Here is a 71,942-nt window from a genome sequence, read left to right on the forward strand (position 1 = left end):
GGGCTTGAAGCGCTGGAAGTGCCGCATGTGCGAGAAGTCATACACATCCAAATACAACCTGGTAACACATATCTTGGGCCACAATGGAATTAAGCCTCATGAATGTATACACTGCGGAAAGCTTTTCAAGCAGCCAAGTCACCTCCAGACTCACCTGCTCACGCACCAGGGAACTCGACCGCACAAGTGTACCGTCTGTGAGAAGGCCTTCACGCAGACGAGCCACCTGAAGAGGCACATGCTGCAACATTCAGACGTGAAACCCTACAGCTGTCGTTTCTGTGGCCGTGGCTTTGCCTACCCCAGTGAACTGAGGACCCACGAGAACAAACACGAGAACGGCCAGTGCCATGTCTGCACTCAGTGCGGCCTCGAGTTTCCAACCTATGCGCACCTGAAGCGTCACCTGACCAGCCATCAGGGACCCACGACGTACCAGTGCACAGAGTGCAACAAGTCCTTCGCCTACCGCAGCCAGCTGCAGAACCACTTGATGAAGCACCAGAACGTGCGGCCTTACGTTTGCCCCGAGTGCGGCATGGAGTTCGTCCAGATCCACCACCTCCGACAGCACGCTCTCACTCACAAGGTACTGGCAGCGCACGCCCTCCCACTTAAGGTACTGAAACCCAATGATGTGCCTTTGTCTACCAGTTGATGTGTTCAAAATACACTCAGGAGTATGCTAGCTTCATGCAGCAACACATCACTATTTAAAAGCAGAAAAATGTGATTATCAACATGAGCACAAAAGAGATTTATGGGTTAAAAGGGAAGTATTTTGGACTCTTTCAATAAGAGTCTGCAGTATGAATTCTCATGGAAAAAAACAGGGTATATGGCATCACATCCTTTTCTCCAAAACCAGTTGCTTTGTAAACATAGCCTTCAAAGACCTTGAGTTTTTGTATGCGTCTCAACCCCCCACTAGCATGTGTTTTGTGTCGTGTGTCATTCGCAAAGCTACTTCCCTTTGTGTCAGATGAATCACTCTAGTCTTTCTCTCCATTTCATTGTATAGTCTACTTTAGACTAAATTTTTTTTTAAAAAAAGCCCTTCTATTCATAAAACACGCTTTGTTGAATATTAAAATAAAAGTCAAAAACATGGTAAAAAACTTTTAGTTTATTCTTCCCATTGCCAGGGTTTTTCATCTTTGTCACTCAACAAGTGGGGGTGGGGAGAAATATAATCTACACGAGTAGGATCAAAAAGCCAGAATACAAATGCTCAATTGCAGCAAACAGGCACACATGTGAGCGCCTTGTGATTTTTTTTTTCCTCTCTGTGACTCATTATTTATTTTCCACCCGACCATATATTTAAGCCAAATTAATTAAAAGGACGCAAACACTTTTTTTGTGTCCCCAGGGCATGAAAGAATTCAAGTGTGATGTCTGTGCCAGAGAATTCACCCTGTCTGCCAACCTGAAGAGACACATGTTGATCCACGCCAGCGTGAGGCCCTTCCAGTGCCATGTCTGCTTCAAGACCTTTGTCCAGAAGCAGACCCTGAAAACGCATATGATTGTCCACCTGCCGGTGAAGCCTTTCAAATGCAAGGTGGGGGAAGCAAGTGGCACCTTTCGCAAAATCACCTGGATCTCGCTGGGATGAAGCACGGAGCGATACTCACTGTTGTACTCGTGTCTTTCAGGTATGCGGGAAGTCGTTTAACAGAATGTACAACCTCCTCGGCCACATGCATCTCCACGCTGGCAGCAAGCCCTTCAAGTGCCCTTACTGCACCAGCAAGTTCAACCTGAAGGGCAACCTGAGTCGACACATGAAAGTCAAACACGGCATCATGGACACCACGATAGATGGACACGGTGAGTGGCTTGGTGACTTTAATTAAACTCTGAATTAAAACAGATGCTATTTGAATTTGTTGATGGGTGATGTGTGGCAAATTTCCCAGTGGGACTGTTTGGGGTGAGCTTCATGTCGCATTATTGTCACTCAGTCTGTCCCTAATGCACTTTGACTCAGCATGTACTATAATCTAGTATTCGAGCATTTTGATGTTTCTGTCACTCTCTCCTCGTGTGCTCAGTAAATATAGCAGTGCCTGGATTAGACATGCCTGTCTCTATCAGTAGAGACTGATACCGAGGAGGGGCAATCTACAGGCTGTCCTAAATGTGGCCATATGTCTTTAGGAAGAGCTCCGCGTGTGTGTGTATGTGGTGAAACTAGAATTATATTTGTATCCTCCTTTGTCCCTTCTTCAGAGCCCCCCCAAGAGACAGAAGGCCAGGAGGACTACGAAGAGGAGAGCTTTGAATTCAGTGAGCGAGAAAACCGGGCCAACAACACCAACACACCTGACATCTCTAAACTCTCTCAAATGGAGTATTACAGCACCTTCGGAAAGGGCGCCGGACGCTTCAACACTGCGTGAATTATTAAAAATGACCCAAATTTGAATATAGGTGTGACCTAATGAAAATAGGATTGCTTTTTGTTTTGTTTTGTTTTGTTTTTTTGCTGTTAAAGGCAAAGTGCTTGGGCTCCTCTTCAAGGACGTGAAGAAGCCTAGCAAAGCTGCACATCAGTATGCACTGGAATCTAAAAAAATATATACTTTTTTAATCTAATTACATATTTTTCATCTCTAAAACATTTAAAAATAATTACAGATAAATATATTTGAAGGAAATGGACAGCCTAAAATAGGAGCAAAGGATTTAAAAAATATATATATATCTACACACATTTGTATATGTTGTGAGTTGTTTAACAACAGTTAAACATCATCTGAGCCCAATTTGAAAAGCACAAGCTTAGCTACAGGCATAGGTGCATATGTTGATGTCTCACTGCACATCCTCATTCAGACAATCCCGGTCCCCCTCTCTGTGGTCAGCTCATGGGTTAAAGAAGGAAACAGGTGTTGCTGTTCATTTCACTTGCCAAAGCTAATAAAGTTGCAGAACTTAATGATTCACTTTGATTTAAACTGTGACAAACTGCAAAACAACTGAAAATGCCACTGGATTTGCAATCTGTGTTTTATTGTATATTATTGTACAGAATGTATCAGCCCTCTAGTACGCTGGCTGGTACTGCAATCAGTGCGTTGCACTGAGGACCACTGTGTCTACTTTTTACATTACTGCATTAACAAGCGTCACCCTGTATTGATCTCCAGTCTATGAATGTAACTGTTTATGTGGAATGTTTTAAGATGCTAATAAAAACGTGAAGAAAAACACTTTTTAAAAAAAATGGTTGGATCCCTTTTACCAAAGAATTAGATCAAAATCTCAGAGCTACTGGTGCCATTGGATTCCTTTCCTTGCTGCTGTGTTGAGCTGGGACATTGAATTTCTAGGGGTCCAATCACAGACCTCCAGAAATTACATTCAGGTTTCCCTCCCACCCATCTGTAGATCTTTTCAAAAGATTACCACAGAGAACAGACTGTGGTGCAGCATCTCTTTCAGCAAAACCTCACCTTTTTCCCTGATCCAAGCCTTCACAGGACTGCAGCATTTTTCAAAAGCAAGCCCCGCATTTGTATTGCAGTTGTGTGGTTATTTTTGTTTTTTGTTTTTTAAATGGATGAATCTCAACAAGAATTGTCCTCCCAAAAAACTCGGACAGAAATATTAAGTGCCCTAGTGTGTCTGCACGAGCATGCCATCCATCATGCTGTACACTGGTCTCGAGTGATGAACGACAACCTCCCAACATGTGACAGGGCCACGGACCTTGTGCAAAATGATTTGGAAATGCTCAATATATTCAGTTTCTCCAGTGTTTAGCTTTTCAAACTTGTAACCTGCGAATAAGGTATCCATTTGCAATGTTGATATAGTGCATTTAAAAGAAGAAGAAAGCTCATTTTTGAGTTTTTCAGCTGCTGTGTTCACTCCATCACTTTTTTGTGATGACACAAGTAAGACGCTCATCTTAAATGGCTTTCTGTATTAGACATTAGTGTGGAGATAATGTTGATAGAGTTGTATGTACAATGTTGTGTACCAGGCAATACTGTAAGATAATAAATTTATTTACCTTTAAAGTGGCAGAGCTCTCGTTTGTACAGACGCAAAACACAAACAGTGGTTTAAAAGATTTATTGGCAAATGTGTGTGACACAGGCTTCAGTCTTGCCCAAGGCATTACATAGTACTGAATACTTCACATTACAAAAATAAAACCCTGCAAGTAATGGGACAGACAGTAAGGGAGGCATGAGGTTCAAAGGACAATTCTCAACGATTTAAAAACCTAAGAGAACTACGTAATCCTATAGACAGTACTTTCTTCTCCTTCTGATTAAATTGCGAGTGGATTTATTGACCTTTAAGTTAAAAATGAGGTACAAAAACAGAAGAGTGACATTGCCATCTTCGTGCTTATCATATTCTTTCAAGTCCTTCACTTTCCAAGGGCCTTATCCAGATTTGTCTTGATGGCGTCGAGGAAGTCTGTAGTATTGACGTAATGCTCGTTCAGCTTGACACTGAAAAGACAGGACGCGGCACATCAGAAAAGTCAACAGAAAAACAAAAGTGTAAAAACATGCAAGCAACACAAACAAGATAATGCTGTTGGTTAGTTACACAGGGATTATTAAAATAATACATTTTACATATCATGATTAAACAGACTACAACTGAGTACTACAAGGTTGTGCCCGTTTCATTTTGCATGTAGCTTTTAGACAACAGCGTATTATATGAAGCATTCATTCAGCGGCAGATGAGAAAACCGCAATGCCTTCAAGCAAACAAATGAGTCAATGCAACAAACAGATAAGTATATACACTAAATGTGCACGAAAGCGTGGAGGAACTAGATGACAAGGCTACAGAAGTCTTGAGTAAACATTTTACAAGCTCGACATAAATCATTCTTAAGCAGATGCATTTGGAAAATCCTGCGTTACATGTGAAGTTTATTTTGTTCATTACAAATCAGAAACGTTCACTTAATTAAAACACACTTAATATTCCCTTGATTGGCTTTAAAAGCCATCCTAGAAAAAAAAAATAAATCTTGCTTTTTGTCAACCTTGAAAGTGAAATTTAAATTGTGTTTTTCTTTTTAAATAAGTTGCTGAAAAATATATAGTAATGAAAACTGGCAGAGGCCTAAAACCTCGCAAATATTCCGGAAGATGAGGACAAGTTTATATAAAGTGCAGGTCAGAATCAGGGCAAAGATTAAATGCTGTCTTGGGTTTAACTTGAGGTTAAATCCACACGATTATAAATAATTAAAGATTAAAGCCATAGCGTCAAACCTTATTCATTTTCTGGCTGCCATCATAGGCTTAATGTCCCAAAACATAAAGATGCACCAAGGCCTGAATGGCAGCATCCTTCAAAATCAATGCAGCAACTGATGACTTTTTGTATGACTGATGAATCTGCAAATTCTCCTGTGAAAATTTGTGTGTTTTTTTAAAAATCTCATCCAGCAGTGAAAAATGGATGCCACTAGTTCTCAAAGCTCAAGATGATATCTTCAAATTATTTGATGCAATAATAAAAATAACAAGCAGCAAGTCCTTAGATGCTGAAGATGATACACGTTTGGCATTTTTGATTTAACAAAATTAAAAATGGCTACAGATTACTTTTGTTGATCAACTATTTGTTAGGGTAATCAAGACTTCCTTCAATCCTATTCCGTTGTTACATAATAAATGTAAAGGTTAAGCAGTAAACCCTTAATGTCACATGGTTAAAGTAAAACTAGTTGATTAGATTGGTTGAGTTTAAAATGATTTATCAATTAAATGTGTTCTGCAGTGAACGTGGTAATGTTCATATATATTACTTAATATTTCCAGTGTTCTGAAGCAAAGCAGAACTCCAGCAGCAAAAACTATCTAACAAAATGATTATTGAGTATATATACTGTGATTTCAGTAAGTCTGCAACTACACTGCAAACTAAGGTGTCAGCAGGGAAATAAACTTACTTGGACAGGCCGTGGATGCAACCTGCCAGGTCCTTGGTCATAGTACCACTCTCTACAGTTGCGACACACACCTGCTCCAGTGTCTGGGCGAACCTGCAGAAAAATGCAGACATTTATTAAAAAAGGTCACATTTCACATTAGCATGAGTAAGTTTCCTGAAATATTAAACCTCTCTTACTTTATGAGGTCAGGGTTGCCGTCAAGTTTCCCTCTGTGCTCCAGGCCTCGGGTCCAGGCAAAGATGCTGGCAATGGGGTTAGTGCTGGTTGGCCTACCCTGAAAGCAGAGATGGAGACACTGTGTGCATTAAAAACTACTAAACATATCAACTGCAGCATCAAATATTTAATAGATCTGAGCGTCTGCAGACACTTGTCATTACATTCTTCACCACAAGATGGCAATGTAGCTCTACAGATGACACTGTCTATGCAAGCAGAAACTTAAGATTACTAACACAGACCCCACAGGGTTGGTGGTTACTAACCTTCTGGTGCTCACGATAGTGCCTGGTCACAGTGCCGTGGGCTGCCTCAGCCTCAATAGTCTTGCCATCAGGACAGACAAGAACTGATGTCATGAGTCCCAGAGAGCCAAAGCCTAAAACAGGAAACGCACCATCTTCTTTTAGGGCAACTACCCAAAAACTGGCACGCGCCTCATATGCTTGCAGGTTTCAGTGTTTTATGACAGTGATGTTTTCCGAATATCTCACCCTGCGCAAGGATGTCGGACTGAACGTCTCCGTCATAGTTCTTGCAAGCCCACACAAAGGCTCCGGAAGACTTCAGCACCTGGGCGACCATATCGTCGATAAGCCTGTGCTCATACCAGATCTTCAGTTTGTCAAACTCTGGCTTGTAATTCCTGCAGAAGACAACACAATAAGATAGTTTTTTTCTTTTTCTTAAAAAGAACATTAAAGTGATAAAATGGTTATAAATGTTGGACCAAATACTAATTAGATTAATACTAATTAATTTGAGCTTAAATTAAATGCATTTGTTGATTTAACAATAATTGTGCAAATGACACTGGACAAATGGGTCATTGATAAATGTGCACACATAAGCAGAAAGCTAGAAGACACTCACTTTTCAAAGATATCCTGGAAGATGTCTTTAAATCTGCCGTCGTAGGCTTTAAGAATGGTGTTCTTTGTGCTCATGTACAGGGGCCACTTCTTGCCAATAGCGTACTGGAAGCAGCTGTGTGCAAAGCCTGTAATAGACTGATGAAGGGAATAAAGAAACAAACAGTTCATGACTGCTGAAGGCTTTATCAGTTGAACAGGGGCTAACAACCTTCCCCTTATCAAGTTGAAAGTCATTTGCGATGACCTCTGATGTTGTAAAATCAAACAGACCCGTGCTGATGAAGGCAAACAAAACAGTAGCAAAGAGAGTTGAAACGACGATAGAGGACTGCAGAGACTGCGGTGTGCATTTTACAACTCAATAGCAGCTTATTTGAGAGTTCAGACAATATGAGGACAATAATACACACAACCCAGATGTTAAATAACTATGGCGTAGAATTAAGCAAATCTTTTAACACCATCTGGATGTTGCAATACCAAATTTTATACAAATTCTTCTATTTTTTAAGAAACCAATGAAAAAAAATATTTGAAGCCTACACCAAAGAGCAAGCAAAGTTTAAAAACCAGACCTGTACTCTCATTTGCTTACACGCCACCCTAAATAGACCCGTGTTCTAAGATATCATCCACAATAATGCTGGTATAAATTTTTACATCCAATAAAAACGTCATGTTGCGATATTATTGTATAACCAGTCAAGCCCAGACAGGTCTGACACGCGAGAGCCACGTGTTAGCCTCCAGTAGCAATTGTGCACCTAAAAGGAGCTACTTTAACAAAGTACAGTACTTTGTTGAAATAGTAGCATTGCTACCTTTAGGGGGAACACTCTCTTGCATATTTTACAAACGTGTTCCACTACTTGAGGGGAAAAAATCCCCAATATGATCAGTAAGGAGTAACTCGTTTCAACTCGATCAACTTATTGCAGTTGTTGTTTAACCGGTGCGTTAAGCAGGCATCTCACACTACTGCTTACATTTTTCAGGGAAAAACACTACTTCTGCTACTCGTGTGTTTATATTTGACTTGTTTCACTAACATGGTACTATAATGCTGCTTTTTTAAAGAGTCGCACTTCAAATTAGGTAGTGTGTCATCAATGACAATAGCTCATTGAAAATGCTGCTCATTTAAGCCTACAATGCTTAATTTCAAGAACCAATCAAATGTTGTTCTATATTTTTTCTCTGTAACATTAGAAAAATTACTATTGGACACTTTCTTAAAATCTAGTGACATTATTGAGGTTATATTGCCTCCAATTTGAAATACCATCAGCTGTTCTTTTCACTATATGAAAATGTCCATGTATTTACATTGTTTACCTTTTATATTATATTCTTAAAAATAATTAAAGGTTCTCATTTATATGTATATGTTTTATATGTTCCTTTTAGAACTTCTGGGCAAATGTTTAAGAATGTAAAAATATTAAAATGGTAAACATTTCAGTAATATAAAACACTTTACAGGCCAAACATATAATATTGCTTTATAACACCAAATGTAAACATTGTATTTTAAAGTTTATGGTATAGCAGTATTTCTAATATTTTGAACATTTGATGGTTCTACTCTTTCTTTGCATGTCCCCGTGGTTCTCACGTAGGTGTTAGAAGAAGTTTATGGTGTTTAAGCCCATTGTGGAGACCGATGCGCTGTATAATTTACAAAAATACAGTTTCCAGGTCCGTGGAAGAAGGTTCAAAACCACATTCATGTAACAGAGGCCTTTTTCTAGGAACAAGCTCTTTCCTTTGTCCTTCTTCAGTTTGGACCTTCCTAGTTCTGTCACAACTTCACTCGTCCTGCTGGTATTCACATTTCTGCCTGAACCCATGTGTAAGATTGCAATTGGTCGCCCAAAATATTCAAAAAAATGTTGCCATAAGCAGTACATTTTGCTAACTAAAAGAGCATAATATGACATTGTATTTTGCCACATAAATCTAATATTTTATAGCTCCAATTTAAATTTCCTGCTCAGTCAAACTCAGGGCACAACGTTTGGTAGCCCCTGGCCATCAACAGCAATGTTTCATTAACAGGCAGGAATTCATTAACACCAAGATCTTACTCACATGAAGAAGCTTTTCTCTTTTGTTACTAGCTATGGACACTTGATCTGTTAAAGTTGGTTGTTGTTGTTGTTGATGATTATTTAGCCACACTGGCACGAGTCGGCTGGGTCATTTTTCAAGATAAATGCGGGAACTGTTGTTTATTGTGAATTTTTTAAACACACAACAGGGTACTACTACTGTAAATATTAGCCAGTGGAAAACAGCCCTCAAACAAAACACACATGAATAGAAACAAATGTGGGCTCGTACCGACGGGCCGACTACAGTTTTGTTGTGATTTTCTAAGAATTTAAACAACAAAAACAACCAAAATCTGCATGTTTTCTTTAAGTAGAAGTATCTGCTAACCTCATCTGTGTTGTACATGCCCATTCCACAGCCACCTGCAGGGAAGTCAAAGACCTCCCATTCCTTGTTTGAACTGCCATCAGCAGGTGAGAAGATTATCTTGAATTTGCCGGGCTGGTCGACAACAAAGTCTGTTGCTCTGTACTGTAGAAGAAACACAGAAAGTTAGACAGAAAGATATTTAGTACTTCTGGCTCAAAATGTGGGAAAAACAAATAAACAAAATCAAGCCCCACCTGATCACCGAAGGCGTGTCTGCCAATGGTAATGGGCTGTGTCCAGCCAGGAACAAGCCGGGGAATGTTCTTGCAGATGATTGGCTCACGGAAGACTGTGCCGCCCAGGATGTTCCTGATGGTGCCGTTGGGACTCTTCCACATCTTCTTCAGGCTAAACTCTTTATATAAAAAACAAACAAAAATTATAGGCAAGTCAATCATTCACGCATGTGCAGTGTTGGTAAACACCTATTTAGCTTTGCAGTTTACAAGATCATAGCTGCATTCATATGGGGAAAACACCTGTTGCTACCTTTTTACAAAGGGTACTTGTGGAAAACATGCATTAATAAACAATTTAACTGAATTTGTAGCCATCCTGTAGGGGATGATTTTTCTTTTTAATTTTATTAATCATCTAAAAAGGCATACAGGTATACAAAGTGAAACAAGAGATGCTTGACATCTTAGTCTGTGAAGGCTTTTTTTTTTTCAAAGCAATCTGCCTCCTGTCAAAGGAAGGTTTTATTAATCACTTAACGTGCCTTATTAAACAACGTGTGCCCATTCACACTGCTTTTAATCTATATCTACTAAGCCCAAAATTGCCACTTTAAAAAGTCGTCGATGCGGAATTGTATTGTCAATGCATTATACACTAATACCACGTAAATGTGTTTTTGTACACAGGAAGCTATGGGGGCAGTATCACCTATATCGTCTGCCAAGACTGCATTCACGGGGCGACCGTGGCTCAGGGGGTTGGGAATCGCATCTGTAACCGGAAGGTCGCCGGTTCGATCCCTGGGCTCTCTGTCCTGGTCGTTGTGTCCTTGGGCAAGACACTTTACCCTACTTGCCTACTGGTGATGGCCAGAGGGGCCAATGGCACGATATGGCAGCCTCGCTTCTGTCAGTCTGCCCCAGGGCAGCTGTGGCTACAACTGTAGCTTGCCTCCACCAGTGTATGAATGTGAGAGTGAATGAATAGTGGCATTGTAAAGCGCTTTGGGTGCCTTGAAAAGCGCTGTATAAATCCAATCCATTATTATTATCATTATTATTTTCTCTGAACAGCATCTAAAGCTTGCCTCCTAAAAAGAGCTGAAGGTGGATGCAATGGCAACTGTGTGAAGTACTACTATGATTCCAGTGATAAAAAAATGCAAAGAATTCATTTGGACCGGATGCGTTGGAAATGGAAACAGATTTCACGACTACAACAGCTGCAACTCCACCTGCTCAGGTGTCAAGTGTCAGGTGAATAGTGGTATTGTAAAGCGCTTTGGGTGCCTTGAAAAGCGCTATATAAATCCAATCCATTATTATTATTATTATTCAATACTAACGAAGGAGAATGTAGTGGAACGGCAAAAAACAGGGACAAAAGAAAATGAAAATGGAGATTTTTTTTTTTTTTTTTGAACGTAAAAGCATTTCACAGAAAACAAACAAAGTGCAAAGTTTAGCTTTCCTTCCACGACAGCACAACTGCAGTGCACGAGCATTTAGAGCACCAGCAACCTAGAGCTGTTACATTAACACTGAATGGATCAGTTTTAGGGTGTTAAGTGCGTTGGGTTGATACCTTATTTTAATGTTTGTTCAGTAATGCTTGTGTTAGCTTACCTGTCGGAAACTCCTCAGGATGATGCTTGCTAAGCAAACACCGTTTCAGTTTTGTTAGCTAATGAGTGAAATGAGTAAACCATTAAATAGGAGTATCTACACCGTCTTCTAGTCCCCCCACCCGCGTTATATTAGGGTTTATTCCGAGTACTAAACCTCTTCAACTAATGTTAGATTTTTAATCCGTGGGTTGGAGCATAGGGCTGGGCCATATTATACCGTTCACGGTAATACCGGTATAATGTTAGGCAAGATAGGAAAATGAAATATCGCGATAGAATGGGAGTAAAACGCGCATGCGCAGTGCCTTTGTTTTCATACGCACATGGCCGATTGTTGAGTGAAACAGATGAACCAGAATTGGTTTGTAAAAATGGTGCAACTTCCGTGATGTGGAACTGGTTTGGTGTTTGTCCGTCAGATACACAACAAAGCACATTTTTTTGCAGAACATGCAAGCGGCCGTTGTTATTGTCATATTTGTCGGACTAAGATGCTCTTAAATCTGGGAGTAATCTGGGTCCTAAACTCCGTATACTTCAGGTCAAACAACACTGCAGCATCACTTAGAGTTAAAAACTGTCTAAATTCTTTCATCTTTAATAAAACGATCAGCATTGCTGCTTTACCAGGTGTAACTATAAAGTTTAACTTCCAGGCATCCATGAAAACAAAAGTTATTACATTTAACGGAGTTAGAAGTTAGCAGGAAGCTAGCGGAAGTTAGCTCGCTAGTTTCGCTAGTTACCTAAGCATGATATTGCATGTTCTGACGGAGAGATTTCTGAAAAAAATCAAATGTACAGCTCTGCTATCACTTCCAACATAAATGAAGACAGGAAACTAAACAGCAGTGACGTTTGTAGGGTTACTGAAGTTGGGCTAGCTGGTATATAATGATGTGCTACGTGATCGCTAGCGACACAGCTATGTTAGCATAACATAAACAGTGAAGCTGGAGGACGAACACTAACACTTTTCCACTTATAAAAGTTAACGTGAAGGTTCTTCATGGTTAGAGACAAATGCAATCGCATGGCAGGATGCTGTAAACGGACCAAACTTCAGTCAGGAGAACAACTGAGATAATCCATCCACAATACGAGGTTAGTCATTAATATACTGCAACAACATGGGAATAGAGCAGCTGCCAGAGAATTCAACATTAATGAATCAATGGTACAGAAGTGGAGGAAGCAAGAAGAATGAGTTTAATAAAGTTTGATTTATCTGACTGCTTTGTTTCGCTTAATGTGCCTTATAATCCCGTGCACCTTATGGTGCAAAAAATACGTACTGCACACTGCAGTTTAATGTTGCAAAGCACCTCTTTTTAACTTCAGTGGATATTATACATGGTTATGCTCAGGATATGTCAGCCCATTTTTACTGGAAATGCCTTTTGGTTAAACTTTCAGCAAGGAATTTGCATTTGCACTGTTACATTTTTATAAAGCTTTAATGTACATAAAAACCAGCTTCTTGTTTAAGTGAAAATAAATGGAAGGTTGTCTTTTTGCGCTAGTAATGTTGTGGAGTTGTATTTTGTCTCGCATCAATTATATCGTCGGTTATATCGTTATCGCAAATTTTCAAATATATATCGTGATAAATATTTTTGGCCATATCGCCCTGCTCTATTGGAGCATATCAATAATTAATTATTTACTTAGTCATTTATTATTTAATTACTTAAACTTTTTGATTGTCATCGAACACGACACCATCTAAGAAACTATGATATAGAACCAAATTTGTGATTAGTAATTTTGCTTTGTTCGGTTTTACTAGTATTAAGGCATACAGATGAGTTTGTGCTGTAAAGACGCTCATGCGCCTCTCAAATGGCTGAAGTCATGACAGAGAGCATTTTTAGCATTGTTATGAACAGCTGATAACATATTCTCAAAGATAAGAGCAAGCTTCACTCCAGAGCATGTCCACTGCAATCATGAATTCATGAACTGAACCATCTGTAAACTTTTTTTTTTTTGACTGGAAAAAAAAATCTTTTTGATTTCATTTGAAGCTTTATTTGAACTTAGACCTCAGCCAACTTTGCTTTTCTACTATCACATTGTTTTTTGTTTAAAATACTACTAGCACAAATACTACTATTTAATAATATTACTTGATATTTTTTATTTTTTTCATTTTTATTTGACAGTCTTATTGAGTGATGTCAAAAACATATCTAATTACTAGGGGATTGAACCGTTCGATACAGTGCTTTTGGTTTGGTACGCATATGTATCGAACAATACAAAATTTTTAATTTACTTTATCAACTTTTCTTCTGAAGATGCTGTCTGTGTTGAGAGCTCAGTGGGTCTGCCTTCGACTACTCCGCCTAGGCTGCACTGTCGAGCGCAGATCCACTGAGCGCAGGGCAAGCTAGCGAGACAGAAGCTAAGCTCGTTGCAACACGGCAAATTGAACCTCCCCCACCCTCATTCAGATCTGGCCTTTGGAACTATTTTGGTCTTCATGTGAAGCATGACCCTGAAGGTAAGCGCGTCATGGACTAAAGTAAAACAGTATGTTGGATGAGCCACGCAATGCTCAATTACATCGGTGGGAACTACTGCGTTAGCGCAGTTTGCTCGTTAACGTGTTGACACCGTCCAGCCCCATGCTCGTTAACGGAGATTTGCCATGTTGTGGCGTTAATGTCATTTCAGGTTAACGCTGACAGCACTAGTGGGAACACAATGAATATGACTGCACATTTACACCGACATTATCCTAGTGCAAGTGGAAGCAGACAAAAACAACAAGCACGCATGCTACAAACTTTACCTGAGTCATTTAGACAGCCGTTAGCACATAATTCTCCTTATGGGGACCTGATATGTTTAATATGCTGCTGAGAATATAGCCCAGAAGAAGCGTATAGTATAGCTTTTATTTTGGAAAGAGCCATTTCTCTGTAATAAACTCTCTTTTCCAAAGATGAGTGATTTCTCGATAAGATAGATTTATTATTTTATCCCTTTGTTGTTTCAGCAACATTAAATTTAAAAACTTTTTAATTTGTCATTTTAATAAATGACAAATTAAAAAGAGCATGAACATTTTTTGTATCGAAAAAAATATCGAACCGTGACACCAAAGTATCGAACCAAACCGTGAATTTTGTGTATCGTTGCACCCCTACTAATTACTACAACAAACAATTGTTGACTAATCGAAGAAAAATTGGCAGATTAATCGACTACAAAAATAATCTTGGGTTGCAGCCCTACAGCGCTGTATTCAAAAATATGCAGAATTAATGTAGCAATCACTTTGAGAGAATGAAAATCTTAAGTCTAAAGTGCTCTGAAACTAGAAATTAATAATTGGCGATTAAAGATTTGGCAAAGACCTTCAACTCTGGCTTCGTCAGGTGTGATGGTGGCACACTTAACCGCTACGCTGTACTTCTTGGTAGCCAGGGCGGAGTCGATGGTGACCTGGTCATCAGTCTGGTCACGGTATGGCAGACCCAGGTCGAAGTACTTCAGCTCAACATCAACATTGGTCAGGATGAGCTAAACAATCAAAAATTTAAATTAATTAATTAAAAGGCACTACCCCCCCAAAAAAAAGGCACCAACAATGCAAAACCAGGTACGGACAGAGTAATGTCTGAACAGAAATGCAGCCTTGCAAATGTGTCACAAAAGATCTTACCACCTGCTTGTAAACACTGATGCATAACAGATACTGTTATAACAATACTGCATTAGTGTACTGTACTGTAAAGTGATGCATTAGGTCAGGGGTCGGCAACCTGCGGCTCCGGAGACGCAGTATTTAGCTGAAGTGAGTTTTATTTATGTTAGTTCTTTTTAAAAAACAAACAAACTTGTAGTTCTAAATTGGAAGATTGTGATGTTGAAATATAGAAATAAAATTATATTTTATTATTTTTTCATTGCTCAAAATAAGCGTCACACTCGCGGAAGCCAGTGTACCCGCCGAAACGCCGTGCATTTCAGGTAGGCCAAATATGGATCTTCAGATCCACATTATGTCAGCAGCTATTCTCCTTCGTGAACTATGTTAAAAAAAAAAAAAAACACCGCTCACGCCTCACAGATGACAGCTTACAGTCCTGCGTAAAGATGAAAGTGACTTCGTACAGCCCCGATTTGCAGACGCTGTGCTCATATGGGATATGTGCAGAGGTTCAGGAGCAGAAGTCCCATTGTAAACATATCACGGCAGACCCGACGAGGTTACCATGAACATGCTTTTCAGCATCTCTTTATTGACCACTTTTCACACACGGTTGCTGTAGCTCACAGCCCGACATATACCAACAGCAGCAGAGATAGCGCAGATGTTAAGGTGTCGAGGCGTGATTGCGGGTGCCGCTCAGGTGCTTCCGCCTCCCCTGCAGCGCCGCTGCAGACCACGCCCCGCTACACACATTAACCTGGTAAAATACATATTTAGGCAGAATTTTGCAAATATCTACTTTTCATTTTTTAGCAACATAGTGCTTTTTTTCAATTATTTTTTAAAAGTCAGGTCAAGGCTCCAAAAGCCCAAAAGCGATATAAGGGTGGCAGCTCAAAACAGTTTTTGTTTGCTACATGGATCCTTTTAGTTCAGGTTGGTGTCTTTCCTTTTGTTATATTTCTTTAAGAGTTCAAAATGTGTTAATTACATAAATAAAATGTAATTTTCTTTGTAGCACTTCATGGATTTCATAAGCAACACACCTTAGTTGTTCACACAAAGCATAAAGGTAAAAAACAATATATACAGTGTTATCTTCATTTAAGATGTCAAAAAGTATTTGCGGCTCCCAGTTTTTTCTTTTGCGTGGAAACCAGGTCCAAATGGCTCTTTGGGTGTTAAATGTTGCTGACCCCTGGCATTAGGTGTTCAAGACTTCAAAATTTTCAGACCACTAAAAGCATATAGAAGTTAGAGGTGGGAATCACGAGGTACTCCACAATACGATATCGCAATACTTCACTCACAATATGATAGTAATGTTTAACATTTTGCAATATGCAAAATATTGTGGAATGTTAAAAATCACAAAGTATTGCAACAACATATCAAAGTTAAACATTGTCAGTATCAGTTTTATCCAATAAGATTATATCAGTTATTTTTTTCCTGCAAAATGAGATCATCAAGCACACCAACACTGTCACTAAAACCTGCAAAATGCAAAATAAGAAAGAGTCAGTCTGCCATCAATCTATAACTGAATGGGGTCAAGTTTCTGATAATACAGCAGCTAATTGTAAATACACAGCTAATACTGTGAAAACTGCAATTAACTGTAAATAACTATTCACCAGTAAAATCACCAGGCAGCCACCAATTTATTTATTTTTTATAGAAGCAAGGAGTTTGCTCATGTGACTGAGCCATTGCACTGATTTAGAAGGTAGCTTTGTCAAGCAAAGCGTGCCCAGTGTTGGATGGGTTTTCAGTTGAGCCAATTTAATGCAAGTTTGGTCAGCTAACATTGTGTCAGGGTGGTGCTGCATGAGATGAGCCCGCTTGTTTTGTAGTCTTGCCAGAGTATTTTAATTTAGTCAATACAATATAAATCTTATCAGGTATGAAATATCAATTTGGTGCCCCTGTAGCAATACAATATTGTCTCAAAAAAAAGCAATATCACACTGTATCAATTCCCCAAGCCTAATTGAAATTATTATGTTCCAGGGTGTGTTTGTTTTCTCTAGATAGTGAAAACTGCTGTATAAACATAGCCCTGTTTGCTATATTAATAAAATGATCAGAATGAAATCAGCAAACTATCAGGCAGCCTTAAGAACATATTTAACGTGGAAATCATCCAGGTTACTTAACAGAAAAGATTCTTAGAATCTTAGAAAGAACCCATTAAAATTTTTTTAAAAAGATAGGCTTGGGAGCCAGTAAGTGGAAGCATCATCATATAACGGGCTCCTATCACAAAGTTTTACAGCCTCCTCCAGAGTAAATAGACGCAGACACCTGGCATATTGACAACCGACATAAACACCAGACTGCCAGGCTCCACTCCCTATAGTTAAAGTGTAGACAGACTTGTTTGTCCTACCATAGCTAGGATTATGCATTTGAATTGAAGAAGACAGAATTCAGATTTCTAGTGGTGATATTTTACACACTGAACCAACAACAGTTTTCTGTCATAGGATCGGATCCGGAGGGCAAAACACTGTTACAACACACCAGCCAATCGTGGACATGCCAGAGAACTAAAGCACAATCCTATAAAATTTCCATCAATTTCTAGCCATGGGTATTTAGAGCACCTTCCAAGAAAAAGAAATATATGCGGACAAACTGCAAGTTGTGGGAAACTGTAATCCATATTCAACACTCACTGCAGTGAGTCTTCTCACACTGCGCCTAGGATGACAGTGTACAGAGATGCATACAGTTAAATTCACTTTAAACCTGGACGGGTCGTTTGTGCTGCTGTGTTGGAGGTTAATGATATTGTCAGAGCAAAGGTGAGGGCAAATAAGCCAATGTTTGCTGACAAACATCAATCTGTGACATTCTGGTTAGCTAAGATAAACAATATTTAATGGCATTAATATATATCTCATAACTTGAATCAAATGGCAGGTAAACCTGTCCTGTAGCTAACATCAACTACAATTAACAACCTGGGGTGCTGTTGATGAAGGTGGGTTTGGTGTGGCTGACTGCATGCATGTATGGCATGGTGAGACAAGGTTTGCTTGCAAGCATTGCCATTCACATGAGCAACTACCCATCAGTTTGGCTACACAAATGCAGTAAAACTGAGTCGCATTAACCCTGGTTTTGCAATCCAGACAGATATTTCTGCAAGTATGTGACATCTTTTAGAAACTATGAATAGAATTGGCTTTGATTGGACCAAACAGCCAATTAACTGTCATATTCAGCACCCCATCAAAATCTTAAAAGACAACTTGACAAGCAAGCGAGCGTTGTGTAAACAGCCAGAAATGTTCTGCCCCGAAGATATTTTTTCACCAGCATTTTAAAGATCCCCTAGCCTGTATCACAAAGACCTGAGTTTTAATTTGCATGACTTTAGGGAATAATTAAATGTACCATTTTCCCTTTGAGAGTACCTAAAAAACCGATAAAATGTACTTTGGGATCACTGATTGTTAACAAGACAAAACTGCTCATCAGCTGTCAAAAACATTCAATGATTGAACCTCATGCTATTCTGCGTTTTCTTCCTGAGCCAACAACATCTGCTCTCTCTGGAGAAAATCAGCCACTGAATTACCAAAGCCCCTCCCCAACACACATACATAATCCTCTACATAACACTTCCCACACAGCCACCTGCCAGCCTGCCAGTCAGGCTGCATGGGCTCAGTTTTCCCCCTTCAACCTTGGATGCCACTTTATCACCTTCTCTTTAATGAACTCCCAGATGATCCTGGTCATCTCGTCTCCGTCCATCTCCACCACTGGGTTCGCCACTTTGATGCGTTTGTCGGCATCTATCAAAAATAAAACGTGAAGTACAAAAAACATGAGACTGCTGTGTGCCAATCATAGAATAAATGCATTAATCAAGGGGAAAAAAGAAAAGGAAATGAATTATGCTCAAGAGGATGAAAACCCGTCTGGTCAGACCAACATTTAAAAATTTAATGTTTAATCCTAAATGTGTTTAAAAGCTACGAAAAGCTGAAATCAATTTGGACCCAAGGCTATTTCTATTTTGCATCCACAAGAGCAGACTCCTCGCATCACCCACAGCTCAAATTTCCATCCAAAACATGCATGAAGAGAGTCCCTGGATCTGGAAGCATGACATCTCTCATTTGTGCTTATTTAGATTTGGTATGTTATGTTGAAGGTTATTTCTAAAAATCCATGGCTCCAGATTTATACTGACTCTAAATGCAACTCCCTTCTAAACTGGGCCAAGTGAACCACAAAAAGGAACTTTTTTTTTTTAAGTTAAAAATGTAACTGGCAATTTCTGGCAAGAAAACTTATAGAAAATCTTTGCATGTAACAGAGTGTGAATCTAAACTGTTTATTTTAAACTAGAGCATATGGTTCGGTGTATCTTTTGGATCGATGAGATTTTTTAGTTTAATGTTTAGTTTGCTATACAGATAATATATAAAGATTATATAGGAAGTCATCCAGGAGCCTGGTTCTGCTGGAGGTTTCTTCCTGTTAAAAGGGAGGTTTCCCTTCCCACTGTTGTCAAGTGCTTGCTCAAAGGGCGTCATTTGATTCTTGGAGTTTTCTCGCATTATTGTAGCATCATTACCTTATGATATAAAGCGCCTTAGGGTGACTACTGTGATTTGGGGCTATGTAAATAAAACAAAATTACTGAAAAATTTGGACATTTTATTTTCTATGAGCTAATCACTACAGCTCCATTCAATACTTCTTGACACATCCTTGTTTGTAGTTAGCATGAATAGCCAACTGACCACACGGTAAATAGCCATTTTAGAGAAACACCACTTCAATAAAAGACCAAATATTATTGATTAGAGCAAGTTTTGGTTTACTCTAAAGCCATTCTTTATTTTGAGAAATGCATATGTTCTTACAGGTAAAAATAATAATTTATTTGTAGGTTTTCTTAAAACCATCAAACCTCATTAGAAAACAAAGTGCTTTATTTTTACACTGACTTTTTAAGACTGTCTCTTTACTTCTTTTCTGTCCACTAGGACTGATATGGATTAGTATGTTTAATCATATCTCCTCTCAGCCTACTCAGTGTGCGAGTGCTGCCAGCAGGAACATTTCAGTGAATAGGAAAGTACAGGGGGGAGGTGCAGAGGATCAAGTGACTCAAATTTCCCAAGCCAAGCTTATGCTCCCCCACTGCCCTAAAAGTAATTCAAGTAAACACAAGGTGTCCTATGGAAACAGGGTACAGCCAACATTTTTAAGAGTGGAAGATATTATATCCATTTAAAACTCAAGCATTAGTCTGAGACTGAAGACATCTGATGTAGCTGGGATTTTGAAGCCATGGTAGCACCTGTCAAAACAGCCTCTGCTCTTATCCTCCGCACCCTGCTGACTACAGAAACATGGCGACCGTGCACTGAAAATGACCTCTAAGGAAGAACAGTTGTGGCTTTGTGTTATGTTACAACTATGTTTATAGGATAGCATATTACACAGACAGAAACGAATGCAATGTCTGTAAAAGAATGGTGAAAAAGTGATTATGTTCTGCTAACTTGCTGTTGTTTTGGCTCTGACACACAACTGTATCACACAATCCTTAACCTATTGGAAATTGAAGAAGGAAATATGTTCAGTTTTGGCACATAACAAAGGAAACTAGGATGATGACTTGTCAGCAGTTTTATTTTAAAACAAATCCATCAATATGACTTCGGTTACTTCCCAACAATAAGCTGGCAGCGATGTTAAAACGAACAGAAAAGCTTTTTATGGATTTCCAAGTTCTGTTTGAAAATTGCATGCCGGAAATTACTTTTACGGCAATTTGAGCTGAAACAGTCTGCTGGCAAAATAAACAAGCTATTGCAATAAATCACTTAAGTGATTCTTTCAGAAAAATGGGGAAAACTATAGGCTGTATATGAGAAAGAGCTGCTTTCTTTCCAAGAGACAGAGGGCACAGTCAAGTAATCTGATGTCTTAATGGTTGGTTAGGAAATTGCAAATAATTTAACCATTTTCTCACATTTCATAAGCAAATCAAGATTTGATTTTTTTTAAAAATCAATTCCATAACAGACTTTGCCCTCCTCCATCTGCTTTTGGAAGAGTACAGACTCTTCCAGCATTGTTTCGTTAACACATTAACTACTGTCAGGCATAATTTCTGACTTGTTCAACCTAAAACTGCAATATCAAGACTTTACTCTCACAATGCGGAGGGAGGGGAGCCCAGGAGAGAGCTGAGCAGGTTATGTAACTTATGAGCGTATCAACAAACTGGAGGCTGAAGGGCGAGCTGAAGCACAGTCATGTGGGCCTGCATGCCACATCACTCGCGCATGCATCGGGGACAGATCTGCAGGATTTGTTCGACCACTTGTAGCTAAAGTCAAAGGCAGGTGTTTGGAGAAATATGCAACCAAGATAATCATTTGAAAACGTGCACAATGACTTGGCTCTTCTGTCGACTCAAAATAAGCACATAAGGCTTTTTTAATGCTAAAAATGCACTTGAGAAGGCTCAGAGGTTTTTTTTTATTATTTCTCTTTCTTGAAGGACAAAGAAATCAGTTGAAGAATTTGTTTACAGGTGATAAAAGAAATCTTTAAACTGTGACTTTGAACCAGAAGACGTTCAATAGTGGAAAGGAGGGAAACAATAAGACTAATGACCTCACCTAGCCTGCAGTGTGGGACTGGAGTATTTAGAGCTTTTAAATACCCTTCATTTTTAGCACAGTGTACTAATTTTAAATTGAACTGTGAGGTGCCTTGTGGAAATTACGGTCAAGCAGTCAAGGACAATCCAAAATGATGTGCGTCTTAAGGAGATCAACAGAATAAGCATTGATTAGGTGTCCCGCCTGGTTAACTTTCAACACAGTAGGACAAGCCTTAGCCCACATCAAGTTTTAATCCAATACTTGGAAAAGGCATTTACGAGGCTCGGGTAATGAACTTTTCATTCACTATCACGATAGTAGACAGTGGTCAATGCAAAAGCTTTGAAGCTTACAAATAAAGCAGCATTACACGGGATAGTGAAATTCAAATCAAGTTTAACGACATGTTGGGTCAGCTTTATAAGAGCTGTTAAAATTTTAAAAAGTGCATACCAGCAAAGAGGTGCTACTAAACCACAATGCAATTTGTGGCTGGAACAAAAGAAACCAATCAACACTGTCAATCTTCCACTTTTAGTGTGTCACGCAGGTTTTACACCTCGGAAAAACGAAACACGATTCTATCATACTGTGGAAGTGTTATCAAATCATGCGATCACTTTATAAGAATCCTCGTGATAAAGAGCGTTTGGAGGCGTTGCTGTAATAAACAGTCCTGGGGTATGATCCCTAACCACCATCAAAGAGGTACATGCCGGTGATTCAATCGGATCTGAGCCACAGCGTCCTTCAGCTGACCCACTATTTTATGAACGGTAGCTGGTCATGCTAGTGCGTTTTTGTTCTTTTATCTTATATATCTTATAATTTCAGCCGCATTTAATCTGGGATTGCTGCAGAGCGCACGTCATAAAACAGGATTCCTCTCCGAATCGCAAAAACACAAATCCATTCAGCCTGGTCTCCCTTTTTATTTATTTTTAGAGTCTTGTTTGTTAACATTTAGAGGGAACATAAAAGTAACAAGCCGCACAGTGTTTTACAGTCTAAATAGCAGGGTGAGATGTGGTCTTTATGAGCAGCAGCCTGGATGCAACCCAGATGAGAAGCGTAATGTAGGACAGAGAGCGCCATACGGCAGCAGCGACGGCAGCCATTGCTCTCCATAGCGGAGACTCGTATGCGGTAACTGACCTTGGGAAAAGTTTCACCCAAGTAAATCACGCACTGACGATCTCACGGCTGACGGGCAGCTCATCCTTTTGGACAACAGAATTTAACCGGGTTCCTCTCGTGGTTATTTTATTATCCACCTCAGAGATTAGCAGCTTTGGAAAAAAATAAATAAATCCGCAAACACGGCTAAAAACGGAAGATTCGCTTAATTCATCAACTGCCAGCTTTTGCACTGCACCGCCACTTTTATTATGAATCTTATATTCTAGGTCAGAGTAGAAGGTATGTAAGCCTGCCAGGGTTTATCCGTTTTAATTCATTTGAGTCCGCATATCTTTACATTGTCCTCCACGGTTCCTCAAAGTTTGAATGGAGGAAGACAAAGACGGGTCGTCTCGTTGAGGCTGCACGCATCTTTTTTTCGACGTTTACATTTTTTATCATTAAACAGCCTCCGTTAACTCAAACATGTTAACGGCCATTTAACGGTCGTGGGCATTTAAAGTATCGGTGCCCTGCGCTCAGGAAACCATTAAAGGTATTAACCGCATCCTACTTGGCTAGCGGCACAGTCAGCTAGCACGGCTACGTTAGCTCCGTAAAAATAGCCGGCTAACCTGATATCGGCTTTTTCTATGTACGCTGACGTTGCATTAGCTCACCTAAATGCAACCAGAGCTACATGTTTTGTTTTGTTTTTTTAAGAGGCCACGTTAACACCAGGCCAGGTCAAGCTGCAGTTAACGGTCAACATAATGATGCTCGGGATGAACCGGCTATCTCTCCACTTACAGTTTCTTTGTTGCAAAGTCTGACAATTTGCAGCCGGCGCAAGCACCGCCGGGTTTCTGGAAAAAGCAGCTCCAGCAGATCTCGAAAGGGAGCTGAGGACTTTCAAGTATCCAGCCATGTCTTCCCGCGACCGAAAACACTTTGCGGTGAACGCTCGACGAAACAGAGCTAAAGAGGGGGGCAAACGCTCCGCGGCTCGCTGCAATATAGTCACCAGCAGCAGCACCGCCCTTCTCCCCTCCCCGGCGGGAGACGCTGAGTGCTACGTCAGAGTCACACATACCCAGAGGAGGGACCGCAACAAAACGGCGGTTAAACACCACAGAGGCTCGTTATAGAGACCGGATAACCCCGACTGAATCAAGGTGAACTACGGGGTAATCCACACAAAGGTCACAGCCTGCAAGCAAGATAAATATTGAGTATATGCGGGCTTTCTTTTCTGTACAAACCATAATAACCCAAACAAAGTCATCAGGCTCATTTACTCAAAGCTTAATGCGGAGTTTAAAAGTTTTTTACAGTTGTTACAAAATAGTTCCAATCTAATGGTCATTGTAGAAATATTACCTGTTTGTTTTCTAAATATATTAAATTAATTTCTGAAGCTCTACGCATTTACAGTCACCCAATATTCATTAAGATCTAGCTAATGTAGGCCTGTAATTTATTATGTAGAATACATGCTGGATCATATCTTCATATTAGAGGAAACCCACTGAAATAATCAGCAACAATGTAATGTCCTAATAACTAAATCAGAATAAATCTGCTTGGTTTTAAGGCAAAAGTACTACGTCATTAACACAAATCGCAATGACTGAGATATATAATGCTCTAAACAAACTCAATCATAACAGATTTATCTTTGATATTTTCTATTTGACAATTTTCATGACAAATCATTGGTAATTTAGCAGTCACGACATAAGGTAAAAACACAGTCATTATGAAAATTTATTAAGGTCCTGATTTGTCTCCAGGATGGGTACGGGAAAGATACATTCCACAATGTCTCAGCAGAGGGCCCTCTAATTTTAGCAGGGGAAGGTTACCATACTCGGAGATAGGTCTGCAGAGGAGTCACATGACGGGCTTAGTAGTGAGCCAGTAAAAGAGACAGCCAGGTCACCTCTAAAGTGCTCTTCAGATTATAGCAGGCCTCCGCTGGTTGAAAAAACCTCTAAAGCCTTAACAATAATGTATTTACCCAAGCAGCATGGCTTAAACTCTGTGTAATAACAATGTCGAGAAGGTCAGTGCAATAAGAATGTCATTCAGTTGTCCCTGAAATACAAAACTTTGACCTGCATATTCAATGAGAGGCTGCAATAAAGAGCATGGTCACTGCAGTCAGGTGGCTGTTAGCTAATCCTCTCACTTTATACAGCCACTTCAGAACACCTCTAGGTTTTCACATGTACTTTGTGGCCTGTGCTTCCCCGATTTACAGACACTCCGCAGCTCTCCACAGTGAAAACATTCACTCTCAGGTGTCACAAGAATTACAAGGTCAAATCTCTCTATATTGTCCCTGTCTAGACTCATTGTGTTATGCTTTAAAGTTCAGAGAAAGCACGCCTTATTGATCTGACACAGTAAAATTTTATTCCAGATTCAGTTGCTCCACTGCAGCTCTGATTAGGCTTTAATTGAGATCTGATAGTGTAGGCTGATGCTGTTATTACTGTCATCTCGGTGCTTCTGGTGGGTTTCCTCTTTTGTCTGCTCACTCAACAGCACAGACAGTTCTTAATGTGCTCGTAGGAGTTTGGGATATCATGTGATTCTTAGGTGTTTTATATAGCTTCAAAACACGTCTTGTTGTGCTTGACTGGCAACTGTGACTAAAACAGAAATGAAATATAGGCCTAGTTTAAGGGCTAATGTGATGTATGTGTCTCATCTGCTAGAATCACGTAAAAATACACCAAGACAGCGTTGATGAGCCTACAGCGACATCTGCTGTACAATTTATGAGTATTCCTTGTAGATGATAGATTTGTCTGTTTATTAAGCTTAAATCACGAGTGCTTTATTGCATACCAGCTGTGCTTCACTGCATAATAACTGCACATATTATATCTTGAGCCCAGCATACATTGACCTTGCATATTTTATGAGTTGATGATACCTAAATAAAGCTGAAATGGAAATGCAGCTTTAAGAGATGCAGTTGGCTTTATTTTAGAACAAAAATGTATTTTGTAAAAACAAAACAAAACAAAAAACAGCTGACATTCAGTGTAAAAAAAACATCTTATTTACACCTTATTTATTTTTATTTGATTATTAAATTTTATTACTGCCATAGAAAGATGTGGATCATCATGTCTGATTTACACCCTTTTTGATTTTTACACCCTTTCAGGAAAGAGACTCCATGGACTATGATATTCACAAATGACACTGAGAAAAAGAAATAAAGTTCAAGTAAGACATAATACATGCGTGTGAATGAGAGGGAGACCGGTGGAAAGGTAAAGATGCAAGGAGCAGAAGTAGTGAAAGTAGATGAGTTTAAATACCTGGTGTGGCAGTGGTCAGTGCACAAGAGAGGTGAAGAAGAGAGTGTGGGCAGGGTGGGTGTCGGTGGAGACAAGTGTCTGAGGGGATGTGAGAGAGAAAGATAGCAGCAAGATTGAAGAGGATGTTTAACAGCCTGTTATGATACAGATATGTAGAAGGTTGGTGTCAAAGGAGGATGCTGGCAGGGTGAGATGGAGGCAGATGATCCACTGTGGTGACCTCTAGAGGGAGCAGATGAAACGAGAAGATGGAAAGTTGTGAGATGATAATAGTTTCAGCAAAGATGTTTTTACTAAATCCTAAAGATACCACTACAGTTTGATTTGATTGCATTTTGTTATATTGGAGTTTGTTTGTTTTTAGTTTAATAGCATTGAACTTTTTCAGATTTGTTAAAAATCTAAAAAAAAAAAAAAGTTCTAAAATAGCCAAAATGTACTTTACTAGCTGCTTTCTTTGGCAATAGCTTTTAAAAAATTGCTTAAAAATATTATTAACACTATTGACAAAAATGAACCAATAGGATTCCCGTGTAGGGCGGCGATGGGCGGTACTTCCTGGGCAAAGGCTCCGCTTGTTATGTAGCTGTTATTGACGCGGTTTACTTTGTAGCAGGCAGTAAGGTCTCGCTTGCAGGAAAGTTCGCCGGCGTTTCTCCAACCGGACTTTAAGAGAAGCAGATTCATAAACAGTAACAGGGTCAGCAGGGACAATGCGGACCTCCTCGGCTGCACGCTCATTTGTTTCCCAGTATCCTAAAACTACTGCATTGGTCACAGTAGCAGGTATGAAGTGACCCGACGCAGGCTCTTTTTCACAAAAGCAGGTGTTGTGTGTTAAAAGAAAAACAAAGTAACTCATATAATAGCTAATCACTGATTTACATTAATGGTCTGATCATACGTGTAGACTGTAAACAGCACACGGATGGCTGTCTTAGCTCGTGCTCTTTTACAGACTCTGTGACGTTTACTTGACGTTGCATAAGCATGTAGGCCTTTTGCGCACGGACCCACGTGCTCGTTAAAATGACAAGTGCCTTTGATTTTGCATCACGTTTATAAGAATGTAGTTAAAGTGAATTTGTTAAGCTACAGCTTATTAACATCTTAACTAAATATTCACTAACACACTGTTCTAGGTGTGCCTGGTGCTTTACAGTGCAGTTTGAATGAGCTTTCACACGTTTGATGTGCCTATATTGTTTATATTTGTTTTTTAGGTGGTTTGCTAGCTTGTTTTATTTATTACAAAAAAAGGTAGGGAACCTGATATTTTCACGGTCACGGTCTGCCATCATAGCTTTATAGTTACTAATTTGTTTTTATTTTTTATTTCGTTTTGACTTTTGCTTTTGCTTTTAATTCTGTTTAATTTCAGTTCGTTTCCAGTAGGTTTGCTCATTTCAGTTTATTTTGTAAATGCTTCAAATTAATAACATAGGTGAATCTACTAAATACCTCGGATGAGTTTAAATCTCAGTGAACTCAACCTAAAGGTTAGCGGAATAGTTTTCTGAAAATGTTATTAATTTGAGAAGGAAGTCACCTAGGATTCTCAAATTGATGCTATAGGTGTGTCTACTGGTTTGCTGGTATTTTTATTGTTTGAAAGTGTTGACTTTTATTTGAGTTTTTATTAGTTTAGATGTTAAAAAACACTTTTTTACACAATCACCATCCCAAAACCCAAACTTGTTCAATTTGTAGTTATGTAAAATAGAGAGACAATGTTTTAAAAAAAATATTTATGCACATTTGGACAAAGAAAAAAGCAGTTTTAATTATTTCTCAGATTATTTTAAGGCACTTTAAGGCTTTTTCTGTTAAACTCATTCAAGTGTATTATCTTCAGGGTGTGGAAGAAGGGGTCAGAAATTTATATTTGAGAAAATCTTGGTCCTAAAACATCTGTTGAATCTGTGCAGTTGTGTTTTGTTTTGGGTGGGTGGGGGTTTCCTTTTCTAGAAGGTGAAGATGGCTCTGATCAGTGGAGATTTAGAGCTGTCACTATGCGGACATTTTTACAGGAGTGGGACTTTTTGGTTTGAAGAAGTGGATGGCAGGTGGTGTGTGTCACAGCAAAGCCCGCTTAGATGGAAAGACAGTCCTGATCACTGGAGCCAACACTGGGATTGGCAAAGAAACTGCTGTTGACATGGCTAGAAGAGGTTGGTGATTTGCCAGGATTTATATATCCAATTTTATAATCTAATATCTGTTCAGGTGTAATGACTTTGCTCCCGCATTGCAGGCGCGAGGGTTATTCTGGCTTGTAGGGACATGGAAAGAGCTAATAAAGCTGCAGAAGAAGTGAAAAAGAGAAGCGGAAATGACAGCATGATTGTCAGAAAGTTGGATTTGGCATCTCTACAGTCAATACGCCAACTTGCCAAAGATGTCCTAGCAAGTGAGGAGCGCCTGGATGTTCTCATCAATAATGCAGGTGGATGTATAAATCACATCAGACCCACTATGGTGTGATTAGCATATTATGCCAGCTTTGTGACTGTGCATTTGTGTTTAACAGGCAGGGATAGCTCAGTAGGTAGAGTGGTGGCCCCATGATCGGAAGGTCGGGGGTTCGACTCCACTGAACGGCTACCCTGAGGTGCCCCTGAGCAAGGTACCGTCCCTACACACTGCTCCCCGGGCGCTGCACTGGCGGCTGCCCACTGCTTCACTGGGTGAATGGGTTAAATGCAGAGGAACTATTTCCCTATGGGGACTAACACGCACACTTTACTTTAACAGGCGGTAAATACATTTCCTTTGATATTCCTACCTTTAGGCATAATGAGCTGTCCAAAATGGAAGACTGAAGATGGCTTTGAAATGCAATTTGGTGTGAACCACCTGGGCCACTTCCTTTTAACGAACTGTCTGTTAGATCTCCTGAAGAAGTCAGCGCCGAGCCGCATTGTGAATGTCTCCAGCTTAGCGCATGAGAGAGGTGCAGTTTTTCCTCTTTTTTTCTAGTTCATATAAAGAGAATTAGTTGTTTTTTTTAAATCTCTCAGGAATGTCATCCTTTTATATTCATTTAATGTTAAATACCACATCTGTGAATAAGGATGAAGTGCTTTCTCTCAACAGGTCAAATCCATTTTGATGACATAAATCAGGACAAAGATTACCGGCCTTGGAGAAGCTACGCTCAAAGTAAACTAGCTAATGTCCTCTTTACAAAAGAGCTGGCCAACAGGCTGCAAGGTGCTGCGTCTGTTTTATATCTATATTTCTATGTGTCGTTACACATTGAATGGGATTTCATGTCCTTGTAATGACTTGTGTTCTGCATCTTGTCATTTTGCAGGTACTGGCGTAACAGCATATAGCCTCCACCCTGGAGTCATCCGCACCGAGCTTGGCCGACACTTCTGGCCCACAGTGCCCCTGTGGAAGAGGGTTTTGTATGTGCCCTTCGTGTTTTTCATCAAGAATCCGACAGAAGGAGCTCAGACCACCATCTACTGCGCTGTGGAGGAAAGCCTGCAAAATGAGAGTGGACTCTATTACAGGTCAGTCTGTGTAATTCAACAGATGGGCTCTTTATTGATAGACAGCCAAAAGGGATATTGCTCGGCTCGCCCATGTGGGGGAAATGGATCATATTGAGAACAACACTAACATACTCTACTGAGACTGGTATTGTGAATGTGTAATGAAGCATATTAGCAATGAAACAGCTGGACTCTTCTTTCTCAGTGCAGTCTAATGCAATATCTTCCCTCAGTGGATGTGCAGACACAGGAAATGAATCTGATACCAGTTCTTTATTTTCTTCAAAATTATACTCTGAATACGTCATTGCACGGGAGTCATTGGATTCATTTTGATGATAGGGAACGTGAGTTAGGGATTGCTTTTGCACTTTAAAAAACTACAAGTAGCTGATAGTAAAAGCAGAAAAAATTTTCTAATAACACTGATAAAGAAACTACTTAGTGCCAGTCAGTCATGTCTAGTAGGATTCTCCAACCTCTCAATGGGCCTTTTAAAGGTGACAACAGGGAACACAGTTGATCTGCGTACAGTAAAATAAATGTTCTTGTGATTTGTTGAATATAATTAAGTCCAGTTAACACAACTGTTTAAAAACCTAATGTGTTAACATGCTGTGGGTTTTTCCACAGCATGATAATTCCTCTATGCATGAAAAATGTTGTCCAAGTCCAGTAAATGATGTCAGCGTGAACACTGATTCAAATCCAGTGAATTAGACGGACACATCTAAAACATAACGAGCAGACACATTAACGTTCATTTGGGGTCGTGTACTTAACCTTTTCGTGAATGTTAAATAATTATTCACTCTCATTTTAACTCTGGTCTTACTCCTGGGGGACAATTCTGTGTTTTTAGCTGCTGAATCCTAAATTCTGAACACCATCTAATCTGGTCTATTAACTGTCATCTGTTTGTTTCTGGGCTGGTAGAGCAGTGTAGAGCAGGCTCATCGAGGCTTTTATGCAGGAAATAGCTGTGTGCTACAGGTGAAAGCTTAGCTGATGAGACCAGAATTGTGGGTTGGAAAATCAGAGCAATTATCTAAGGAGACTTAAAGGCTTTGTAGAGGTGAGGGGTGTTTGGTGAGTGACTCATTTGCAACTACAAGCGACCCCTTTTACATTGTAAGCATACTACAGTAGCAATTTAGCACTAATATAAAAATGTGGATTAGCACAATATAAAATGAGATTTTGATACAAGGAATCTTTTTGAGACAGAAAGTCAAGATCATATGATAAATAAAGGAATCATCATGTCAGCAGGGTCGCTGCGTCAGTGTGCATGCCCAGAAAAAAAATGCCTAGACAAAATCACAGTCAATATAAATGCCACAAACCAGCTGCAATACACTGACAGCTTCCCACCTTTTGCAGATTTCCAGTATTTCATTACTGCTGACATTATCTTATCAGGCATTTCAGCCATTTACCAGTGAATGACTGACATTTAAGTGGTGCTGCATGTGTTCAAGATTTTAAAAATGGCAAGAGCTGATTGCATGCTCACACACACACATATTTATATTTATAGATAGATAGACAGATAGATAGATATACCAGAGGCCTGGCGGCTTGAGGGTCCTGCGCAGTATCTTAGCTGTTCCTAGGACTGTGCTCTTCTGGACAGAGATCTCCGAAGTTGTTCCCGGGATCTGCTGGAGCCACTCGCCTAGCTTGGGAGTCGCTGCACCTAATACTCCGATTACCACTGGGACCACCGTTACCTTCACCCTCCACATCTTCTCGAGCTCTTCTCTCGAGAAGATGTGGAGGATATATATATATGGAGGGTATATATAAATGCTGACAGCACATTTTAAAGTATCTGAGGCCTGATGAGGATCATTTTCCATTAACTCTTCACATCACAATGACCAGATCATTCTATTCATTTATTGTATTTATTGTGTACCTAACACTGTACCTAACACACTGTGTAACAAACAGTTTAGCATTTATCTACTAAAGAGCCATGCTCACATCTAGAACTGTTTTGCTAAAATAAGCAGGGCTTTCCCTAAAAATAGATTGTCTTGATGTTTCTCCACAGTCTGTGTATTTATTAATTCTCCCCCTGAAGTGAGCGAGTCTGTAATCTGTTCTGTTTGTTTGTTTGTCTGTCTGTTTGTTAGCAGTCTACAACAGCTCGAGCTGATTTAATTTAGGTGAAAATCTAGTCAATGTCGTACCAAATGTGAAAGTCAGTAAAAACTTTATATTACCCCCAATGTTTTATGGATCAAGTTCAAACAATATACAAAGTCTTGGTGGGCATGAGTACCTGGGTTGGCTAAACATTTGACCTTGACCTTTATTGTTGGTGCCCAAGGTCAAAGTTGACCTTGGAAAAAAATACAATATAATAAGTATTATGTTCCATATGAAAGGGAACATGAAGAGTGCTCTACAACACACCTCTTTTTTTTCTCCCACTATGACACCCTATGATGTCAGAATGAACCCATAACAGGCTGAGATCAGGATGTTGTAATAAAATGATGATAATAATAATAATAATAATAATTAAAAAACATTAAAGTTTTAGTATAGCCTTTGCCCTTTAAAGGAAGTCCCGTTTTCTGAGTGTTCTTGTTTGAAATTAGAACATTTTAAGATTTTCCTTAATAGTTTTTTTTAGCAATTACAAAGCATATGATTTAATCTTAATTTAAACTGCTGATACTAGAACCTGACTGATATTGGACTTTTATGACCAATACCCATATTTGGAATGTTGCTTTGTTGTCACCACAAGTCATGGGTTACTCATTTACACTTCTCCTATCGATGCCAACAGGGAAGTTGCGGAGTGCCATCTGGTGGAATATCTGTGTAACATCAACATTTATAACATAATTGGAGGTTTTAGTTGTCAACCATACCGATATATCGCCACATAACAAATATCGGTTTGGCTCTACTTGATGTTATTTTTGTATATAAAGTGAAAACTGACTCTTTTGGTCTTTGTATGAAATTATATGGGTAATAACATAACTAATAAATATCTAAATTCCTATAATTATCTTTAAGAAAACAGTATAAAATATTAAGACATTGTTGCCTTGTAAATTATCCTTTGATTGCATATCTTGCCTTTTTTATCTGACTGATTAACTTGTTCTTGTGACTTAATCAACTCAGCATGAACAGATCAAGTTGTGTGTTTAACACTAAAGTCTGCACTGATTACAGCGACTGCGCCCCTAAAACAGCAGCCCCTCAGGGTCTGGATGATGAAGCTGCCAAGAAGCTGTGGGAGCTGAGTGCCTCTGTGGTCGGTCTGACATAGTCACAGCGACGATGATGATGATTTTGATGATGATTGTCATCATCGCGGTGCCACTGGACTGCCAGGTGGCCTGAGGAAAGAACTGGTACTCTTTCTAGTGAACATCTGCGCTGCTAGTAGCAGCTGAGCTCCTGCTTAAGGACAACAAATGAACAAAAGACAGAAATTCACAAGTGATAGACATTTATTTAGAATATACAACAAACTAATTGGAAAAATACTATGAATTAAATTAAGTTTTTTCTTAAACAGAAGCAATGCTTCACAGGTCAGTTACATGGAAGCTGTATGATCTTTAGCATTGATTGCCTTTAGCTTGAAATGACATTTTAATTGATGGGTTTCACCAATATCTGTGTGGACTAAGGGTTAAAATGTCATTTATTGTTGCTTGGGTTTATCATATAAGAATTATATATGAATGTGCTTTAGCTTTTTGTAACACTGCTAATAGTGGTATTCAGTTTCTTTCTCGTGGGCATTAAAGTGCTCTTATACATAGCCCATTGTTATACCTGTCTTTTAAGGCATACTGTTTAGCCACATCCTATGTATTCATCACGAGTCTTCATTTTGATCCATGTGAGACCAGCAGTGCTGAGACAAAACACATGTTGGTTACATCACCATGAATTAAAGTTTTCTTTATACAAAATTTGTATCTGCTCATCACTTTTTTCGGTTTCTTTTTAAAGGCACTTTGTACAGAATTGCTACAAACAGTCCAATTTCATCTTATCCAAAGCTACATCTCAGACAAATGCATCACATTTTTTTTTCTTTTTCTTTTTTTCTTTTTTTTCGTGAGACAGAATGTCCATTATGGTGCTAATTACATATGCACAAAGTGCACCCTATCTGCCACCAGCTACAAATGTACCCTGTGTGTTCCTTTAATGTTACATGATCAGCTAGTTCAGAGGAAATGTACCATATCTTGGCATTTACATTCAAAACTGTAAAACATATACAGCAGATGTTGTGAAGTCAAAAGATAGTTATCCTTAAGGTTGAGTGTGACACGGGGAGGAAATCTACCTATATTGCTCAGTTTTAATGTATCTATATATTCTATCTATATTTTTTAATTACACATAATTCAACAACTAGATGGCTCTGAGTCTACACAAATGACACAAATGACTTGTGTAGACTATGGATGTACTTCCTCACAATCTATGGTGTTAACATCTCTACTTCCACAATATTTGCTGCATAAACTTCATAACTAACTAATGCTCTTCAAAATCAGAAAGCTGTTTCATCTGTTCCACTTGCATAGAGTGCCTTCTCACAAGTTTCTTCTTCAACTTGAGGCCACCTCTCTTTGGTGTGTTTGGTGCTACTGGAGCTATAGATCTAATACCTGTGGCCAGAGGTGAGGAGGGCTTGTTGCTAGCCCCGATATCGGGAATGGGAGGGTTTGGGTTTATGTTAAGAGGGGGGAGGTGGCCAGGCCTGGTGTGGGAGATGTGATCCAGCAGAAGTGTGCCTGAGCCTCTTCTCTCCAGGAGACCAGGTGCACGCCTGCGTGCTGTGCTGGGAGAGGATGTGCTGGCATTGCTGTCTAGAGATTCTCTGGAGCTGGTTAACATCACAAGTGGAGAGGTGTTTAGTTTCCTGCGCTCCACCGGGACCTTAGGAGAATCTAACATGGCAGAGTCTGAATAGAGCTGTGAGTCTGAGTCATAGTGATCATTCCCCAGGTGTCTCCTATGCATTGTGTCTCTCAGACTGGCTAGTCCACTGCTGCAGCTGCTGCTCTCCTGCTCTGTAGGCACCGTGCTGCGCCGTGCCAGTGGCTGGTGTTGGCCTAGCGTTCTCTCATATGATGGTTTAGATGTTGGAGGAACTGATAATGAGGTGGTCATTTTGCAGGGCTGTTCTCCCACTAGTGGGAATAAGCTGTCCTTCCCGTCTACACTGTTCTGTCGAGATAAAGCCGACCTCTTACTCAGAGAGAGTCCGTTTACCCCTGCAACAACATCCTCATCAGAACTAGCTTTCTTACTCTCATCATGGGCGGCGGCGGCAGCAGCAGCCAGGACAGAGGGTGCAATCAACCCCCAAGGCTCTGATTGCAGCCGCTTCAGCTGAGGCAAACGTGCACGTTTGGGGTTTGCAGGCCGCCGCGTCGGCGACGTGGGCCCATTGGCAAGTTTCGAAGCTGAGCTGGAGGTTTTTAGCTTTGTCTGGAAACTGAAGACTGTGTTTTGTTGCTCTTGCTCAGGTGAGGGCGATGCTGTGACGTTAATATCAGAGGGAGAAGTGCAGTACGCCGGGGAAGATCTCTCAACCAGCTCTGGTGATGGAGGGACATTTAGATACTGTTTGGTAGTCTTAGTGCCAGATGGTGACTTGTCTGTGGTGATTATGATCACCTCCTTGCCTTTAGCTTTGCATGCATCCAAGAGCAGTTTAAGTGTCTCCTTGTCATCTGCGTTTATGGCATAGACCAGCGCCGAGGCCCCGCTCCTGTCTTCCAGGCTGGGATCAGCACCGTTGCTAAGTAGGTGATCCACCACTTTGTGTCCAGCCTTGTGAATGCAGGCGTGCATTAAAGCTGTCCGACCTCCTTTGTCCTGTATGTTGGGGTCCGCTTGGTTGTCCAGCAGATATTTTACGAGCTTTGCCTTACTTACACTCTGCTGGTCGGTGTGTGTGGACATGCAGGCCACCATGAGAGGTGTTTCCCCACGTTCATTGCTCTCGTTGATGTAGGCACCTCCTTCCAACAAGAGCCTGGTGAGTCTCAAGCGTCTGAGCCACACTGCCTTCAGGAGTGAGTTTCCATCTGTCCGCAGTTCCAGAATATCTGCCATTACCCAGCCAATCACAGATCTTCTCAGTACTGAACTCACAGCTCGCAGCCCTTTGAACAAATTTGTGGAATTAGTTCAGCTTACATAGTAAAATGAGTGATTAATACCCACTTTGTTTGTCTGCTTTTCTATTTGTTATCACTGCCAGCAGGTGGCAGTCTGTTACAACCTAAAGAAAATAAAAATAAAACTTACTCTTATAGATCTGTGAAATATAGTGGATATATTGTTTGTTTAATTATTGAAATTGAATCAGTGTTGTACAAAAAATTGGCAGTTTTCCTAAAATGCTCATGCACGTCCTCAAAGATCACATATATCCATGCAGAAGTCAGCGTGGTAACACACCTGTTAGAGTCATAAACACTACTGATAGATGTGTCATGATGTCATAATCAAAGTTGATTTTTTTTTTCTAAACCTCTATCTAGACAGCAGTGCCCCCCACCCCCCACCCAACATACTGATACTGACACAAAAGCCTCCAGTATTCACTACAAGTAAGCATAAACATCATTTTTCCACCTTTCTGGGACGAATATACGAGAGACTGCGCGTAAATGCGATGTTTGTTATATAAATTTCAAATAGTGATCCAAACATCTGTTCAAGCTCTTTAACTGGCGACATTAAATAACGTCACGCTAAGCTCAAAGAGTCGCTGTCCGCGTTTCTCATTTTGGGTAACTTGGCTCGAAAGACGCGCTCCATTACACGTTGCGGTGTTCGTCGTCTTATTCTGCTTCAAATCCCAAATGTAAACATTTTATCTGCAGTTTGAATATTAATTTGCCAACATTAGACATACATTTGATTTCACATGCAACACAAGCTGTCGATCTAATTTAACAGCCTCCGCCTTCACCGATACAAGATAGCGAGGTAAAGTTGAATTAATTAACCTTCACGTGTAATATTGTTTGTGTGACAGTTGTTTCCTTACCTGGTCAAAGAGGAGATTTTCCATGTTCAAAGTAACCAGTGCTCTGCCATCTGCGAGGGCGAAATTAAAGATTCAAAACAGAAAGTTTGTTGAAGTTCTCCACAATAATCCTATTTTCTTTTTTGTTATGCAGCCGTGACTGTTCCCATCAATACGTCTTGGTTTAGGTTACAGTGTGCCGTGCCTCTCTGGCACCATAACGCATGAGCTGTGTGGCTTTTGTTATGGAGACACACCACATCAGTCCAATGGGGAGTATTCCTTTCACTGCGCACTCAAGGATCACAACCTGGAGATGCTGCGGGTTATAAATAACTTACTTTCTTGCTGGTTGAATGAAACGTGTATTCTCTTGACGTCAGAGTCGACCAAAATAAATTGCGTCTGATGAAAAACCTCTGTCTCGGTCTTTATATCTGCTGGACACAAACAAAACGAGTGCTGCCTCCTAAAGACATGCAAATGATCTGCGCGCGCGTGTTATTTTAATTATGTCAAAAGAGCAGTATGAAAATGAAAACGGTGGGCACAGTTTGGCCTACACGTGATGAAGATGAGAAGGCTGCTTTTTCTCCTAGAGCCTAGTGCTTAGGCTGCTTTTTGAATTTTCTTCAGATAGTAAGTCTGCGCTATAAATACGATTTAATCTTTCTGCAGGGTGGAACAGGAATAAAGGCAGGTTGTCTGTCTGCCATGTATGAAAGGGCACAGAGAAAACAATTCAGTTGTAAAATGTGCCTGGACCACCATCACGCTGCTTCTTGCAGGGAATTCCAATAGGATATATTCACCAGCTATCTTTCTTTTCTTATTTTCATTTTTTTTAAAAAGCAGAAATCATATTTTTAAGCAGTGACACTTTGATACAAAGCATTAGTTAATATTTAATGTTTATGCATATCTGCAGCGCTTCTTTCTCTCATTGTCATGTACTCAACAAATTATGTGAGAGAGCAAAAATATTTTGCACCTATATATTTACAGTACAATTAAAGAAGCCAAAACTTGTAGCAGCCATCGCAGCTATACAGCCTAATAGGGACATTTCTATTTTTAGGTTGCTATGAGACAGCACAGAAGCAGTTTCTAATGAGAACAGTGATGTTCTCAGCCCTGCAAAGAACAGGTAAATCAGACACATTCCTCCACGGACAGACAGGATTATATGGCATTTTTTATGCAGTTATTTTTGGATCTATTTTCCACTCATGAGTAAGTCACCACCACCACAATCAATCATTAATCCTTTGACCCCTGCTCCTTTTTTTCTTTTCTTTTTTTCTGACTCTAAGACTAATCACTTTATTACCTATCCAAAGGCTTGACGTCTCAGGACTTCAGCTGTCAATGTTGCCAGTGATTTCTCACCTGTGATTGCCTTCTCAGTCCCAGAGGAAGTGTTGTTTACAAGGCACATGGAGAAGGCAGTTTCATAAAGCAGCTCATGCTGTAGTCACCACCTCAAAAGAGTATGCCCCTCCTGTTCAAGAGGCATTAACAGTCTGGCTAAATATTGCCATTTCTTCACCAGAAATGACTAAAAGAGTTGTGTAAAATATTGGTTTATATGTAGATGAGTAAAAACTGTTCTTCTAAGTGTCAAACTTGATTCTAAGAATAGGAAGTTCTAAGAAGTTTTTTTTTTTTTTTGTCAAACACAAACTGAAATTGTTATTCAGATGCTATTATGTATATTTCACATTTTATACTGTTGAGTAAAAATTATATGGGTCTGTATTATAGACAGACTTCAGAGAATCATGATGATCCAAGGATCAAAGGCCAAAGCTGACTAGTTTAGACACATTCATTATCACTGGGAGCCAAAAGGACGTCAGTGGCCCTCACAGAGGGTGATCTTTGCCCCGATGATGCTGTCGTCTGCAGTATATAGAGGAAAAATAAATAATTAAAGTGAAGAGAATAAGCGCCATCACCCCTGGGAGCACTTTCCATTTTCAGATATCTTACACCACAGCTGCTGCTCTCCCTCCCCTCCGTTCTAAATATAACCTTTTCTTCTGTCTGAATTGTGACATTTTTTACTCATCAGACTACAGTAGCTCAAAAACTATTTATATATTCTGACAAAGGACATAAAAGTTATCAGCAGTTTTCAAATTTAGAGTCTGATCACAATTTTTCCAGGAGACGGGAAGAACAGAGCACTTCATGTCTAACCTTAATTTCAAATAATGCCTCAGTTTTGAGAAAACAAGAAAGGAAATTGTTTTTGTAAACTGCAAATAGAAATATGCTCAGTTTTTTTTATTGCACTGAAAAAGAAAGTTGCTGTTGTCAAAGCCAGTAAAATTTGAAAGTAAGATACAGCCAAGTGCTACAGGAAAGTCTAAAAAATATATAGTGCAACATGTCAGCACATATTTATTCTTCGCTGTGATTACTGTTTAATTTTCATCCTCCTCTGAAATGTCAGGTGACAACTCATTGCAGAACACTAATTTAAATAATTGAGCAAATCTTGGTATTGTGGCAAAGATATGTAATTTTAACAAATAAATATTCTTAAGTGTTGTTAAAGTTACATTTATTCTGTTTAAAGTGTCTTTTATAATTTCATCACTTTCATGAGTTCAGCACATAGACTGTAAACAGGTTACAAATGTCTCATAACCATACACTGTATATAAAAGATGGCTGGAACTAGCCAACGCATTTAACCTGCACTTTCTCTGACTTCTAGCAGAGCTACTGAGCTGCCATATCTGTGACCTCGGTAAACAAATTCCTGATCTCAGTCACTGGTTTTCTTCTTGTACATAAATATGGTCACATTACATTAAAATAACAACAAGAACAACAAAGCCAAAACAAGGATAAAGCAGGGCATGCTTTACTGTGTTACTGACAAGCTGCTAGGCAAGAAATATGTGTTATCCTTTGATTTCTTGTAGGCTGAACATGGCTATCTGTTGGCAATCGACTGGCAGACCATAGGGTACAACCGTCAGCCCTTCTACCTGCAGAGAGCATCTGATGCTAGATGTAGGCAGTGTCCAAACCAAGACTTTTTTCTAGTCTTGCTTGTGTGCCAGCCCCAGAGAAGAGAGAAGTTCTAACATGTAAAGTGATGAACTGAAACAGAGTTTTAAAAACAGTGAAAAGTGTCCAGTGCTGCCACTCTCTGTACTTTTAATACTGTATCATTTCATTTCTGATGTTTTTTCCACGCTGCTCCTGTTCTTTTTAAGCTCCACTATCACAGCCAATCAGCATTTAGCATTCAACAGTTACATGCTGTTCGGTTTTTGGAATACTGTGCGTTTTTTGTAGGTTGAAAACCTCTCTCTGAAGGCTCTCCACAGGTGCATACCTATGCAAATGGCCAATCCCGTGGTACCATAAAACAAGCATCAATCAGAGCCTCCCCTGGCTTGTAGTGTAGGTTTATGAAATACCGACCTCTGCCAGTTTGAAGCTTCATAACTACATTAATCACAGTGTTTATATCCATCTTTTATATACAGGCTATGATTATGACAAAAGTGAACCCAGATTGTTCAAGAGAATCTGATTGGACTGCTTTCAAGCACATCACGTGAAGAACATTATATCTTTTTATGTATACATAAGTAATCTTGAACACTAGCATTAGCCAACTAATGCCAACTATAACGTGAGTTAAATTTAAGGTTAGCATTAGGGTGTGAATTGTTTTGGATAATTGAGGAAATGGGGAAAGCACTTAAGGAGACCGGGATATTATGGCTGTTATGGGAGTCAAAGAAAATTCCTTGACCCCCGTAACAGCCTGTTAATTATGTAAATAAATAATTAACTGAACACAGTTTACCTGGCGCTCTCCAGTGGCAACAAAAGTCACATCTGAGAAGCTGCTAGTTTCTTTACAAATACCTAATTGTAAAAAAAAAAAAAAAAAAAGCAAACTGCTGTTTTATTGGGAATACTTGGTTGGGAACAATAATCTCCCGGAGTCATCACTGGTTGCTGGGAAACTGCTCAGCCAAGAAATAGTCTGATACATAACACCCTCCAAAACTGTTGATTTGCTGTTTTCGCACTTTGATTTGTGTAGCTGTTTGATCCTGTTTTTAGTCTTTGTGGAAGACTAAGTTAGCCAGCTGCAGATGAACGCATCACATTTTGCATATGGACACATAAACAATAAACGAAATGACATAAAGGATACAGATACGATTGGAGAGCTGCCTCTACAGAAATTTCAATTAAGCCCAAAGTCACAACAATTCTGCCATAACAATTACGTCCACGGTCTGAACACAGGAATTCCGAATAACATTTGCCTTTTCTAAAATAAACCCATAAATCTTTTTTTTTTAAAAACATATATATATATCTCACTTATCCATTCCTTCCTGATAACTCCATTTGCATTAAGACACCGAAGCCTGCATGTGTGTTTTTTTCTAGCACATATATCGCCTGTTGTTGTGCTGATGTTGTGCTTCTAGCTCTGTGGTGGTTGTCTCTTTAAAGACTGAGTTTGACATTCTCATGGCATTTGGTGTCTCAGCGATTGTATCAAGCGAATGTGTGGGCTGCGACAGCATTAACTCGCACGAACCCTGCTACAGCTTTGGACTGGACTGCTCCTTGTCTCCCTCCTACCGTGGCAGATTTAAGGAAATGCCTCCAGTGCAGCTTAAAAACCTGCCACCCCTCACATATGCTGCGAGTGATTTTTTTTTCTTTCCCCTCGTCCACTCATGATTATAGCCCGTGAAGTATAACACATTTTCAGACACTTTGATCTTTTCATATTGAAAAGTGCTACTTTCTCATAGTTGAAATCTTGAAATGGTTCCACTCCTCCTCTGCCTCCTTCTCCTTCACCAGTCCTTCTGTTCTTTCTCATCTCGCATTGCAAACCAACACCTGCCCTTCTGGCAAGCAGTAATTGAGTTGAGCATTATTCAAGAGCATTATACAGGCAACAATTTTGCTGGGTGATCATTGTGTACGTTGGCTGTATCCTAGGAGATTGGTGCATATCTAATAAGGAGTTTGTTACTCATTTTGCAGAGTGGGCACTTTGATGTCCGCCGTGTTGAATTTTCTATTTTAGCTCAACATCCTCCTAATGAAGCAGAGGGCTTGAAGCCTCAGAATTGGTTGCTTATCAACTCTACACTCCACTTATTAGTAGTTGTTGTGAAGCCTTTAATTGGATACTGGAACAGGAGGCACCTTAATGGTCTGTCAGTAAAAAGTGGTCATGATATATAGCTACGGATGACAGTTTTGTTAACATGGTTAAAAATGTGAAAGGCGAACGCTCGCAAAAAACTCTCACTTTCCCCTCGTGTTTCGTGGCTTTCTTTCCTTTCGCCCTCTAAATCAACAAGTGTTAGGAGAATTTCATTAGGTGCAGTTTCAGGTGGAGTTTCAAATTCTGTGTAGCTGCCTCACTAACTACAAAAGTAATTAGTGGCAAAATTGATGTTTTGGTAGGATCTGTCACACCTCTCTTAACACCACCAAATCAAAAGCTTAACAGTGTGTCTTGCCTCCCACTGGGTAGAGAGCAGAAACTCTTCCTGCCATAAGTTATCTAATGAAAGACAACAGAAAAATACAGCCATCAATAGAAGTCCAGGAATATGGCCTACCTACCATTACACTGAGGTAATCGTGTCTTAAATATCTTTTCTAATTTTTAGTATCATGTACAGTGTTTTACTTTTGTAGGAGTATCTTTATCCTTTTCAGAATAAGGTAAAAGCAAATATTGATATGGGGTTAAATGAATTTCTGTGAAAAACTGAGTTTTCCACTACGAATTCATCACAGACTGTTTCATAGCTGCATCTGTCAGAGGTTTGGGCTCGTCAGAGTATGTGGGTACATCAGTGTGGATGAGTGGATGTTCTGACAGTGAGTTAGAGAACTCTGCTCGCGGTTCACACCCCTGAGACTGTGACGTCTTTGACACCATGAGGCACTCTGACCAAAATACACCTCCTCTGCAGCACAAGGTGAAGAAAGAGCTTTTTCTGTCTATGTTGCTGGTAGTGACGTCAGATCACTCCTTTCTATCCTTGAGGGTGTCTGCAGATGAGCAGAATCAGACATGACAGGACTGAACAGGACCAGCCTGGCCTCAGTTAAAAAAAAAGAAAAGAAAGATAATTGTCAGGTCACAGATCTTAGAGTAGATTAAGAAGCCTTAGAAACATGGCGGAAACGCAGGACGACCGCCTCCTTTATTGAAGAGTCAATCCAGGGGTTCACCCATGACTAATGTGGATGAATTTGAAGACTATAAATCCAGAACAACATAGCAGGATAAAGGTGGTGGAAAGAGATGCACCATTTGTTTGACTGTTTGCTTCTCCGTTTACACAAAAAACTAAAGACCAGCTTCCTGAAACTTTTCCCAGACCTTTGTTGGAGCTGCAGATTCGTTTTTAGAAAAAAATCCAAAATAGTGTGTGAACCTTTCAAAGGATGCACTTTTCACAAAATCCTATACTGTGTAAAGAATTTGTGCTTAGCCTTAATCTTTGTCCAGCAATGAAAGGCTAATTGAGTTTCATTTTTAAATAGCTAACTGTCCTTTTAGTTCTGCTACAAGAATCTGGCAAGTCTAAGATGGCACAAGCTTGTTGCAGCTGGGTTTAATCAGCTGTGCTAGAAGGTGGGATGAGCTGGCAATATATGACCTGGCAGTATATGAGGACAAACACAAGTCAGTAATTATTGCTGGGTGCTGTGAAAAAAAAAGGAGCTGTAAGACAATGAAAACTGTCAGATGTAATACTTTAAAACTCCTTAGAAAGTTTGGCAAACAGATACTCTAATTTGAAAATGTCTGAGAAGGTGATGCCACGATTACAAAAAAATGTACAAATGAGAGAGGAAAGTTCTGCAGGTGATCTACTAACAATACTGTAATTTGGAAGAACAGATGCGACCAGTTGATTTCATTAATGACTAACGCAATCTACCAAGAGGAGCACAAATTAGCCTGTCGCAAACAAGCAGACATGATGAGGGAGCATGTTACCTACTAAAAAAAATAAACACTACATGCACAGGTTTTGCACATGAATGTCAGAATAGCCAGACAAGCATGCTGGCTTGTAAACTGCAAAGTGCTACTGGATGCAATAGGACATCATGGTGTTTTTGTCATACTCTACTTGATATAGCTGTTAATGGTGCACAATAAATCTTTATCTGGCAGGCTAGTCGACCGTTTAACAGACAACAGTGAAGTTTTTTTAAGCTAGGTGTTATTTTTCATGCGGATCATTTTCTATCATGATGCTACCAATCTATAATTCTATATAATATGATATATTCAATATTCTATACTCATTATTATCATTCATCCTATCATTTTACAGTTGTTGTTGTTTTTTAAATCATCTACCTAATGGGAAATCGACTTGTCAAGCTATGTTCTCAAGTTAAATACAAAATGTAGTTTTCTACTATTTTTAAGGGTGATTTTATCTAGATTTTTGTGATTGCTTAATTGGTATTGTTTCTAAAGTGTTGTGTCATTCTCTTGCATGTGTACCAGCTCAAAAGCATAAAGCATATAGATTTAGCTTTACTACGCTCACATTTTTCTGATTTGCCAGATCTCCATCTGATCTGGACCCACCCTGACTAACCAGATTTAGCTGAACACAGTCGTGTGAACTGTAGTTATTACATTCAGCTTAACTCCTTCTGTACCAAGAACAATGTATGGCGGTATCGTAAAGGTAAGTTCACCTTCATGATAGTTATATATATAAGATGGCACAAGCTTGTTGCAGCTGGGTTTAATCAGCTGTGCTAGAAGGTGGGATGAGCTGGCAATATATGACCTGGCAGTATATGAGGACAAACACAAGTCAGTAATTATTGCTGGGTGCTGTGAAAAAAAAAGGAGCTGTAAGACAATGAAAACTGTCAGATGTAATACTTTAAAACTCCTTAGAAAGTTTGGCAAACAGATACTCTAATTTGAAAATGTCTGAGAAGGTGATGCCACGATTACAAAAAAATGTACAAATGAGAGAGGAAAGTTCTGCAGGTGATCTACTAACAATACTGTAATTTGGAAGAACAGATGCGACCAGTTGATTTCATTAATGACTAACGCAATCTACCAAGAGGAGCACAAATTAGCCTGTCGCAAACAAGCAGACATGATGAGGGAGCATGTTACCTACTAAAAAAAATAAACACTACATGCACAGGTTTTGCACATGAATGTCAGAATAGCCAGACAAGCATGCTGGCTTGTAAACTGCAAAGTGCTACTGGATGCAATAGGACATCATGGTGTTTTTGTCATACTCTACTTGATATAGCTGTTAATGGTGCACAATAAATCTTTATCTGGCAGGCTAGTCGACCGTTTAACAGACAACAGTGAAGTTTTTTTAAGCTAGGTGTTATTTTTCATGCGGATCATTTTCTATCATGATGCTACCAATCTATAATTCTATATAATATGATATATTCAATATTCTATACTCATTATTATCATTCATCCTATCATTTTACAGTTGTTGTTGTTGTTTTTTAAATCATCTACCTAATGGGAAATCGACTTGTCAAGCTATGTTCTCAAGTTAAATACAAAATGTAGTTTTCTACTATTTTTAAGGGTGATTTTATCTAGATTTTTGTGATTGCTTAATTGGTATTGTTTCTAAAGTGTTGTGTCATTCTCTTGCATGTGTACCAGCTCAAAAGCATAAAGCATATAGATTTAGCTTTACTACGCTCACATTTTTCTGATTTGCCAGATCTCCATCTGATCTGGACCCACCCTGACTAACCAGATTTAGCTGAACACAGTCGTGTGAACTGTAGTTATTACATTCAGCTTAACTCCTTCTGTACCAAGAACAATGTATGGCGGTATCGTAAAGGTAAGTTCATCTTCATGATAGTTATATATATATAAATGACTACGTAACCCTGCAAACAAGAAGTCTTGTTAAAGTATTAGATCAGCATAACTGTGCTGAAAGCATAGTGCCACCTGTGCATCTCTCACTTTCTGAATCCGACTGATTTAGCTGACACACTTGGCTGAGCTGCCCGTGTTTGTGTCCTGCTGTTTACTCACACAGACTAGGCAGAACTTGTATCAGAGGAGGCACAGTGAGTGAGGCTCTCTCTGCTTGAATCACAACTGTGCAGGTAATAATCAGTTTTCCTGTCTGATTTCAATTCAAAACAGGCATGACTATAATACGCCACCAGGGTGATCTGGCTGCCAGCCTGCTTGTAAGAAAGACTGACGATACTCAATATAAATATAATGCTCGACTCTCTCTTAAAGGTAAGGAAAATTCATCTGCATTCTGGTTCCCACTGTGCTCGTGAGACCCATTGCTAGTGTTCCCCTGGGCCAGGAGCTCTCATACCTGACTGAGCAGATCGAGATAAGAACCAGTTATCTTTGCCTCACAGCACTCCACATCCCAGAGGGAGATCACCTCTCTAAGCAGACGCAGCAGCCTGGGATTCAGTGAAACCAGAATATCACCATTTACTGTGTCTTTCCAAATTCCACCTACAAGGACTTCAAAAGCATAAAATGCAATTAATAGTTAACCATTTTCAATGCTCCCTGCTTAAATCTTAAGTTGGCCTAAATCAATTGAATGTATGATCTGTAATGTTAAACTAAGTGAAGCACACTTGTCAATCGAGGGCTTTGACTCCCTTTTTCAGAGGATCAGAAAGTGTACAATTATCGTGCAGCGATGCGATGTAAAGAAAGCATATTCAGATATCTTGAGCTCAGTTAGACCAGTGATTCACTGGTGCACAGGAAGATTTCTCTAGATTCTCTAAATCTTTAAATGATTTTATGTACTGGATGAGGAGATTTTCAAAGTCTTCCCAATTTTATGTTGAGGCTCCTTATTCTGAAATTGTTCCACAATTTGTACTCATCTCTACTCTGCCTCTCCTTTTCTATTCAATCATGCTACCGACCTGTTGCTAATTAACCTAACGAGTTGCAAAATGCTCCTCCAGCTGTTTCTATTTAGTACCACTTACTTTTCCAGCCTTTTGTTGCCCCCTTCCCAACTTTCATTTATTATGTGCACTGCTGCCATCAAATTCAAAATCATCAAAATGAGCTAAATGTTTTTCATGAAATAGTAAAGCTTCACCAATCACTGCTTTTTCCTTGTTCAGTGACAGTTCACCTGTCTGCATGTAAATAATATATGATGATATATAGTCATTTGTCTCACCCATAGCTTCTGTTTCATCCTTGTCACTCTATATTCTCTGTTTTGATGCCTGCCTCTTCATGTGCCTGGTTCTGCCAGAGGTTTCTTCCTGTTTACAAGGAGTTTTTTCTTCCCACTGTCACCACGTGCTGCCCATAGGGGATCAGGGTTTTCTCTAATATTGTAGGGTACGTAACTTACATTATGAATAAGTTGAAGTGACGGTTGTTGTCAGTTTGCACTGTGTTAATAAAACTAAACTGAGTGAACTCTATTTGATTCAATGTCAATAAAAATATTGATCTCTGTAGGTTTATATTTGTTTTAATGACTCAGTCTTTGAGCAGCTGGAGGATGAACCGGTGTAAGCCCTTTTTATTGCTCCAGGCGCTCACAGCCTTTGTGTAAAGTGGATTCAGTTTAGTTTGGCTGCGAACTCAAAGACGGCACTCCAGCTGGCACATTTTGAGAACAATATCTTGTGTGGTAGGATGACGGAATTGTATCTTGGTTTGGAAGGCTTTCAGAGGTGCAACTGTCCAGATAAAGACTTCCTGTGCGCTCAGTGTGGAGTACTGCCTCGGTCTGCAGGGTAAGACAGGGCAAGTGTTGGATCAGCCTCTTCTCTGCTTTGACATCAAAACTAGCGAAAGGAGAGAAGGAGAAATGTAAAATGAAGATATTCTTCTCAAATAAAGGTCTCGTCGATATCATACGCATCTCTGTCTGTTCTGCTTTTTTCACGTTATATCCTTTATGACTCATCAAATTCTAATTTTAAACATAACAAAGACGCACTTATTTTGGGGGATTCCCAATCTCCTTTTTCTTCTAAGCCACACTGCAAATGGCACACATCCCTTGGAGCTGGAGACGCCCAGGATGCTGCTGGGATGTTTTCCATGGCACGATTGTGTCAGTATCACAATGTAGTGAGTCATGTTTATCACCTTCTCGCCTGTTGTGCCTCCTCCTCGTGTGAGTTTTGAAGAACATGGCCAAAATCATGAGTGTACATGTCAATATCTTTGTCAGTGTTTGTGTTTACGTTAGAACTCTGTGTCTTTAATCAGTCCATTTTAATAAAAATTGAATGTCATGATCTTTTCACTGCTGGGAACACATTAGCTGTGTGCTGTCCTCTGACTAAGCCTGCGATGTTGTTCTCTATTCAGTAGGACTCGATGAACGCTAAATGGAGAGGGAACCTGATTTAATTAGTGCTGATCAAAGGTTTCATTTCATCGCATTGCATTGTGCGAGTGTGCCTTGACAAAATGGTCACAGAGCATAATCGGTAGCAGCTGTGATATCACAGCAACAGATCTGATCTGAGTGAGAGGACAATGAACTGTGTTTCCAAGGAAATGATGCAGCAGTTAAGACATTACTGAACACAGAAGATAATCTTAGTCATTTATTTAGCCTTGCATACACTCCTGTACATCCAAAATATCTCCACAAGCATGCATGCACAGGCATTTAAACTAAGCACAGTTCTGAGAGGTGTACATCTGGACAAAGCATCGGGGTTTTAGTAGATATAAGGGAGTACATTTGGGGGCAGTGACAACAAAACAGCTTCCAACCTGTGATTTATCACATCATAGGAGCTCCACTTTGGTGCTACTGCAGAATTAACTGGATTCACATCTGCTGTGATTTTGAGTGCTGCACTATGTACACCAGAAGGTTGGCAAAATTGGCAGAAAACCCCCCCATAAATGTTTTGATGCATCACTGGTTAAAAGCTGTTTTATGTGTCAGCTTAAAATCTGTATCATAAGTGTTGCTCCTTGACGGCAACGAGATATGTCTGTTCCTGTCACCGGTTTACAGTGTCCATGTTAATACAGGCACAGATGAAGGGGATGTGCCCTAAATAAATATGTAAGTAGCCATGCTGGGTTCCTGCTCCTCCTGCTGCTTCTGCTGATGCTATTGATCTAATTGCTCATTTAAGCCCAAATGCCTCAATTGAAATGTTCCTAGTGCAAACTAGTCAGCACAAAGAGGTTTCTGGTGCGAGCTGCGAACAGTTCATGTATTTCAATGCACAACTCTTCTCTCCAGCACGCAGCTGTCCTCGCAGGCAAAGGAAGAAGCTGCTGAAACATGAAGTTAGAAAGAAAAGGGGGCTCATATTCATTCTTCACTTAAAATAAAAAATAAATACATAAAAATCAGGTCCGCAGAGTTGGGTGTATTTGTGCTGATTACAAAAATAACTTTTCACACCAGCAGAAGGAACACCAGCAAGAGTAATGTCTTTGTGTATTTTTAGGGATGATTAATGTGATTCCCAATCCAGGACAGCCGACTAGAGAACACAATCCTTAAGGGACTGTGGCTAGAACTGAATGGGGTCATCCAAAAGAAAAAATTGTGTGTTTGGTGTATGCGCCGCGGTGAATATGCGTTTATGTTTTTAGATTTTAAATGAATCAAATATGTTTGTCTTTTATTTTTTTCCTTATGTAAATTTTAAGGGTTACAGTTAAGGTTAGAGACTGTCACCGCTGGTAAGTCGTGAATTAATTATTTATTTTTGCTGTTGTTTTTCCTCTCCACTAGCTCCAAAGGGAAATATAAGGCACTTTAGCTACTCAGTGCTCCAATATGTTAACCCGTAGTGTCTGCGTCTGTCTTCTTTTTGGTGCTGAGCAGGCTGCTTAACAGCGTTAACTCAGAAAACAGCTGCCTGCTGACACCAAAAACTATGCTATAAATAAACTGAACAAGATGTATAAATAAACCAAGCTGAAACTTAGCTTACCTTGTTAGAGTTGCGCGATCACAGGTTTTCTGTGGAACAAACCATCTGGTGCATCAGATGTGAAGCTCTGTAATAAAGTTGCAGAATCAGTGGACAGCTGTGTCTAGGATTATAAGTATGGCCTGTGACTTTCACTTATCTACTGAAACTTCCATAATCCAAATTTTCACAAACAGTATTATGCATCTTGTTTCCATTTGAGCAGTCAGTGGTGTTTAGATGAGTAACTGCCTGTGTTTTGTTGCCTATCCCACCTGTCTCTGATCATTTTGTAGCTCTTTGATGTCACCAAACTTCACCTTTGCTGTTTTTTCTTCCCCCTCTGGCTCGGACAGTCAGACAGAAGCCTGCTGCGTGTTATTGTGCACTTCAGGAAACAATGGATGCAGCTAAAATAAAAGAATCACACCTTCCCCTTGGTTTTGGTTTTTACAACACATTTTTACCTGGACCCATAATTTAGTGGAAGTTAAAGGAAATCCTGTAGCTTCCTTCCAGACGAGTTCTTCTAGAGCTGCGGGACAGTCTGGCTTTAGCCAAAAATGTGGCCTGGCATATAACACTCAAGAAATGTGCCACTGACATTTTTAATAAACAGCTATTATTGACGTTTTGTGTGCAGACATATAAAAAAAAGAAATAAGACGCTGGATTTGAAGTGCTCGGTGTATGCTGCCGGTGCTGCTGTTGTTGTTTAGTGCTCGTTCTTATTAGAGGTTTGACTTGATCAATGTGATCAGCCATGCACAGCCAGGTGTGTGGTGAAGCTCAGTGAGGCACAGGGACAGGGTTTATAAATAAACCAAATAAAGAAACGGTTGTGTCAGTGACCCCTGAGATGTGGCTTTGGAAAGGCTGGAAAGGCAGACGTTTATCCTGAAGAAACTAATAAAGCACTGTCTGTCAACTGGGAGGTGAGTCAGCCCAGCATCATTAGAGAGAAGCATCGTTCTGATCATGTCTCTGAGGGGAGATGACCATGCAGCACCACGCATCCAGGCAAGACCACCAAGAAACACACAGAGCCAGCAGCCAAGCAAAACAATCTGTTTCTGCAAACAGAAACCCGGGCGTGTATGCAGGCTTTAAAATAGGAAAAAAAAAAAAAACACGTACTGTATTGTGTTACAGTCAATTGTCATGGTGACAATCTCAGGAAAAAAAGAGAAAAAAAACATCTATCAGCCATCTATTGTTGGTTAATGATGTGTTAGCTTGCCAAAGCTATCATTACCCCTCTCTCGCACAAATAGTCATCTAGAGCCATTTTACACAAGGATATTACAGCATCCACGATAACTGTTGGATCAGAAAACGCAACAAATCATTAGCTATTATTGATTTGGACAATGTGTGTGTTCATACATAATCACAACAGAATTTTCAAAATTGTAAATTGGGAAATTAAAAGAAACCGGTGTTTAATGTTTAATATGAAATACTTTGATATTTCTGTAATTTTGTTTTCATTGAGATTCCTGCCAAGCATCAGATTTGTAGATGCATACCTCTCTTATGTCTATATGGTAAGTTTCAAGCTCCCAGCAGTTAGTGTTCTTCATTTCAGCCTCTCGCAACTGGGAAAAGTCAATTGCGATTGCAAGTAGCTGCAGTATCCATTTGCGAAATCGTAGCCCAACTAGGCCTGTTGATTGGTGAAGGTCTGCAGATGATTTTTATGTAATTTAAAAAAATAGACAGACTGCCAACATGTTGCAATCAGTGTGGGTCAGTCTGCACTGATGTTATACATTGTGCTAGACATTTCGCAGTTAAATCCTGCAGCAACTACGTCGATATTTGTGGAGGAATTTCTGAAGTTCTGTTTCAAATTTATGAGGTTCTGGCTGGACTCTGACTGTAAGTAGTTTATGTGAATTTCTGTGTTTTTAAACAACAGATTTGCAGAAAAGAGCAACAAACTGCATGTCAAATACCAACATGAACTCATTCAGCCACACATTGACTGCAGACTGGTAGCAGACTGACTCTGTGTTGTTGCAGTTTTATCTCCATCTTTGCAGATGGAAGTTTTTTGAAAGGAGAAAATAACTGCACCACGTAGAGGGCATAAATGAGAGCAATTACAACTTAACATAATCATCCATCTATCCATTCTCCTCCACTTACCCAATTCAGGGTTGCAGGAGGCTGGAGTCTATCCCAGGTACCATAGGGTGAGAGGCAAGGTACACATAGCATACATACATAGCTATTTCCAAATGATTTTTTATCAATGATTTTACAAAAGAAAAACCTTCACAGAGGAAAACTGCTGTCTGTTTCTCTGCATATGTCAGCAATCTATCGGCTCCGATAGACAATGCTCATTTTTCCAAAATGTAAAAAAAAAAATCCTTAAAAAGACAAGAGATTTTTTTTAGTTTTTTTCAATCCTTGCTGTTTTTGCGTGCAAGTCTGCCATTTTTCCAAGTTTTTTTTATCCACAATCATTGAGTGTCGATATATTTTTCAGAGCTGATGATCATTTTTTTGTGCTACCGCAGGTATTGGGTAAGAAAAAAAAGTAAAAACAGGAGCATTAAGAATGCAGGGCTGTAGATCTAAGATCCAGAAAGGATTATTAACAGCAGGAGTTTAAATGCTGCAAAAATTGAACACATGCTACTTTATTGATGAGATGCATTAGTCAGTATTGACTAAAAGAAATGAGTCTTTTAGACCTGATGGTAAATTATGGAGAATCTATATTTATAGGCTAGTTAATGTTGAGAAGCGAGAGAGGTGGCGGCCCTGTGTTGTGCTGACACTGATCCCTCAGAGATGCTTCACACCCAGCTGTGACATCAAGCACTTTCGTTACTGGAACTGCCGCTGATTTCCTCCTAATCAGCTCATTTTTGGTTAAATTAAACACAAAGTCGTTGTGCTCTTTTATTGTTGGTGTAAAACAGACTATATAGACAATAACACAGGACAGCAAGCTGTAGCAAGCTAAGGATATGAATGGAATTTAATATGAGTTTGGGTGCTTTGGTAATATACTGTAGTCATAAACTGTCATGGTCCTGGGTCGTGCGACCCAGTGTTTTGTGTTTAGTCTATTTTGATGTTTATTGATTGTTTAGGTTCTTTAAGGTAGTCCAGTCCTTTGGTAGTTATGTTACCCTTGTATCAAGCCTCCCTTGCCCTTCGTGTGTTTATGTCTGTGTGTCTTGTATTGTCAAGTTCATGCTGTCGCGTCTGTCACCTCCCCCTGTACTACGTCTCCCCGGTTCATGTCCCATGTTTCCTGTTTTACTTTGAAGGCCTGCATTCACTGTCAGTGTATTCAGTTTCACTCCTCCTGTCCTGTCGTTAAGTTCATGTATATCAGCTGCGTTCCCATGTGTGGCCACTTCCCCTGATCATCCCTCATGTGTATTTAGTCTCTGTGTTTCTTACAGTCTGTGTCGCGTCGTCTGTGTTCCCACCCTCCATGTTTCCATGCCCGGTCTGTTGTATTCTAAGTCATAGCCTTACCTTAGTTCATTCCCAGTTTAGGTTTCTGTTTAGTTATTGCTTTTGTGCTGCCCTTATTCTTGTTTGTTTCTCTTGTGTTACCAGCCACAATAAAAGGCTCGCTTTTGTTTAAAGTTTACTCCCGTGTCACTCGTGTCTGCACCTGAGTCCTCCACGCACTCTCCACACGGTCTGTCACAGCGGACCGTGACAATAAACATCCAGTTGTACACTTCTGATGCAGTTTTAGTGCTTTTCACTATTCTCGTGCTTTTTTTTTAACGAAACATCTATAGTTAATATCTTAGACATGTTTTTGGCTGATAGGAATGCATCCTATAAAAAGCAAAGAACCTGTTTTAAATAAAACAACTGGAGTAGTATTATACCGCTGGCCTCCTCCTGCTGCAATTACTGTGCTTCTTCACTGTGTCATAACCAGTGTTGGGTAAGTTACTTTAAAATAGTAACTTAGTTACATTACTAGTTACTTCTCTCAAAAGTAACTCAGTTACTTCAAGTTACTCATTACTTTCAAAGTAACTAGTTACTAGGGAAAGTAACTTCGGTTTTACTCAGAATTCTCTTGTTAATGTGTTTCTTCCATAACTTTGCCAGTCTTCTAGCTTGCTTACTTGCCACAAGTGCACTGTGCCACCTACCAATAGAAAGGAAAAGATAATGTGCATATTCCCACGAGAGAAATTCCACGCCTGGACCGTCATTGACTGCTGCCATGATTCTAGCCTACGTCACAGAGTCATGTGCGCCTTTTACATCCAACACAAAAACTGCAGTCGTGGTGCTTTCGATTGTACTCAGAACTCAGAAATTCTGCCTTCTGAATAGGAAGATGTAGGTAACACCAGACTGCAGATGAGCTGCATACAGGGCTGGACTGGGACAGAAAATTGGCCCGGAGAATTTGACTAGAGACCGGCCCACCATTATAGGAAAAATCATAAAGCCTTTGAATGAAAATAAACACTATTGTGACAGTGATGTACACTGTTCTGATGGTATATATGCATCAATCTATCAATCGTTTGTTGAAAGATTCAGATAATTATTTTTTTAAAAGCTAGACATTTTAAATGAGAATAAGAAAGTATTTCCTTGTGCCCCCCTTTCCCTGTTAATGCCCTACCTGCCCCCTGGCAACACTTTGCTAGACCCGCCCCTGCACAATTACCAGCTGTCAGCTACCTAAAAAAGGATCCTGGTGTTATTTGTCTCTCAGAAACAGTTCATAACTTCCCTTCAACTCATTCATGTCACCTAAAAGGTAAACCTGTTTCTCCATCACCTGTTCAGCTCTGATGATCCAGTAAGGACATCTCCTGGTTTCATCTTCATGTTTCCCTCTCACCACATATCCAAACCGTATCATGACCAGCAGCTTTACAGCTGTGGCTCCAGCAAACATCAGCTGATACTAGAAATTAATATTAAATAAATTCTAACAACAGCTGATCAAGCTTAAACGTGCTGCTGTTGTTTAGCGCGACATCGGCTGGTTTCCTCTTTCGGCACAAAGTGGGCGATAAACAAACAAGAGAGACGATCAGCTGATCATTGATCAGTTTTCATGATTGAAGTAGAAACGGGAGAGGGAGGGGGAGAGGAGAGAGAAGAAGAGGCAGCTGTGCAGCAAAGACAGAATAACTCCAGCTTTGTGCCTTTTTCATTGTAGCTGAATTACGGGACAAACTGTTCCTTTTCACCTCAATAAGAAACGCGTAATATTTTCTCTGAATACCAGACAGGACGGTTGGCAACTCTAATAACTTATGAACAAAATAAAGTTCAACATCATTAACTTCATAGCACCCACCCAGCTGTATAGAAACTCCGTCATGCTAGCTAGCACGCAGTACGGAAAAAGTCAGAATAACGAAAATAAACTCCACCTAAACATGGTTCATATCTGACCCAGACTGCAGGTCATAACTTCTTACCTGAAGTTCAGTTCACACTTGGACCGGCGGCTGCCTCGGGTCTCTTTTCCTTCTGCGTCCCTTTTCCTTCATCCACCTGCTGGCCTCCACCACTTGCTAATGTTACTGAATCTGTGGAAGCTCCGCGATAGCCACCACACGAAGTAACGAGTAACGACCCTATCTAAATCCCAGTAACGACTAACGCGTTCCTGATTTTGGCATAATAACTAGTTACCGTGCTCGTTACCACAATAATAACGTAGTTACTGTAACGCGTTACTTAATAACGCGTTAGTCCCAACACTGGTCATAACAGCAACCTTAAAACTTGAACTCCAACAATCTGACCAGAGGACCCAAGTGACCAAAAAAGAAAAAACAACAACAACAACAACGATACAAATGTAGTGAAAATTCCCATGAATCCCAACTGAGCGTCTAACAGTGATGCCTTCACTATGAAGACTTGGTCTCTGGGTCATAGCCATAGGTTCAACTCTTATCATCAGTCATAAAGATTTGGTCACCTCAGAGATGTTGACTGACATTCTAACAAACACTTCTGTTCTTTAATGCAAATTACACCAAGTCCTGTATAACGTACACTTAGGTTGGGATGGGACTCAAGAAACCAGTTCATGCAGAGGTCATTAGCCTGGTTGCCTATCAGTAGGTTCCACTTGCGCATGTGCTACAATCAGCTGATGTACAATCAGCTGTGGAGGAAAATGGTGGTGCAGTCTACATTGTAAATATTGACATTACTTTTATTTTTATTGCACAAATGGATAAGAGAATGATGGTAAAGTGCAAACTGCATCCAAGACAGAGACAACTATTCTTATACTGCTAACACAACTTCAGCTTTTTGCAAGCACCTGCGCAGAAAGCATGCTAATGCTAAGCTAGCCAAGAACCCAGGGTGATGCTGATCCCAGGCCAGCAGCCAGACCCTGAACGTCAACAGGTGAGAAACAGATGATTAGTCAGGTGTCTCTGTTTCTACCTGTTCATGTTTCTAAAGCACTGTGCTGATCATTTTGTCTTTTTTTTTAATGGTTTTTATTTATGCTTTGTGTTTATACCTAAATACTAAGAGAAAGATTGTAAAGGTGACCTTATTAGGATGAGGGTTTGTGTGGGTGTGTGGCAGAGGTGGGAATAATGAAGTACAAGTACTCTGTTACTGTATTTTTTGGTATCTGTACTTTACTTAAGCATTTATTTTTCTGACAACTTTTACTTTTACTCCCTACGTTTTAAAACAAATATCTGTACTTTCTACTCCACAACAGTGTCATCTGTAGCATTTATACCCGGGGGTTAAAATTGGCCAGAATGAGTGCAGAAGAGGAATGAGTATAACAGGAGTAAGAGTTTGTGTACAGTTTGTGGCACAGTGTGTTGCTAGCTAAAGGTCCAGCTGCTGTATTTCACAGGGAGAGAAAAGAAAGAGGGAAAGTAAGATGGAATCTTACTTTCAGTTGCATTCTTTTGAGTGTGAATAGAAGTCGATTGAAAACACTTAGGTGTCGAGAGAGTGCTTGTATGAATGGGTCAATGAGGCAAGTTGAGTAGAAAAATGCTATAGAAGAATTTATTTAACCTGTTTTCATTATTCATTTATTCATTGTTGCCAGTTGTTATCAGTAAATGTCATCAGCAAACTGCCTTTTTAAACAGCTAGTAGGTTCAGTGTGCTGTTATCACCTCATCTAGTCATGATCAGTTCTGCGTTACTAAAAATAATAATTCAGAAGTCTTTCTACATCCAGACCTATCAAAGATCTCTATGAGGACTGAAGCCTCCAACCTTCACCCAGGAGACTTAAGACATCTCAACTCTTACTTTTTTGGTTTTAAGTTTAGGCATAAAACTAAAAACTAGTTAGACGAGAAAAAGATCTTAGCCTCGATTCACATAAATACTTTCATATTCACCACATTTTAGAAACGACGTTATATTTTTCTGGCTACCAGAGGTCGTTGCAGATTTTCCATGAACTTATTTACACTACTGTAAGATGTGTGGAGTGAATATCTATGAGAGTGACTTCACTGATAACAGATACTAAAGGGGGGGTAACATTCAAAGCAAGTGCACAGCATGAAGCATGGTCATCATTTTTACACAGCTGGGTTTGAAATGCCATTCATTAAATAACTTTATGGTTTGGAGCGAGTGTGCACGTGACAGCCATGTTCCTACACGTTAAGTGTTTATAACAACTGCGTCCTTTTAGTGACCATGAGGCTGCCTGTTTTTTTTGATGTCTGTAAAAGAGGTTGTGACTCATGTCCTCTTATGAATCTCTAATTAACTCTAACGAACAGTAAATGGTCTGCTCTTATGTGGCACCTTTTAACCCTAGCTAGGTTCAGGAAAGTGCTTTGCAAAAAAATTTTCATTCACACGCATGCATTTACACACAAGAGCAGCTTAGGGCTCAGTGTCTTTGTCAATCACGTAGAGGGACCGTGGAGCTTGCACCACCAACCCAGTGGACAGCCTGCCTTAGAGTGCAGTTTGCCAGTTCGAATCATTATAACTAATTAAACTAAGACTATGCGCTGAAACTATGTTTCCTCTTCCAGATATAAGGTTAGCAAAGCGTGTTCGCTGACATCAGGGGCAGACTGCTTTGTAATGTGTGACAACTTTACTACTCTGCTTCACTCTCAAATGATGTTACAGCATTTCTCATTATCTGTGGCAGGCGTGAAAGGAAAGCCTGAATTCTGTTTACCTAAATTCAGTTTGCTAATTACAGCAAACACACACCTCTGTAGCATTACAGAAATGGTATATTTCACATTTTTTGTGTTGTGTTACACTGTGAGAATTTTGCCAGTTTGCAGACTTACAGAACTTCACCTGTGCCGTGTATGTCATATGGAGCTGTGGTTTTAGAAAGGTCATGAAGATAAATAGCAAATGCCCTGCATCCTGGTTTGTTTCCTTAACTAGTGGGAATCAGAGAGAACTGCCGTTTCAGTAGGGCCTTTGTGCTGGCTCATCATTGGGTGTGAATTTGTTTTCATTGCCTTATCACAGCTCATGGGCTTGTGGCAAACAGCAATATATAATAAGAACATCATTTGGCACCGTTTGTACAGCATCATATGTGGTGATACACTCATGGTATGTCATAAACCACCTTTTTACATCTTGTCAGCAGAGTCACGAGCCAACAGGGGACCACTGCGTGCATCCAGAAGAAACTGGAACAAATCACAGAAATGAATATGGAGCTACACGGGCCTCCAATTGTATTTAAAGTGAATAAAGTCATTCTAGTCTGGTGTTTATTCTACTCTCAGTTTGATTGCTCTGCAGATTCGTCTTCATCTTCATAGATCACCATCAGGAGCTCACGGCAATTAGTGTCGCCAGTCGCTTTGCTCCATGTCAAGCCGTAGTAACTGCTGAGCTCCTTATCAAGCACATGGAAACTAGTCCTAACATGCAGTGTGGCACGCCAAGACAAAGCTGCCGGGCTCCTTCACCCAGGTGTCCTGAACCCATTTTGTTTCAAGGAGGCCCGTCAGTCAGCCGGTCCCCCGTGGTTTGCCGGTGTACAGATGGTGCAGGTCTGAGAAGCATCTGAGGTGCTGGATGCCTTGGTAAACAGTTGCCACATGGCAACAGATGGTGGCGTGGAGGTCCAAACAGGTCAGCTGTTAGTTTGGGCTGTGCGTTTCTCACTTCACTCGCTTAAAGGTGTGCTTCATCTCTCTACTGCTCTCTCTCTCTCCTCTTTTTCTCCACATGAAAATTGTGAGCAGGCTATTTTTCAGCTCTTCTATATCCCAGACATAATCATATCTCATTAGCTGTTTTACATCTTCACTAAGGGAGAACAGTCATCTATTCAAACGGACGTCAAGTGTCACGCTGAGCCCACAGACGGTTTCACGTCTAAAATACATTAGCAGCAAATCTAAAAAAATGAAGCAGAGTTTGAAAAGAAAAATATATAGCCTGATGTATGGCAATATGCAGTGCCCTTTCTGCTTCTTAGAGACCAACCCGTCTTCATTCGCCTCTATCTCTTCATTGTGTCGTCATGGTGATGGGTTTTCGTCTTTGTGTCTAATTAAAGAGAGAGCTTTAGATGTATTGACTATTTCAGATCACAGAACACCTCTCTCCCAATAACTTTCCCCATGTCGTCAAACGGTTAATCTTTAATTAGAAGCAAGCATGCAGCTACAACATACTGAGAGCATGCAGATGGAATAGAAGAGCATCAGAAACAGGGGCGATCACATGCTGGCATTTATTCAAACTACTCTTGATTTGTTGCTTTCAGGGAAGATTCTTTGTCTTGTGATAAACTCTTTCATAGAGAAACTCTGCGTGACCCTTGCTGGCACATGCTGGCGTCAGTAAACAGTTTATTTATTTATTTTTAGCAATATAAATCTTTTTGGAAGTGTTAAAAAATTCAAGGTTTTCCCAGATCATGTCAGCATAAGTGTTCACAGCTAGCAGGAAAATTGGAAATTGTATGGGAGTACTTCCCAGCCTTTCATGATTTCAATGAGTTCTATTTCATTTTCATAACATGTTACTGTTTTTCATGACATAGCACCTTTTTATTTTTTATTTGAGCCTACACTTTTATTAGTTTTTAATACAATACAACAATTTGGAGAAACTTCACAATCCAAACTTGAGCTATAATTATGCAACTATAAACACAGTCCAAAAATAAAGTGTATAAAATATAATATTTCATAACGTAAGCAGAGACGTCATCTTTGTTTCTCCCATTAGAAGGGGTCTCACACTTTAATTATCGCTCTGCGGAGCTCACAGAGATTACATGAAAACACCCAAAAGCCGTGTCTTGACCATCGAGAATGACTGTTCCTTTAAAGATTTGTCAAACCAATCGGGTTGAACAGGCAACACAAAAGCAGAAGGGTCCTTTACGCGACAGGTGAGGATGCTTGAAACACAGGTTAATAATCTGTATATCTAAAGTCTGCACAGCTCCACAGATCAGCTTCAGGCAGCATTTGCTGACCTTCACATTTGACGTGCTCGATAGTCATTTTGTTAGGTTTGGCTAATCTCATGCTGATTGCTTTCTCTCTTCTCAGGGATGTCATTAAATGTAGAGGTGTGGGTGTATCATCGGTGTGTCCTGCGTGTAGAAGATTCCCTCCACAGATATGTGACAACTGCAGCTGCTCAGCAAAAGTAGAGCAAGAATACCCTCTTGTGTTGGCTCATGCAGTCGCACTCTTTGTAATCTACACTGCAACACAAGTGCGATCGTGTTGTTTAAAATCAAGTTTCACACAGACTCACAACTCACTGAACGTGATGTTAGAGGTGATATTTGTTCTGTCTTATTTGTGTATCCCATCTTATCCCAGTATTTCAGTTCCTGAGAGTAACGTATGCCTGAAATACGTTAATAATAATGATAATATTTACATATGTTATTACACATTGTTATGACACAGTTGTTTTTGAATTCAAAGAAAAGTTTGGGGAATAAAATCAAAATTTCTTATTTGGCTTCTCTTTTTAGGGATCCTCCTTTCCGTAGCATCTTCCATGAAAACTGAACTCAGTTTTTGAAAACAAAACAAAGAATTTTAAAAAAGTAAAGGCCTCAGAGTGATTTTGAACATATGAGGCCACACAGGGGATTTATGTATTGCTTTTCTAGTCTTTTCAGCCCTTCAGAGTGCTTTATGTTGCATTCACACCTTTTTTTTAATCACACAAATACATGAAACACCAGAGGAAAATTTGGGTTTCGGTATCTAGACAAAGAGAAAAACGTTCACTTTTTTAAAACAAGCAACTATTTCAGCCTTTTTTCCCTTCAATCTGTTAAAATTATTACACTTTCTTATTATTATATCTACAACATTTGTGCTCTGCTTGACAAACCTGCCAAGCCTGATAGACAATATGCCTCCACAAAATTAAACATTTTTTTGTAAATCCTCACAGTTTGGAAAAGAAAACTGCATTTGCACATTTTTCTTGAGAGAAAAAATTAATCCAGTAGAAAAATTTTAAAAAAGAAGAAAAAGCATAAAATTAATATCATAGCACTGGTTAGAAATAGTGAAATATTAAAGAAATCATAAAAAATAATGCAAGACAGCCATAAAGATGTGGTCAAAATACATTTTTGATTATTAAAGCATATTTTGGCTGAAGGTTAAAATCTGCGAGGAACTTTTTGGCCCCAGTGGCAGCATATTGCTTCCACTTATCAGTGATGGAAAGTGTCAGACTCATACCCTTATCAGTTCTCCGTCCAACAAACATTTAATAGATAGCTGGGCTGGAAAAGTGATAAGGATATGTGCTTGACAATGTTAAAGCCTTTTTTTGTAATAAAACAACACGATCGCATGAAAAAGTAAAGCAAAAGCAACTTAAACCTCAAGAAGGACTTACAAATGAAAAGAAGTGTGAAAGCAACAAAAAGGTCTCACATTGTTCCCTTATTGCCACGTAACTGTAATCCAGAGCTGTTATGAATTTTTTTTTTGTCCACAGTTTAACGCAGAAAATCACAAACGTCTCCAGGGGGGAAAGCTGAGAGCTGCGTCACTGCATCAGAACCAAACCAGCAGTCCAACTTCAACTACTCCTGTTACCACTCTGTCCGTTTAGCATTCATCTGCATCCAACCGCTGAAGTAACTTTGAGAACATCGCTCATCAGCAGTTTTAAGGCCCGTCTGGCTCCACCTCATCCCTGGTGCTGTCCTGTTAAAAGTGAATACCCAGATTATCTTTGTAATCCCTAATGTTGTGCCTTCTCAGTCATTATCAGCTAGTGTTGTGGAAGGGGACTGGCCTCAGGTTCACGCAAAAAAAGATCACAACTAATGTACAACTGAGTGTAGAGGTGCAGTAGTTATTCATCACTCTGTAATCTGAGGTTCAGGATGTCGGACTTTTGGGTAATTTAATGCCATCTATGTTTAACTGATTTTTTCCTAATACTTACACAGAAATGTGATCAGTTGTCGATATATTTCATACATGAAAGTTTTAACTCCATAACTTTAAGTGTGTTGAGATCATGTATAGCAGTGCACTGCTGGCAGTTCATCTGTGTTTATCAAAACTTTATCCAGTTGCTGTCAGTGTAATCGCTGCATGGCACAAGTCGTCAGAAACAACCCTAAAGCCACATTTGGGGAAAACTAAAGAGGAAATGTGTGTGTTAACAAATGAATTTTGTGAATAAATATCAAAAATGACTTCCACATTTTGTACATAGATTATTTAAAATGAGCTGACAGTAGGTCATCGCGGCTCAGTCTTTTAAATCGGGATCAGTCGGGGTGAGTGAGCCAATATGTGACACGCTTTGACCCTTTTGGCTGTTATCTATAGTCACTCCTGGGGCATGCAGTTGGCAGGGGAAGGGGAGCAGACATCTCTGTATGCTTTGGTGCTGGTTATCTCTGCCTAGTTCCTCTCTTCAGCGTGAAAGTCCCGCGCAAATTAAACACGGCTGACTCACTTTCTGATCCAGTTCCGGATTTCTCCTCCACACCAGCCGCCAACAGCAGTCACACGGATGAGGGGAGATCTGCCAAGCATCTCCTCTGCAGTGCTCTGTTCTCCTCTGGGATTAGCTGCGCTGCATTCCCAGTGTCAGCAGCACCAGGGCCATCATATGCGCGCGCACACACACACACACACACACACACACACACACACACACACACACACACACACACACACACACACACACACATTCATTGCAGGCAGCAGTAGTGTTGTCTGCACAAACAAACACATAAATTCCTTTGTTTTTCCTCTTTGTCTTTCTGTCTCTCGCAGACTCAAGCCAGTCTGGTTTTACCTTTACTGTTTCTCACTAGGTCCCAAGCTTTATCTCTTTTACTCAAAAGCCTGTACACACTTAGGCCCAGAATCAGCTTACAGCAGCATCCACTGGTTCACTGCGATGCATATGGTGTTGCCTCAAAGAGACAGTGCGATTCTGTAGGACAACAAAACTTTTCAAAAGTTGCTACATTGTTGCAATGACAGGACAGAGGTATTGGTGGCACTGAAGTCAGCACACATGATACAAGAACGTAGCTTATGTTGAACAAATAAAAAAGTGCAAAAAAAAAAATACCATTAATCTTTGTAAAAATGTTCTTAAAGGTCCCACTGTAAGTTTTTAATCCTATTCTAATTGATGAAGTTGATCCTTTTGAAAAGATTTCTATCACGTATGGTGAAATAAATTAGGCTTCCCTCCTTTATTCTACCATGATCAGCCAACTATCACTATTTATCTGAGCAAAGAAGTGGACAAATCCCAGTGGTTGTCTTGTACCTCCTCTCTCATTAAAAACCAAAAACCAAAAAAAAAAAACCCCCACAGGATTAGCTTAAATAAAACAAGCAGGCTTGATTGGGCTTTTTCTTGGAACACCAGGTAATTCCTACAACCTTGAACCCTGAGAGGAAGTAGGGACAAGACAGTAGGACGATAAAGTCATGCAGGAGAGAAAATCAGGCTATGGTGAGCAAACTGGCTTTCAGCATTGTCAGAAGACAGCAACAGTAGATCAGTGCTGCAGTAAAATTAGAGTTGCCAGCTCAATCAGCAAAGTCTTGTTTACATGGAAGAGTGAACAGTCACTGCGAAGAGCCCTGCAGCACTGCCTGATGCTCCAAAATAGAGTACAGTTCACATCAGCAGCTTGAATTAATCTCCAGCAGAGGGCACCATGGATGCTTTCTATTTTTAGTAGTTGACTAAGATTTCTAAAGGGGATTAGAGGCTTCCTGAGGATGCCTTGCTCTGTTTTCAGGGAAAATAAGCTATTTTCTATGACTGAGAACTAGCAGGAGATTTTACAATAGGCACGTATTCATTCCATATTATTGATCAGCAGCACTGATTGCAAAATTATCACCATTAAGAGCTTTAATCTGATCTTTCTGTTGGCTGTAGAATAGGTGCTTTTGAGTCTGGTCATTTTAAAACATAGCACGTGTTTGCTTTGTTTACTTGTAGCTCGCTGTAGCATGCAAGGTGCAGTCTGATGCACATATCTCACATCTCTGAGAAGATTTTTTTGCCTAAACCATTTTTGGCAGCACTAAACTTGACTCAGTTGCCATGGACACAGATGATGTTTTCCTTTTCGGGGTTTTTTTTTTTTTCAACCTTTTTTTCCTGTCTGTGTCCATGACAACAAAATGGCTTTTACAGGAAATGGTATGCATTTTCAGATGCCGGGAAAAGAGGAAGGTTAATGACTTCATTAATTACACTATGTCAAGCCACCACTGGGAATGCATTTTGATATTAAAACAATTATTTAGATATCTGAGGGAAACTTCTAATCGTTTTATCCAAAAATGTCATATTATGTAAGATATTTGCTATGTCTCAAGATTCTGACAAGATCCCTTTTTAAGTGCTTTTATTTTGCTGTCAATTCAAATTGTAGAGAAAAAAACATCACAGTTATATTTCCTGTGACAGCTTTCTTTTGAAATCAGAGATTTTCTCCAGTGGTTTTTTTTTTTTTTTACAGATGATGGCTAAATATAGATGCATTTAACACAGGTGTGCATGCACTGACCTGTCACTGACTATCTTGATCTCTAGAAACCTAAGCTCAGGATGAAGGTGGACAGAAGAGTGGAATATCTATTTAAAGTGATTTAAGGTGTTGTGTCAAATGAAATAATCACCTTTTGTAAAACTGAATAAAAATCATTCTCTCTGTTCTCTCTGTGTCCAACTAAGAAAACATAATATAGCTGCAAACACCATTATCACTAAGAACATAAAGAGAGTGTAGCAAATATAATTTTTATTCATGCATTTGTCAAGACTTGTGTTTTTTTCCAAAACATTAAAACGGGTGCGTGCAACATAAAATGCAATCATATTACAGTTTATATTTTCATTGAATGTGAACACAGACAATTTTTAATGTATCCAGCTCTATTTTGTGCAGCTGTTCTAAAGATTAGAAGTAATATAGTACATTTTAAAAAAAAATCTGCACAGTTGTACACTCAATCAACGCCAACAGTGCAATATGGATAGCCCCATGCTTTTGAGTTAGTGTTTTTGCAGAAAATGTTAATGTCAAAATGAATTTAATCCCTTTAGAGATCATGTTTTCGTTCTGTTTTATTTTATTTATTTTTTACTTACAGGCAAAGCCATGTTTAGCAGGTCACAGAAACCTTTGACCTTTAGGAACCAGATTCTAATCAATGCATTCTTCACTCCATTTGGATGGTGGCACCAGATATAACGTCCTTGTGAGAATGATTCAAACATAAAAACTGAACACTCCTTTTGATCATTTATAGATATAAATATGTAATATATGTAACACATGCAAGAATATGTTTATGGTGCTTGTTTGCATTTATAACGGTACGGAGCCCCGCAGGGGACATGGGAGAAAAAAAAATTAAGACGGACTTTTGCAAGATCTCGCAAAACTAACTCGGGATCAAGATCTTGCAGAACAAACTCGGGATCTCGCAAAAGTTTTGCGAGATCTCGCAAAAGTTTTAGCCGCATTCTCCCGTTAGCTCGAAGCTAACGGGAGGTCGAGACCTACTACAGCCGGGAGGAACACCGCTTTCCCGGCACATCGTGCCTCGACCTCCCGGTCGGCTTTGAGCCGGCGTCCGAAGAATGTGGCTAAAGGTTTTGCGAGATCCCGAGTTTGTTCTGCAAGATCTCGATCCCGAGTTAGTTTTGCGAGATCTCGCAAAAGTCCGTCTTAATTTTTTTTTCTCCCATGTCTCCTGCGGGGCTCCGTAATAACGTGTTCATAAAGACTGAATATTTAATACCAAATATTTGATTCATTTTGTATTAAATTAATTTTATTGTCTATTAATACACATTTGAAAGTTCTTCACAAAGCCAGTTATAAATGCATTCAACACTCCTAAAAGTACAACATTATAAAATATAATTTAGTGTGAATTCATAACTGTTTGTGGTTGAGTTGTAGCTGCCAACACACACTGAGGAAATCTCTTTTGTCATTTAGATGTAACATGACTGAGTAAAAAAAAAAAAAGGGAATAAAAAAAAAAGTTACCAATGATGAATCCTTTAAATGAAAAAGTAATAATAATTAATTAATTAAAAGCTCCTTTTGCACAACCACTAGATGGCAGTGTCAAGTTAACCATTACCTGATTGGGACTGTGTGGCCACCAGGCTCATTATTAGCACATGATGAGGCTGCACTTCTTCAGGGAAGCAAATGTAGGTTACTACATGAATATTTAAGAGGAATAAAAGAAACAAACTGAGAAGCAACAAATTCAAAAGAAGTGGACATCCAAGGTCACTGTGAAATAAGACAGCCACCCCTGAGGCTCTCAGCTCAGCAGCTTTTGTATTCCTTTCAAATAAATTATAGATGGTTTCAAGGTGTGAATATGGTTTGTGTTTTGAGTGTTGTTCATTTTAATAGTGTCACATTTCTTGTGCAAAGATCTTGTCAGTGTATTTTCAGTTATCTCTTTGGTCTTTGAGCTGATTACACTTGAAATCACACAGGTTTTGCACATGACTACAAAGGAGGAAAGACCAGCTACAGACGTATCCAGCAACTAATCATTAACTACTAAATGAGACTCATGAAATAAACTTTTTTCAATGACATAAAGCATTTTGAAATCTATTTGAAATGATGAGTAGCAAATATATAAAAGAGGGAAAATGAAATAGAAAATATTAATTATACTTGCTCTATTGACTGGTCATCTCAGTACTCAAGGTTGGAATCAGCAAGGTTTAACTTATTGCAAACTATATTACACTATATTAAATCATATCATTTAACCAGCACATCATGCTAATTTAATCTACACATCCCTGTATGTTAAACAGTCAAACAGCTTCATCTGAGGCAATTGTTCCATTTTAATGACCCTTTATCCATGATAGGTTAATGACAGCAGCAAATCAGCATAGGGCTAATTCTTATGCATCAAGAACGAAGGCGGTGGGAACAAAAACACAGGGACAAATGCATTTCTACAACATACTGCATTAACAAAAAAGAAGGGGAAAAAAGGAGATAAAGGGGGTATTAAAGATCACAACCTCAAATATCAACTCTGCACAGTGTTGCCAAGTCTTGTTGCTATGGAGATTGCATCCTACTGCAGGTGTGAGTAACGACAGAGGAAGTCAACTGTGCTTCCTTCTCTGTGTTGCTTTCTGCTCCTCTGTATCTTACATGGTCCCCACCGCTTGTGTCAATGCATGTTAGCGTGTGTCTGCCTTTCACACATGCTAAAAAACAGCCTTAATGATTAACCCTGGGCTGCGTGTAAATACTCTTACACAGTGTGCACTTTTTAAAAAAACTTTCTATGCATATGTGCATCGGCAGCAGCACATCAAAACAAGCCTGATTGTTCTCAGTTCTCACCACATTATTTTCTAATGCCATTGTGTCAGAGGAGTCTTTCAAAGGGCGACAATAGAAGACCTCAGAATTGTGTGAGTGTAATTAGCCCTGGGGCACGGTGTGCATGGTGCAAACCCATTAAATACATGCATGCATCCAAATACTGCAAGGAGATATTCAGTGAACCGAGATGGCATTGCTGTGCATCAGAGCCATTGGACGAAATCCAGTTTGAAAAGATCTGACCTGGCAAGATGTGATGTGACTACTTCCAAAAATGCAGGTTTGTTTTTCCAGTATATTCAAGAAGCACTTGGTTTTGGTAGGTGCATCATGCAAAAAGAAAGATCTAATATAATTACTTAATTTATAACCTTAAAAAAAAACAGTGTTTACAGTATGTGGCTGCAGTATTGATTTTTGTGTTTAGATGCTCAGTACCACATTCACTGACCACAGCCTTGGGGGTTTTACAAGCACACATACTCAGTATTTTCAATGCATGTTACAAAGATTATGAAATGAATTTGCCTACAAAAGATTAATTGTTTAATATTTAAAAGCTCTGTTCTGATTTCAGTTGCTAATTCTGCTTTCCAGTTCTAAGCTTTGTGCTATGAAATGCTAAACCTAATTTCTGTGGTTGGGATTGATAGTATAATTAATCACGAGGTGCATTTTCAGCTTTTTTTAATTTCTTTTTTTAAAGCTTTGATTCCATCATTCAGTCATTATTTGTAACTGTGCAAAACTACCCATTTTTTTCTGCCACAGTGCATGAACATGTAAATGGAAGCAGATTTTTTTTACACCCTCACACTGACTTGTCCATTTCTATCAGATTTGGAGCCGTTGTTATGCACTGCAGGCGGCTGCTGCTCAGCTTGCTTGTGGCTTTGTGGCTTTGAGTCTAACTGAGGCAGACTGAGAGAGGCTTATTAATCCCAGGGCTGCAGCTTCAATCTGAAAAAAAAAATGCACTCACTCTGCGAAATAAATAGACATCTAATGTTGGCCATCTAACTATACAATATGAAGTGCAGACATTATGATCTACATGCTTGAACCAGTATTGTTATTAATAGGGCCTGACATTTTCACGGTTCGTGGCTCAATCACTCTTTGCAAGCCTTGGTGAGCTTGCACATTTGCATTAGGATACATAAAAGCTCTGTCAAGTGTCCAAATTTGTTCATAACTGTGTTTCAAAGTCAAGAAGAAGCTAAAGATAACCAGCCATCTGAGGTGAAAGCAAACAGCAAGGTTTCTACTTCCACAATTACCGCTGCTGGGATCAGTCAGAGAGGGAAGATATCAAAACAGAAGAATGAGAAAAAGAAGAAGAATTAATCACATCAAAGTCACTGTGGTAAAAAGCTACACTAACTGGCGACTTTGTTAGTTACACCTGCTCAACTGCTTGTTAAAGCAAATATCTAATCAGCCAATAACATGGTAGTGCATTTAGCCATGTAGGCATGGTCAAGATGACCTGCTGAAGGAAGCATCAAAATGGGGAAGAAAGATGATTTAAGTGACTCTGAACATTACATGGTTATTGGTGCCAGGCAGGCTGGTCTAAATATTTCATATTTAATTTCATTTACTGCAGGGTGACAGGTGAATTTGGCAGTGTGAGCCCAATGAATGACTGTTGAACAGGCAGGAGTTGGTACATAGTGTGATTTGGTGGGCTGTTACTTGGGTCTGGCTGATTCTGAAGGGCCTAGTGGAACCCACAGAACCCACATTGCAGGTGGCTGGTAGGATAGTTGCAGGCAAGAAAAAGACAAAAGGTTGCAGCTTACCTTGGGTCCATGAATGTTGAGAGAGTACGGCCCCCAACTCCAGAATCAGAGGCATCTACTTCTACAGTGAATGGTTTCGTGGTATCATGCAGAAGTCAATAGCTGTTTTAACTCAACGGCTTCTGGGGACCAGATAAATGGAATCTTAGTTGAGTTCAGGTGAGTGAAAGGTGCAACTACCTCGCTGGTGCAGCTATCTGAATAAAACATTGGTAGAAGTTGGCAAAAACAAGGAATCTTTGAAGGTGTTTCCATGACGTGGAGTGGGCCATTCGCTCATGGCTCAGATCTTTGCTGGGTTGGTCTTGACCTGCCCTCCTGCCAGAATATAACCAAGAAAGGTGACTGAAAAAGAATGGAACTCACATTTTTCTGCCTTGACATATGACTGATTCTTATAGAGAGAAGTTGCAATACAGAGTGGACTCGGTGCTGCTCCAGCATCCTGGAGAAAATCAGGATGTCAACTAGGTACGCAAACCTATGTGCAATATCTCAGTCTTTCCATGTTCTGTGCAATATTTTTGGCTCATGTGCAATTATTTTGGTCCCAGTCTTTTTCAATGTTTCCTACACATACACCATGTATATAGTTCCACTCACATATGTATACATATACACTGTTTTTTATTTTATTCTATTTATTTAATTATTTATTTATTTTCCGCCTTCGTTGTATATTGGTTTCTCTTCTTCTTACTTTAGCACCTTTGTGGTTCAGCTACCCAATTTCGCTGTGCAAGAAACTGCACAATGACAATAAAAAGCTTTAAGTCTCTAAGTCTAAACACAAAGATATTCAGGAAGTCCCTCAGAACATCATTTACAGTGCCAGAAAAGCTGCTGACGTGTTAGTGAGGCCAAATGGCATAACTAAATATTTAAAGTGTCTTAGGGGTGTTTTGAATGTGGTCTTCCATTCATCAGATCAGATGGTAAGCATTGCGTAGATCGAGGTTGGTGAATATTGTGGCCCCGTGAATTGGTTTACAGGTGGAGTTGATCAGGGACAGTCAATAGTCAATACAGGGATTAGGTTCTGAGCATGGTGCGCTATTACTGGGAGGTAGATGGTTTCTGAATTTGGGGCATCACTTACAGGTGGAGAGCGTGAGGCTGTAACGTTCAGCTTAAGGTATAAATTATTTTTAAAAAATAATTTCAGGACTTCCGGTTTGGCGGGTCGTGTGATGGCTGTGTAGGACAGTTGCTCCCGACATTTTTTCTACCCCAATTTACCTAACTCGAAACATAAAAAGTTTGGATTTATTTTTGTGGGGTATTATACCAAGGAATAGAAATGCCCAGAAAATTCAAGAAAAAGGATATAGGAGAACGTACTGAAGCGGAAGAAGATGCTTCGTCGCAAGCTAGCAGCAATATGGAAGAAGACCAGCAACCCGATGCTAACGCCACAGCGAAGGACCACCCAGCTACGATGGACATGATATTAAAAGAATTACGTGCTTTTAGAAAAGACACAAATGATCAGTTTAATGCCATAAGGGAGAAGGTCGTCGGCATTGGTATAAGACTCGACGAAGCAGAGGGACGCATAGACGTAATGGAGACTCGAATCCAGGCCTCGGAGGAGCTGCTAATTGAAATGGCAAATTTTCAGTTGCAATGCGAATCTAAGCTACTGGATTTAGAGGGACGGTCACGTCGCAAGAATCTTAGAATATATGGCGTGAGGGAAGGGGAAGAGGACAAATTTCCATCCGTTGTCAATTTCGTAGAGGTTCTATTTGAAAAGACAATGAGTCTCTCCCGCCCCACGGTGTTGGGAATTGAAAGAGCACATCGAGCCGGTGGCAAAAACCCCCCGGAAGGAGCCCCTCCACGCTCAATTGTAGTTAAACTCGCAAGTTATCGTAACAAAGAAGACATCATTAAGAAGGCCTGGCAGGTTAAGGGCTTCAACTTTAAGGATTCTAGGATATATGTGGACAATGACTACGCCCCGGAGATACAAAGAAGAAGAAAGGAATATGCGACAGCGAAGAAGGTGCTTAAAGAGAACAATATTCGCTTCCAGAGCAGGGATAGCTCAGTAGGTAGAGTGGTGGCCCCATGATCGGAAGGTCGGGGGTTCGATTCCCTTGAACAGCTACCCTGAGGTACCCCTGAGCAAGGTACCGTCCCTACACGCTGCTCCCCAGGCGCCCAGTGGCTGCCCACTGCTTCACTGAGTGAATGGGTTAAATGCAGAGAGGGATTTTCCCCACGGGGACCAATAAAGTACACTTTCTTTCTTTTCTTTCCCGGCCAAGCTAAGGGTGTTCTACAGAGAGGGAATTGTGACATACAACACGGCGCACGAAGCGACTACCGATATGGTGAAGAGGGGATTATCGGTAGAAGTTGTGAAAGTCAGAGACTCATTCTTGGATCAAATAAAACAGCAGACTTGGCAAACAAGTACGAAGAAGAAAGGTGGAAACTCGACCCCAAAGTTGGGTTTCAAGGAACGCCTTCAGATATTTAGGCACCAAGATGATAGTGGACAAACAGCAAGTGTGTGACGGAGCACTATACTAGAGGTAAACTCAAGAATATTGAGACCTAAGATCAACTGAGAATATGAATTTTATTTCGATTAACTTGTTTTGTTATATAATTAGTTAACCTTATAAAGAGGGCATATAAAATTACATTAAAGT

General features: G+C 39.7%; 4 protein-coding genes across 5 annotated transcripts in view; 2 read left to right on the plus strand and 2 right to left on the minus strand.

The window, feature by feature from the left end:
• znf710a (zinc finger protein 710a) overlaps positions 1 to 2,921 on the plus strand; it is a 6,025-nt gene extending 3,104 nt beyond the window's left edge. The window contains exons 2-5 of one of the 2 annotated variants that reach the window (XM_085412179.1): positions 1 to 619; positions 1,373 to 1,564; positions 1,659 to 1,833; positions 2,236 to 2,921. The exon at positions 1 to 619 is cut by the window's left edge and continues 908 nt beyond it. In XM_085412179.1, the coding sequence (XP_085268305.1) occupies positions 1 to 619; positions 1,373 to 1,564; positions 1,659 to 1,833; positions 2,236 to 2,405 (1,156 nt within the window). In that variant the 3' untranslated portion in view covers positions 2,406 to 2,921. The remainder of the gene's footprint in view (positions 620 to 1,372; positions 1,565 to 1,658; positions 1,834 to 2,235) is intronic. The other variant, XM_085412180.1, reaches the window with a different exon arrangement.
• Positions 2,922 to 4,071: 1,150 nt separating this feature from the next.
• Positions 4,072 to 23,779, minus strand: idh2 (isocitrate dehydrogenase (NADP(+)) 2). Its single transcript, XM_085412182.1, has 11 exons — positions 23,570 to 23,779; positions 18,711 to 18,802; positions 14,695 to 14,860; positions 9,717 to 9,877; positions 9,481 to 9,624; positions 7,037 to 7,173; positions 6,658 to 6,809; positions 6,430 to 6,542; positions 6,121 to 6,218; positions 5,942 to 6,034; positions 4,072 to 4,475 (listed from the first exon to the last, which is right to left on the minus strand). The coding sequence occupies exons 1-11, from the start codon at positions 23,685 to 23,687 to the stop codon at positions 4,391 to 4,393; spliced, it is 1,359 nt and encodes a 452-aa protein (XP_085268308.1). The 5' UTR covers positions 23,688 to 23,779; the 3' UTR covers positions 4,072 to 4,390.
• A 2,882-nt stretch (positions 23,780 to 26,661) lies between these two features.
• LOC146664858 (retinol dehydrogenase 13-like) lies at positions 26,662 to 33,556 on the plus strand. The gene is made up of 7 exons (XM_085412183.1): positions 26,662 to 26,883; positions 28,128 to 28,268; positions 28,352 to 28,543; positions 28,889 to 29,050; positions 29,194 to 29,310; positions 29,414 to 29,618; positions 32,805 to 33,556. Exons 1-7 carry the CDS (start codon positions 26,811 to 26,813, stop codon positions 32,899 to 32,901), a joined length of 987 nt encoding a protein of 328 aa, XP_085268309.1. The 5' UTR covers positions 26,662 to 26,810; the 3' UTR covers positions 32,902 to 33,556.
• Positions 33,520 to 37,056, minus strand: ankrd34c (ankyrin repeat domain 34C). The gene is made up of 2 exons (XM_085412181.1): positions 36,667 to 37,056; positions 33,520 to 35,773 (listed from the first exon to the last, which is right to left on the minus strand). Exon 2 carries the CDS (start codon positions 35,721 to 35,723, stop codon positions 34,134 to 34,136), a length of 1,590 nt encoding a protein of 529 aa, XP_085268307.1. The 5' UTR covers positions 35,724 to 35,773; positions 36,667 to 37,056; the 3' UTR covers positions 33,520 to 34,133.
• Between the last annotated feature and the right edge of the window lie 34,886 nt (positions 37,057 to 71,942).

Source organism: Rhamphochromis longiceps, linkage group LG7 (genome assembly GCF_057381845.1).
Source record: "Rhamphochromis longiceps isolate RC_006_pf linkage group LG7, R_longiceps_female_GT1.1, whole genome shotgun sequence".
NCBI classification, from domain to species: Eukaryota; Metazoa; Chordata; class Actinopteri; order Cichliformes; family Cichlidae; genus Rhamphochromis; species Rhamphochromis longiceps.

Bases quoted from the DNA above. Each gene is read 5' to 3' on its own strand.
- idh2 (XM_085412182.1), bottom strand. From the start codon at position 23,687: ATGGCTGGATACTTGAAAGTCCTCAGCTCCCTTTCGAGATCTGCTGGA. The intron at 9,878-14,694 runs GTCTTTGCCAAA...TTTTATATAAAG, and splicing joins TGACGAAGCCAGAGTTGAAG to AGTTTAGCCTGAAGAAGATG. The intron at 6,810-7,036 runs GTGAGTGTCTTC...TGTCTTCTGCAG, and splicing joins TTCCAGGATATCTTTGAAAA to GAATTACAAGCCAGAGTTTG.
- LOC146664858 (XM_085412183.1), top strand. From the start codon at position 26,811: ATGCGGACCTCCTCGGCTGCACGCTCATTTGTTTCCCAGTATCCTAAA. The intron at 26,884-28,127 runs GTATGAAGTGAC...ACATTTTTACAG, and splicing joins TGCATTGGTCACAGTAGCAG to GAGTGGGACTTTTTGGTTTG. The intron at 28,544-28,888 runs GTGGATGTATAA...TCCTACCTTTAG, and splicing joins TGTTCTCATCAATAATGCAG to GCATAATGAGCTGTCCAAAA.
- ankrd34c (XM_085412181.1), bottom strand. From the start codon at position 35,723: ATGGCAGATATTCTGGAACTGCGGACAGATGGAAACTCACTCCTGAAG.